Below are 67,620 nucleotides of genomic sequence, written 5' to 3' on the forward strand. Positions count from 1 at the left end.
TCCCACAGACGATCCCTTCAGAAGACCCAGGGATGACATGATAGAGTTCAAGTCCCTTAAAGCCTCCGGTGTCAGGCATTGCCTGAGATAAAACAGCCGTTTCTGGGCAGCTGATCCAGCAGTTTCTCACACAGCTGACTCATCTCGGGAGCTTTTCTCCCTGAAGCCCTCTGAGTCAAGGACTTGGAGAACACACAGTAGACGAGAGGAACGGGAAGACACAGATGCCAGCTAGAACCACCCTGTTCCTCCCCCGGGCAAGCTGGCTTGTCTCTCCTGTACTTCTTCCGATGCCTTCCTTTGCACTCTCAATCTTGGGCCAACTCGTTCTTTGTCCTGAATCAGAGTTGCCCAAAATACTCACATTTCCAAGGGCAGGATCTGGGAGTCTGCGGTGCTACCATACAGGGTAATGTAGAGGGTGGGCTGGATGTCCCCACTGTTATTGTAAGAGAACATGTGAACTTTCAGCTGGTAATGGTAAACTGCAGAGACAACAACAGAGACCTCTGTGAGCCTTGCTTGCATCTCGAGAGTCATACAGCACACTGAATTTGAGAGACAAACATCCTGCTGGCCCAGGCTAGTCTCAGCCTGGCTCTGGTCTTGCTCTGCCTGAAAGTGTAAGAAATCACTGAAGAAGGACCCTGACCTTGGTGATCAGATGTTCAGACACTTGGAGCTGTTTATTTTCTACTGTATGACACTGGATTAGGGACTGAGGTACAAACCTCTCCGAGTCTCAAGGTCTTCCTATATAAAATGATGTTTCACAAACTATTGTAAACAGGTTATAAAAGTAGAAGCTATTCAATCAACCATCTGGGTACATTGTTTCACATCTATGGAACATGAACATGCTTTGAAAATCGAAATGTGCCAGGCAGGGGTGGCTCACGCCTTTAATCCCAGCACTCAGGAGGCAGAGGCAGGGGGTATTTCTGAGTTTGAGGCCAGTCTGGTCTACAGAGTGAGTTCCAGGACAGCCAGGGCTACACAGAGAAACCCTATCTCGAAAGAAAGAGAAAGAAAGGAAGGAAGGGAGGGAGGGAGGGAGGAAGGAAGGAAGGAGGGAAGAGAGAGAGAGAAAGGCCAAATGCAAGGTAGAATTTTAAGATATTGATACTGATGGTTATGGGATAGTGTCTATATCACAAAAGGGTCCTTACCCTTGGTTTCTATGGAGCCACTTTACTAGGGCATGCGTAATATATGGCAATAACTTGCTATAGCGAAGTAGACCACAGCTCCCCTGGACACACTCTGCTTCAAGAGAGTAAAAGAAGCCTAAGGGGCACCTGGGAGCCGGAAAGTAAGTTACCTCTGAAAGGCATGCCAGCCCGGGTCTTTAAATACATTTTGCTATTCCTCTTCTTTCTCATTTTCTTGGCGTTGTAGCCAATGTTATTACAACGGTTCTTCCGGCAGCTGAGGCAGATCCCCCTTTTGAAGCGGCTAGAGTCCGTGCACTGGAAGGCAAAGCTGGGCTTGTCCTGATTCACCAGAGAGTCGACAAAGAGGTGCACGGCTCGCTCGTGCTCGCATTTCACCATCTCTGAGATTGCTGAGGAAAACACGGGACAGAGAGCACGTGGGCTGAGCCGCCACTCGGTCAGTAGTCAACACACACTCATCGGTGCCGGTGAGGTTTGTTAAGGCTGGCAGCGTGGGATCCTTAACACAGGCTTAGTGGTATTCCACACTCCTGCTAAGGTACAGGGGAGCTGAAGACCACTGCAACCATAACTGTCCACTGTGAGAGAAGGCAGCAATATTTACTCCAAGAAATAGAGAGAAGAGAGTCCATACACTAAAGGTGGATCACTCTGGACCCGTGTTTGAAGGGATGGGCAGTAACAGGAGGCTGTCGACCAGGAGTGGTGGCACGTGCCTTTATTCCCAACAACTCAAGGCAGAAAGATAGGAGAACCTCTGTGAGTTCGAGGCCAGCCTATTCTACATAGCAAGCTCCAGTACAACAGAGACTACAGCAGCCCTGTCTCAAAAAAAAACATGAAAACAGAGAGGGGAGGGGATAAAATTGAGTATCAAAGGGTAGCTGTGCGGTAGTCATAAAGCCCTAACAGCTGTCTGGGTAGAAATACCATGCTGGGCCTGGGGGTACATATCTCTAACTCAGAAGGCAGTGGGAAGCAGATCTCTGTAAGTTTGAATCCAGTCTGGTCTACATTTCAAGTCCCAGATCAGCCAGGACTATGTAATGAGACTCTGTCTCAAGCAGAAAGAAAATTAATAACGACTGTGATTTGGAAGCAGGTGGATGTTAACAGGCAAGCAGTGTGCGTCACCACTGTGGGAAGAGGTAGGAGTGATTGATTGAACTCTGTTAGCCCCACTAACAGCTCGGGCTGACTCACAAGACGGAGAGAGTGAATCCAACGCGAGACATACACATAGAGACTCACTTCCATATGCAAAAGATCCGATGACATCATTGAATCCACAGCCTGGCTGGAAGTCACCACCATTGGGATAGATGTCAATGTGACCCACAGGCATCCGAATTCCAATGCTCAAGCCAAAGGACAGCGTGTAGGTATGCAGGACATCCACAAAGTCTGCATCGTCCGGGGACAGCCTTCTGTTGATGTCCACCCCTTCAAACATGGGACCCGCAGGATCCAGACCTGCAGCAGAGGAAGCCAAAGTGAACTTAGTGTCGGCGTCAAGGCGCTGAGTCTTGACATAGAGTCCACGTATGCTGATGGAAGATGCTCTGTAAGCCCAGTAGCCGGATGCATCAGGAGAGCCTGTGGGGAGGAAACTGGTCAAAGTGTACACAACAAGGTGAGACTTAACACTGTCAAATGTACACAACAGGGTGAGACTTACCACTATCTTCTCATTCTGGACTATACAAACATAGCAACATTGTTTAAAAGAGTGAATGAGAGTTCCCACACCCTCATAACCCACCCCACCCTCCAGCAAAGCATAAATGTAGATCTCTGAGTTCCTGGTCCCCAGAGAATTCAATGGGCAAGGCTGGTATATAACCCAAAAAGTGTACATGGGTTCTCCAGGTGACCCTGAAAGTCAGTGGCTTGTGGTCCAGACCCTGACAATTTTCTCTAACTTCAGGATCATATATGAAGTGGAACCTCAGGCCTCAATTTATATAGTTCATGGGAAAAAAAAAAAAGTAAGAGATTAAGAACTTAAGAACGTGTCTGTATTTTTTTATCATCAAACTGTAATGTCCCAATCAGGAAGGCTCCTTGCTCTACAGATGAAAAAACAAAAACAAAAACAAACAAACAAACAAACAAAACAATGTGGAACGAGCTAAGCAGTAAGAAATGGGCCCTATTTCATCCTGAACAATGTTGGACCCTGGGAGGTGCTTTTCTCACCAAGAAACGTTTGGTTGACTTCTGAAGAAATTCTTGTTTATGGCACTTGTGGGTGGGAGAACTAGCGGCATCTACTGAGGACCGGCCAGAGACGGAGATACACATCCTAAAATGTGTCACGTGGCCCTGACGCATGCGCACAAACACACACATGCACCTCAAACCTCCACGGGCCCCACATAACAGCATTTCTCAGGCTGAGAGACCCTAGTCTGGGGCAACCAAGTCCTGGAGGTGATATGACTGAAAACCCACCTCATTTGTTTTGTGTTTGTTATTTATTTATTTATTTGAGACAAAAGCCTGGGAGCTGGCAGAATGCTAATCAGTGCCACATGCAGCAGCCCCCATGCCTGAAAGCAGACCCTTCCCCCCAACCTCTCTGCAGCGGGGAACTGGCTTCTGTCCAATTGCACGCCCCACACTCTTGTAGAACTCCCTATGTAAGCCACACTGGTCTTGAACTCTCAGAGATCTACCTGCTTCTGCCGGGATGAAAGTAAGCGTCACATCACCCAGCCAATCCATGTCTTAGAAAGAGGCGACAGGCAACAGAACCATGCTCCCCAGATCAGGACGAGGAGACCGTGAGGTCACTGGATGCGTGTGAGAAGGTGGCGACTTCAGGACAAAGGCAGAGCAGCTTTCTGGAGTGAACAGACTAAGGCTCATGGCTCGTGGAAACATGTGGGGGCTAAAGTCAGAGAGTGAGAGAAGTCTGGACGAGTTTACGGGTGACCACGGCAGAAAGGGATCCCAGGCTCCTTAGGGTTCAACCATAGCCCAGGACCAAAAGAAAGACGGCATGACAGCGTGCCCTTCCAGCATAGTCTACAATGTCCTATTTGATAGGCTGCAAGGCCACGGTGTGGCACAGGAGCTTCTCCCTGCCTCTCACCATGTGCACCGAAGGGGAAAAGAAAGACGAAGAGGAACATTATGCTTTGCAACCAATACAAGAGAAGGGCTTTTTGCTTGGTGCAAACAAAGGTCCCCACCAGACAGGCAACTCCATGGAAACGAAGCTGGGCTGGAGGAATGCCGACAGCTGAGGGGGCCTCCCAGGCCAGTGTGGGGCCTTCACCTACCCAAACTGAGCCAGCTCCCTGCTCGGACTGTGTGACATCCCTGGCCCACAAGCTAAGGCGAAAAATGACATGATCTGGTTTTTTATTATTATTATTATTATTATTATTATTATTATTATTATATATTTTATCTATACTTTTAGATAGTAGCTAAGGGCAGGCCCTGAAACCTAGTAACCTGGCCTGAATCCCAGACCTGCGAGTTAATATTGTGCAAGATGTTAGGCTCATTGTTTAATCATCTGGTCCTCCTTCCCCCATCTGTGAAAGCGGCAAGGTTACTGTGTGGTTTAGAGAGAGCATGGAGGAAGTACCATACACTTGAGGGTTAGACGTCCTATAGCCTGCCCAGGGTGTAAACCTCGGTCATACAGTCATACTCTTTTTTGTTTTTTTGTTTGTTTGTTTGTTTTGTTTTTTCAAGGCAGGGTTTCTCTGCGTAGCCCTGGCTGACCTGGAACTCACTCTGTAGACCAGGCTGGCCTCCAACTCAGAAATCCGCCTGCCTCTGTCTCCCAAGTACTGGGATTAAAGGTGTGCGCCACCACTGCCCGACTGCGTCATACTCTTAAAAGAATCTACCTGCTCGGTTCTTGCTGATCCAGTTAGGAATGCATGCTCTCTTCCCTCTGCTCCACAGATTGCTGTCGGGAAGTGTGGAAGGTTCAACTTCTGCAAAGCCCACACCCTCGAGCCAAACAAGCCGGGGACTCAAATCTCTTAAAGGCCCCGAGCTAAGGACACCTGTGGTCTCCACACGGTGGTATCACTGCCCTGAGAACCACACACAAGCTCTGGCCCCCAACCTCTTACCATTCAGGTCTACATGAGAAGAGAAGAGAAGAGAAGAGAAGAGAAGAGAAGAGAAGAGAAGAGAAGAGAAGAGAAGAGAAGAGAAGAGAAGAGAAGAGAAGAGAAGAGAAGAGAAGAGAAGAGAAGAGAAGAGAAGAGAAGAGAAGAGAAGAGAAGAGAAGAGAAGAGAAGAGAAGAGAAGAGAAGAGAAGAGAAGAGAAGAGAAGGGAACAGGCTACCCCATCAGACACCCACACCCGGGTGTGACATGCAGCTGGACAGAAATCAGGCCCCTGCTCCACAGAGAGCTCAGAGGGAAGGCCTGCTCTGGGGATATGAGGCCTGCTGCATGTGGCACTGATGACTGCCCTGCCAGTTCCCCAGCTGGCCATAGACAGGAGGCCTCCTCCTCAGCAGCTACCACTCAAACAAGTAAAATGAACTGGGAAGTTCTCTCGCTAGCCCTATCTCTCCTCAAACTAGAAACAGGGGAAAACAAAGTCTTTGGCTTGTCCTTGTTACCAAGGACACATTGGGCCTTGATCCTGGTAGAGACCACATGTGTGCTACAGTTTGCCCCTGGCTGACCCAGCTCTGGACCACTGGAGAATGGCCACATGATCATGGCCTCCTTTGGACAGTTCAAGTCCCAGTACACTACAAGTCAGGAGGGAGGGCTCTCGAGCGATGCTGGATGGAATCACCGGCTCTAAAGGAGTTTGTACTTATATATGACTATGTGTGCACCCATTAGATGTGTGTGCACCTATTAGACTATGTGTGTATCTATTAATCTGAGAGTGTACACACCCACTAGACTCTGTGTGTGCACCTATTAGACACTCTGTGTGTGCACCTATTAGACACTCTGTGTGTGCACCTATTAGACACTCTGTGTGTGCACCTATTAGACACTCTGTGTGCACACCTATTAGACACTCTGTGTGTGCACCTATTAGACTCCTTTCCACTTGAGTACTGTCTTAAACTTAAAGCCCTACAGGGAAAGATGCTCATACCTTTTCTTCTAGGTGCCCTCTAACTGTGACTTAAATGTATCCTCCCCACAAAATTCATAGACAGAAAAAGTAATCCCAGATTACCCATGGTATTTGGAGGTGAGATGTTTGAGAGCCAATTAGCATCAGAAAAAGCTATCAGGGTTAGGTTGCCAACCAGATTCTAGTGATTTGGTTTCTTTTTTTAATAATTTATTTAATTTTATTTTATGTGTATTGGTGTGAGGGTGTCAGATCCCTTGGAACTGGAGCTACAGTCCTGGAGACAGTTGTGAGCTACATGTGGGTTGCTAGAAGTTGAACCCAGGTCCTTTGGGAGAGCAGACAGGTCTCTTAACCACTGAGCCATCTCTGCAGCCCTGATTCTGGTGGTTTTATAAGAGAAAGAACAACCTAAACAAGCATGATTGTTCTGGTTAATCATGAGATACCCTCCATCATGTTATCATGCAGTAAACAGAAGCCAGGAAACAAACAAAAAAAATCTCCTATGTATTATAAGTTATCCAGTCTGTGCCATGCAACTATAGCAACAGAAAGAATTCTAAGACATCATCCTTAGTGTATTAGGATGCTAAGGATGAATGGCTGTAAAGGGATGCAGGAAGGAAAAAAAAAGGTCAGGGGAACAAATTTACCAACAGCGTTAGTGTAGAGGAAGCTCTCTTGTGTAACTGACGACCCTCCAAAAAAAATGGATAAAGGATCTTGGACATTTTCCCTAATCATTGAATAATGTAGTCCAAATTCAAGCATTAAAAGAAATCAATTTTCAATACAAATAAAAGTCTCTTTAATTACAAAATTCAATGACTCATTCTGCACAGGTAACTGTCACTGATAAAGAAACAGCCTTAACCCTGGGAAGAAGGTGTCAGCTGATAAAGTAAGAGACCAGAGGCAGAAAGCAGGCTCTACCACTCGCTCCTTTCTCAGCTCTCTGGAATCTCAAGGGTGGAAACCAAAACTGAATGCTCAGAAGCTTGGAAGCCAGGGCAGGGGCCTTTGGCTCCTGCTTTGTAGTTCTTAGTTATTTGGCCCTAAGCAAATTGTCTCACCTCTGCCTGTCACCTCTGCCTGTTTCTTCTCCGCGTGGACTAGACCAGTGGTTTCCAAGCTACGTTCCTATTATCATAGACCTTGGTATTTCCCCACCTTGAATTTCTCTCAGGAAGGAAAAAGTCAGAAAGGTATGGCTAACACAGCTCATAAATACATATGGAAGGGCACGGCTAACCCAATTCATATGTATGTGTGTATGTATATATATATATGTGTGTGTGTGTTGTATATATGTATGTGTGTGTTGTATATATGTATGTGTGTGTGTATAGGTACACACACACATACATATACACATATATACGTGTGTGTATATATACATAGTATATATATATATATATATATACACACACACATACTTACATATAGATAAATGTATACATATATATTTGTATTATATATACATACATATATACACATACACATACATATTTATACTTATATATATACATGCACACATATAGATACATAGATATGTATATTTATATATACATGCATATGATACACATATACATACACATATATAAATACATATATTTTTATTTATATATATACATATATGCACATACATACACACATAGATACATATATATGCATACACACATATAGATACATACACACACGCACACACGCACACATGCACACGCGCGCACACGCGCGCGCGCACACACACACACACACACACACACACACACACACACGATGGAAGCAGATCTTACCAGTGATCCTGCCCACTGTTCCTTTCACAAAGTTGCCAGCGTATCCCGCCACGTGTGCTCCAAGGCTGTAGCCAATCAAGTGAACGTTCCCAAGAGAGAACCCTTCCTTCTCCTGCAGAAAATCGTCCAAGAGTATATAGGCTGAAGAGTGTAATCCTGAGATTCCAGGGCCACCAACAACTCAACAAGTCCATCATGAGAAAAGAAGGGTCATAGGCATAAGACCCCCTGTAGCATTGTCAGTGTTGCTGGCATGCAATATGGATGGTCCACCAGGGCAGAAGGTTCTAAAGGACTCGGTGTGGCTCTTGAAATGCCCAGGAGGTGGGGTGGAGGATGTTGACTACAGGCGACGTGCCTGACCTTTCCTCTCCAAGCAAGGAATGGTTTCCTTTCTTTGGAGCAGAATTTAAAGGACGCAGATGCATTGATGTAGAGGTAAAAAGACACCATACCTACTGCCGACCAAAGTGCCAGCCGTGGCTGCAATGACCTGCGACCTGCCTGTACCCTTAGGCTCTGACCTCTATTCTACCCGCAAGAGCTCTGACTCCTCACCTTAAACTACCTGTTCTCCTAAGTACAGTCTTCCCTTCCAGAGAACTCGTCATGGGGGCGGGGGGCGGGTAGGATGCTGAGGTGGGACTCTGACCTGTGGCTCAGAAAACACTCTCTAAAGCTTGTCAGAGCAAAGAATGACCACTCGCAATTCTTACGCAGGATGCTGCCAGGACTCATAGGATTCCCGGGTGAGAGGAGAGGCAGGCTGGAAATGCTCAACCCCTGTTGAGTCTACTGGTCTCAGGCAAGTGGTTAGCTTATAAAAAGTAAATCAAGACCTCCAGATCTGTCTTGCACACACTATTTCAAACAGTGCAGTGGGTGATCTATCTGAAGCAGCCTCCTTGCCATCCCTTGGCACGGCCACCCTCCAAAGGCAAGAGCATCCGTCTTTGGCTCCTTCCGATTGAGAGCTCGGCTCCTGGCTCCTGGCCCCTGGCTACTCATGACCACCCCGAGGGCATAGGCTTCTAAGATCAGGAACTCATCTCCCGCAAGACATTTTTTTTTTTTAATAGCAAATAAAGTAACAGAAAAATCCGGGGATCTATTAATAATTAAAAGGCTCTGATGTGGGCTCTGAGGTAGATCGTGCTTTAATTTAGTAAACTGCAGTGCTAGAGATTTTGATCATACTCGACGTTCACAGTAACAACGTGTGCTCTGCAAACGTTGTGGGAGACGCCTCCCTTTCATCTCCGCTTACCTGCAGCCAGTCAAGCATCCCAGCTACTCTCTGTCCCACCACCCTGGTGTTATTAACTGCATCCGTGTACAGCTGATGAGCCAGGGGCAGCCAGTCAACCACCACTACGTTGGCATCTTTCTCTCTCATCTGCAGGGCTGAAACAAGTTTATGCAGCCAGCTCTCAAACATACCACTCATCTGCCAAGAGAGCAGAGCGATTATTCTCCTTCTCATTCTCCTTCTGGACTTCAGAAATCCCATGCTCCTCTCCCCATCTGACTGATCCTTCCCATAGGCCGCCCGAGGAAAAGAGGACTCGAACGCGCACAAGTCAGCGGAAGGCAGAAAGGCTTGATGCTTCCCCCCCCCCCCGCTCCCCTCACTGCTCTTCATCGCTCCAGTTTCCCATCAGAATGTTCACAGCTGATGTGCTCTGCTACACTGCCCTACTCTCTTTTGCATGGGTGTTAGTGATGATGCATAGTGGCATGATGTTAATCTGAATCCCTCTCTCTGTCAGGCGAGTGGCCTGGTCCATCCTTCAGGGAGCTGGAGAAGGTTGCTTTGGAGAATTAGCTCCTCCCTCGGAGATGCAGGGAGGCACTGCCACTTACACCAAGTTAACAAATGAGTCCTTCCCACAGCCCATCTCTGCCATCCTCTTGACCCCAGAGTAAGAAAAACCCACCCCTGGAATCCCAAACTAGAACTCAGAACACATCCCCCCCCCCCAGAAGCAGCATTATACATGGTGACTTGAAGCAGTTGTAAACCGATCCACACGTACGTTATCAAATAAATAGATTTTCTGTGCTTAGCCTGGGAACCCAAACACTATTTACAACTTCCTTCTATAGGAAACTACCATTCCAAGTTCCAAACACATTACAAAAGAACTTTCTGGAATGCTCCCCACTTGTAAGCTGCGGGAGGTTAGCATTTGCATTTTGACAGGAGGACCTTAGAGAAATCCAAATGTGAGATTCCACTCGTGTCCTGAGGGATGAAGGCAGATGGACAGACAGACAGGCCCTCAGTCTTCTCTTCATTCACTTTAGGAAAGTAGACTCCGACCCTTCCAAAACTCCCAAGTCCGACCCCAACTGTTGACAGTAGATCTAAAGCCCCAGCAAGAATGTAACGGATATGAATTTCTCATCATTAAGCGGAAGAGCGTCCCCTCCCAATTAGTCCAGGCAGAAACCTGTTCACTTAATAGCGCCATTTTCCTACAGACTGTCATTATATGAATGAACAAATCCCTTGCTGGCCAAGAGTTTCTGAAGCTGAGTGTTAAAGCCTTTTTTTGTTGAAGTTTGTCATGGGCCTTTCAATGGAAATTGCTCAGCTAGGGCACATAAAGAGCCCAATGCCTTTAAACGGGGCCATCTCTATGCAAACAGGAGGGCAGCATGCCAATAGGAGCCAGCCAACCGGGCCAGCTGGCCCCTCGAGTCTCTGAGCCAGTTACTTGCTTCGGTTCAGGACGGTTCCCTCCAGGCAGTGGTTGGCCAACGTAATTAAGCATAATTAGAGCTCCTTCAGAGCTAGAGGAGTTGGGCTGCTGGCCTCAAGAGAACCACTTTCTGAAAGCCCACTGCATGCCAGCCCTAAATGCCACCCCGCTGAGTCCGGATTACCCCCTCTGAGAAGCGCCCATTACATTCTTCACAGCTGTCCGAAATACAAGCAGCCCACAAGGAAGGAGGGGGGAGAGGATCTTGGAATCTGGAAGCACCGCTATTCTTTCTAATTGACCAAAACAAAAGGAATCAAATCTTCCATAAAGCTGCAGAACCCCCTCCTGGGCTCACCGTCCATCCATGAATGATGAAAAAGGTTTTGGCTGTCATGTTGAAGCTACAGTTTTCTAAGAGTTTGCTGTCACCAAGGGAGAGATTACACCCTTCCTGCTCTGGGTCCTTAGAAGTGTGGATGTTAAAAGCCACAGAGGGTCTGGCGGTAGCTGGTACTCCAGTGGGTTTATGACGCTCATCTGGGGAGAAAGAACAGGGTAAATATTTCTGGTGCTTGGAGTAGTGAGTTCGAGTTCAACCTTGAGCAAGTCCCTTTTCACTTGGGTTTTACCGTTTACACCCACTGAGTGTTTCTTCTTTGCCTCCTAAGGGAATCTGAAGCTACTATAAATCCAGTATCTCAGCTATCTTCAGTGAGTATTTGAACAACAGTGAGTCATTTGAACAAAATTCTGTAGCTCAGAAGTAAGTGGCTGTCTATGATACTTTTCTTTATCTTTCCCTAACAAACTGATGTTCCCTTCCTTCCCTCCTTCAAATTCCTGTCTTGGGAGTGTGGTTCCTCTTTCCCATGGATGCTTACTTAAGACCAGAAGTTTTCAGATTTAAAAAAGAAAAAAAAAAATCTTTATGGCCAGACACGATGGTGTGTGCCTGTAATACCAGCACCCCAGAGGCAGAACTAGGTGGAGGCACAGGACTAGGCCTGTGTATCCTAGGCTAGCATGAGCTAGAGAGTTCCAGGTACGTTAGAATTTGTCCTCATCCATTCCCTCCCCCCCTCATAGGCCTGGTGGCTCACACCTGTTCAAATTAGTTCACATGACTAATCTCAGCACTTGGGGAGCTGAAGCTGGTTTGAGACCAGCATGAGCAACATAGTGATATCCAGCCAGCCAGGGTTTTAGAGCCAAACTGGGAGAGGGGGAGGGGTTGGTGGGGAGAGTGACAGTGACATCAAGGGGGGACACAAGCATTGTGAAACATACCACACATTGCATGGAAGCCCCAGCAGAGTCCTAGGTATCCCCCAAGGACCCAATGTACTAACATTTTTCTGCAGAGAAACGTAGGACAACTCACATGCTAGAGAAAAAAATTACAAAGGTTACAAATAGCTTTCTCTCGGGATTTGCTGCCAGAGCAGTTGAGAGCATATAAGGTCAGGTTCTTGCCATGCAAGTTCCCCAAGTTCCAAGTTTTGAGAGGTTTGGGATTTTGCAATTGGGGGTAAAAGGGTATTGACCCACTGTACAAATGACTTTTCCCTGGTATTCCCATTGGGTCCTAACACTTACTTCAAAGACCTTACACATTCTCAGGGTTCTCTGCAGGGACAACAAGCATCAGTTTGTTACTCCAACAGCAGAAGCCATGGGAAAGTTCTTCAGAGCAGCTAAGCTGCCCCTTCCAGCTCTCTGTCACAGAGAGTGCTGCCCTTTCCTGCTCCCAGGACGTGGCACTGATGGCCACGATGACATTGTCATTTAAGATAGTCACTAACTGACCCACGTGGTTACCATCCTGACCCACTCCTCCAACCATCCTAGTAAACCTCTCTCGATAATGGATTAGGCAAAGAGAGTGTACTCAGCTGCTACCCGGAAATCAGAGAGATATCAAATGAGCATCCCGGAGTTTACTTAAGCCAAGGGTTAAGAAACAGAAGGCTAAGCCAGTTCTTCTAAGTAGCACAGGACTGTAATCGCAGCTACTATGAAAGCTGAGGGCGGGGAGACAGCAGACTGGAGACCTGCCTGAGGTACAGCGTGAACAGAAGGCAAGTCTGAGCAATTTAGCTAGCCCTGGTTTCCAATTCTTAAATAAATAAGCAATCATAGCTGTAAGGGACTAAGGATGTAGCTGTGTAGTACAGTGTGTTTGGTACATGCTTACGGCCATGGATTTAATCTTCAGAATCTAAAAGGTACATTGGGAAATAGGGAGTGACTCAAGACAGCTGAGTGCCCGCCCGGCATGCGCAAATCACAGAGTTTGATCCTCAGTACCACAAACCAGGTATGGTGGCACATGCTTGTGAGTTTTGAGGCCAGTCGGGGCTACATGAGACACCATCCCCTACCCCCAAGGGAAGAACAAAAGGAGGAAGAGGGCAGAGAAGCCATAGCCATGGAGACACAAGGGGCTGGGGACATAAGCCACACGTAAGAGGGATAAAATCCAAAAAGACACAGCTAAAGACACATGACCTGAACATGGGTTAGCTGTCATGAAATTGAAGCCCCAACTGGCAGAAATTTGAGACATTACCAGTTCAGTTCTCCAACCTGGAGAGAGAGCATGCCATTCTCACAGAGAGCAGATGGGGTAGTTTAGGAAGAAAGGGAGCTGTTGGCCTCCAGAGAGAGAACCCATCCATAGACAAGGAGGACCACCCTGATACCTGGCTTGCTCTGACCTCACCTCACCGAAATCCAGCTTGGTTCCTACAATTTAAGGTCACTTTGGCTTCTGGGCCTTCGTGATTGTTCCTCACCCAGATGACCCTCTCGGTTTCTTGCTGGGGGGGGGGGGGTCAAGTTCTAGATAAGGCTCTCCCTGACCACCCGATAAAAGGTGCCCCCACTCCCTACGGCCCCCCCAACTGGACAGCGGCACTTTAACCTCCCTCCTCAGCTTCATTTTCCTGCTTCAGTCCTGCGTACTCTTTGCATACATTAGTTCGAAAGGCTGACATTAGATCCCACAAGGATAGGGACTGCCACCTATTCTGCTCCTCCTCCACCTTCGTCTTCCTCCACCATCAAGAGTCCCTGGTGCTGGGATGCTGTGATACTTTTCAAACGAACGGCACCATCCCCTAAAGACTCTGAACCAGCAAACACAGAACTGTTGAAGGAACTTCAGATGCCACCTTTCTCAGTCACCCTTCAAGCTAACTAACACTAGCTAGGAAAAGGTGGGTTCGCGCCCCCGCCCTCTCCCCTCCCCCTTCTCTTCCAATTTAAGCTCTCAGGTACCGGTAAAGTAACGTGGACTCCTAGCTCCTGGCGCGCTCTCTGCAGACTAAATGAAAGGATAGGACTTGGTTTGCGTGCTCTGGGACCCTCCACTGCTTAACCAGCTGATGCCGGCTCTGGATGACCCCGCCCTCACTCCACCCGGGCAGGTTGCCTCCGGTAAAAGAATGTTACACCGTCCCAAAGAAGCAAGAGCAAAAGGCTAAAGAATGGGAGAAGAGGGAGAGGAAGGAAGATTATTCGGAGAGGACGGCACAGTCACAGACCAGGTGTTCCCTACAAGCGATTAACAATCTGAAACCCTCCACGCTTAACCACCTTAACTTCCAAGACACCTAAGCAAGATGAAGGGGGGCTGGGGGGGCGGAGCGGGGAGAGGCACCGGAAGTTAGAGCGCTTTCTAAGAATCCTCTAGCCTCACTCCAAAGAGGAGACAAGGCTTAAAACATGATATAAATTTAAGCGCGGCTAGAAGGCAGCTCAGCTAAGCCGGACAAGCGCTGATTAATGGGATGGGAAGGAAACACAAGAGAGACCTCCAGCACACGCACCCTGCTCGCCCGCAGCCTCCAGAACGGCTTGCTAGCGGATGCTCTCATCCGAAACGCCGAGACAAGTGGCCTCAGACACCCAGGAGGAGAACACAGACAGAGCAGTGGGAAAGGATTTCGTTGGGACCTAGAAGCACTGACGAAGGGTCGGCAGGACAGTGAGAGCCCAACGCAGAAAAGAAGAGGGAAGAAGAAGAAGAAAAATAAATGCACATTACCTCGCAGCGACCCCTGGGGACGCAAGGTTGTGAGACTTCCCGCCGGGAAGTAACAATAGACGCTCCAGAAGCCGAGCAGGAAAACGGGGTTTCTCATCCTTCCCCGCCACGCCCCCTCCTCTCAAGCAGGTTTTTGGTTTGGGCTTTTTTGTTGTTTTTGTTGGTTTGGTTTGGTTTGGTTTGAAACCACTAAAACCTCCAGAGCCTAGAAGTGGACAGGCCGAGTGTCGGCCAGAAGGTGATGGGGTGGACAGCTGGCAGAACCTGGAAGGTTGGTAGCGCTGCGAGCGGCGACCGGGAAAGCGAGCGTGTGGAGGGACACGCTGCCCAGCCCCAATCTGTCCTCTCCCGGAGCTGCTGCGAAGCCGGGACTCGCCGCTGTCACACCGCGAACTCCAGGAGAGGTACTTTTTAAAAGTATTCTAGTCATCTGACCCATCGCCAGATGGATATTTGCATAATTTATTCCCGTCTCGGGACTCTGATTGGTCACACCTTCACTGACGCCCAAACCGAGAACTCCCCAAAGTTTGAATGAAAGTGCCACACACCCACCACGTGGACGCCCGCAAGGAGAAACTAGCTACACACTGCGGTCCCGTTCCACGGGATACTGAGTCGCCAGCCTCCCCTGCTTCCTTTCCTAGCCCCAAACCCTCAGATCCGCCACTCACCCCCTGGATCCCGCAAAGGGATATTTCCCCAAAACAGTACTCCCACTGAAGAAGAGATTCAGGGAGGCAGGAGGTCATCTTCTCCAAGATGGGGATGTCAGCCAGCGCTTGGATGGTCTCTCCGCACCCAGGACTGAGGATAGGAGGGAAAACCACCTAGTGTTAATTCCATCTTTCTCTACAGCAGCTTTGGCCCAGGTAGTAGCAACGTGATGGCAGATCCAGGAGCTGTGGACTGGGGTCTGCTTTTGGGGGTTACACAAACCCCATCTCAAATACCTCGTTTCATTACTAGCTGCGACACTCGGGACAAGTCCATTCCCTCGCCCGCGATGTAAGGGGCTCACAGTTCCTGGGGCTTAAGGATCGTGGGGAAATTGACTCGCTCTCCTAGGAAAGTGCTTAATGCGGGTAGGCGTTCTGTTGTCACTGGGGAGTAGAAACGGAGTGTCACACGTCACCTTTCCTGAACCCAGAAAGGGTCTAAGACACCTGGCCCAACCTCTGTCACGCGCCCCACTTCCCAGTGAGTGGAAATCAAGCATCCTCCTGTCTATGTTCCATCCTTTCCTCCCTCTCTTTAATCTGAATCTCGTGTCTGTGAGCCACGAGCGGATGACACTGCAATCCGGAGTCTGCAGAGTTCCTGAGTCTAGGGCGGTGGCGGAACCGGTGCACCTCCCAGCCGGTGGCGATCCTGAGCGCCAGGCTAACTGGAACTCGCAGCCTCAGGGCTGCGCGTCACCATCCACTCTCCCTTCAGCTAGGGGAAAAAAAAAAAACAAAAAACAAAACTGCTCTACTGACCACGCCCTGGACCACTGCGGGAGACTGTCCCACCGCTCCCCGGAAAGGAGAACCCCTGCAGCAGCCCCGCACCCCCTTCCTCCCTAGAGTGAGCAACCGTTGTGAAAAAAACCAGGCCCTAGCGAGTAAGTCCTGTTCTGTGACTCTGGCTGCCAGACAAGCACACTTCTTGGCTCACGTGAGCTGTCGCAGATTTACAAGAAGTAGATTGGCTTTATCTTTTGAGCGTAAAACTCAATGTGATCTATCTGTGGGAAAGTTGATATCACCTCCAGTCCCCACCCCACCCCCAACCCCCACTGGCCCTTTTCCATTGGCAAGCTACAACACAGGCCAGGTGTCACCTGCACTTAACAGAAACAGGAAACAGACTGGCTGCATCTTTGAAGAAAGTCACAGTCTGTCTCTACTGCTCTAAGTTGGCCTTGGCCAACTGTCCTCTAGATATGAACTTTTGGCAAGCATTACTAGCTGAATCTTTATAGCTAAAATCAAGGGCTAGCCTGTGATACATTAATTTTTTTTAAAAAAATTTTTTTTTTGCCTTACTAGCTGAATCTTTGTAGCTAAAATCAGGGGCTAGTCTGTGATAGATAGATAGATAGATAGATAGATAGATAGATAGATAGATAGATAGTTTTTAAGTCTCCATTAGCTGGGGACAACCACGGTGAAAGGATAGCAGGAGCGCAGAAATCCCGCAGCAGCCGTCTCCCATGTTCTTTTCTGCATTTTGTCACCTTCATTGTCACATCAACTGAACTATGCAGGGAGTGTCTTGGAGACCTTTGTCACAGGAGAGACAAGGAGGGAGGAGTAGGTATTACTGCCTATTCTTCCTGGTGAAACAAACAAACAAACGAACAACAATAAAAGGTTCAATAAAATCAACCTCGATTGTTTAACTGAAAAGGCTGTGAAACCTTTAACGTTTCATCGCTAGTTGTTTAGAGCGCCCCCCTGTGTCTGCATATTAAAACACAATGCGAGGCGTTTCGAAGCACCTACTGAGGCTATAACCATGGCGTTAGAGTGCAGAGTATCAACTCATGCATTCCAGGGGAGTTTTCAGCTGAACGATTCTCGTTAGAAACTTCGGTTGGGCTTCATCCACGATTACAAGGGCTATCACGGTAAATTTTGGGGGGCTGCCAGCATCTGAAGATCTTTCCTATGATAAAGAAGTAAATCCCCTCATATTCTTTTACTATTGGATATTTTCTTTATTTACATTTCAAATGTTATCCCCTTTCCGGGTTTCTCTCCCTCCCCCTGCTTCTATGAGGGTGTTCCTCCACCCACCCACCTACCCACTCCCACTTCCCTGCCCTCGACTCCCCTATACTGGGGTATCTATCGAGCCTTCATAGGACCAAGGACCTCTCCTCCTACTAATGCATAACAAGGCCATCCTCTGCAAGGTATGCAGCTGGAGCTATGTATACTCCTTTGTTGATGGCTTAGTCCCTAAGAGTTCTGGGAGGTCTGGTTGGTTGACATAGTTGTTCTTCCTATGGGACTGCAAACCCCTTCAACTCCTTCAGTCCCTTCTCTAACTTCTCTATTGGGGACCCTGCGCTCAGTCCAATGGTTGACTGTTAGCATCCATCTCTGTATTTGTTAGGCTCTGGCAGGGCCTCTCAGGAGACAGCCATATCAGGCTCCTTTCAGCATGCACTTCTTGGCATCCACAACAGTGTCTGGGTTTGGTAACTGTATGTGGGATGAATCCCCAGGTCTCTGGATGGCCTTTCCTTCAGTCTCTGCTCTACACTTTATCTCCATTTTTGCTCCTGTGAGTATTTTGTTCTCCTTCTAAGAAGGACTGGAGCACCCACACTTTGGCCTTCCTTCTTACTGAGCTTCATGTGGTCTGTGAATTGTATCCTGGTTATTTGGAGCTTTTGGGCTAGTATCCAAGCAGGTACTAAGGCCTGCCTCCCTTGCATGGCTTCCCTAGTGAGTGAGACTCCTATTCCATTGTGTGGGTTGGCTAGAGCGCCCCCCTGTGTCTGCATATTAAAACACAACGTGAGGCGTTTCAAAGCACCTACTGAAGTTACAACCCCGGTTTCCAGAAAGAGCCAGCTCTCCTTACCCAGTGCAGCATGGACTGACTCGCCACCAAATAAGTGTGCAGAGAACTTTGGGCTTGCTACCCTCTTCACTGAGCCCTTCAAGCTGGGTGGCTCCACCCTAAGGATTCCAAGCACGTCTCAGTGCCCCAGTGATAACTAGCCAGAGCTGTTTACATTACTTAAAACTCGGAAAATTATGCAGATGGTGTTTGTTGAGCAGCTACTTAGAGACAGAGGGACTCAGAATGGCCCAGAGGCCATCCTTGCCTCCCGCAAATCTCGATTATAGCTGTATTAGTTAAGTCAGGCATAGATGGAGCACCTTAAACAACTGTTGATTTTTGCTGTTCTACAGGATGAGTGCAACAAGTTTCCAGTTCTAGTGAAAGCCCTTTATAGCCCTCTGACTGTGTACTTACAGGGCATAAAGAGAGTCCTAGTGTCTCTTCCACCAACCATCCTAATCCCATGAGGGATCCTACCCTGAAGATCTCAATAAAATAGCCACCTTCCAAAGGCCCTAACACACTGAGGACTTCAACATATGAACTGGGGGTTTCGGGTACAGGAGGGGGGCATGGTTTAGTCCAAAGAGTCGTGTATATAATCTTACATTTATTTTTCAGAAGCCATATTATAAAAGTAAAAAACACACAAAATTCATTTTGGCAATATATTTTATGCCAATACACTCAAAATATTATTTCAGAATTGTTTCAAGGGCTGGAGAGAGAGCTCGGTCAGTAAATGCCTGCCATGGATGTGTTGAGAGCACAGGTTCGATTGCTCCCTAAAAGTTAGATCGTGCATTGCGAACATGCGATCCCAATACTGGGGAAGTGCAGATAGGAAACTCTCTGGGGCTCGCTATCTGCTCAAATCAGCAAGCTCCAGGTTCAGTGAGAAACTCCTGTCTCAAAATATAAGGAGCAATAGAGGAGGACGCCTAACATTGACATCTGATGCACACACATACGCACATGTACACACTATTTCAACATGGTGCCAATAGGAAACTCATGAATGAAACATTGAAAACTCTTCTTTTGAAATCCAGGCTAGCCACACTTGCTCTGACAGCTATGTTAGATAGCACAGTTCTTCGGTATCAACACCAAACCCAGTCTTAGAGATTTACCGAGTATGCTATCTCCCCTTACAGATAACGGAACTGGCACCCAGCCAGAATTGCTGATTGAAGAGGCAGAGACAGGTAATCCCTGTACTTAGAAAGCTGAGGCAGTAGGCGCCTTCATTCAAGGCTAGCCTGGAATGCATAGTCAATCTCAAAGCAGCCTGAGCTCCGTAGGGGGACACCGTCTTACCAAGAGGAAGGGAGAATGGGTGGTAGTGAGTCAGGACAACCAGACTCTATAGAAAACCTGAAACAACGCTGCACCAGTGGCTTGTAACAAAGAAAACCCAGGACTGGAGAGAAGGTTCAGAGGCCAAGAGAACTGGCCTCTGAACCAATTCCCAGCATCCACAGGGCAGATCACAGCTATCTGTAACTCCAGTTCTAGGGGATCCTACACTCTCACACAGCTACACATGCAGGCAAGACATCAATGCACATGAAATTAAAAAAAAAAAAAAAAACACTAGAATAAAAACCACAAATATGGCCCCATCACTTAGCATTGTGCTAAGTGCTATAGGAAGTTCGAAAGGGATGCTAATCATCAGCGTGGCTTACTTGGAGTTCAGAGAAGAGAAAAATACGTGCAGAAGGAGCTGGTAGAAAGGGCCGCGGAGGAAGCTAAGGCTCACAGACACCTTGATTGATGGCCTTACGCCCCACCTCCTGACTGGGATCTTCCTACATTATTTATTGCCTGCAGAATTTGGAATACAAGTGCCAGCACTTCATGGGTTGGTCGTGGCATCTGAGCAATAAACAGTTTGGCACTCCCCCTCCACAAAGTAAAAGACCACAAGCTTCCAACCACTGAGGTTTCCATCAGCAATGACACTTTGTAGAGAAGGGAAGAGCTGGTAAACTGGCTCAAGATGGACTGGTGCCCTGTCCCAGGGTGTTCACATGGGCTAAATGTGGAAAAACTGAGTAAAGTGAGCCAGGCAAGCCGGGTCTGGGTTGTTTTTTTTTTTTTTTTTTTAAACAGCAGTATTTCTCAGCAGCATTCATTTGCTCGCAGCCATCCTATGATTTCAGCTTCAAGACAGGATCCTTAATGTGGCTGACGACCCCTGTATTAAAGTCCTCAAGAGTGGCATCATCCCATCTCCCATCATATCACACACACATCATCACGTCACACCACACACATCACAGCATCACAGCATGGTCACGGCCCTCCTTTCTCTGCTTCTTGCCACTTGGTCTTTTCCAGTCCTCTGATTGTATCCAGCTCAGTACTAGCACTTTGCTCTACAGAACTCACTTCAGTTTGTAACTATGTATCATTTGTACGGCTATTTGAGTAACGCCCATCCCCTCCCCCCCTCCTGGGAGACGGTCCATGAAAGCAGCAGTTGGGTTTGGTTCTGCTGCTAATTTTCACAGATCCCAGCACAAAGCCTGACACACAAAAAGAGCTCATTTAATATTCGTTGAATGAGTCTGCAAATGAAATTTATATTGGGAGTCTCCAAGACAGGAAGAGATTACTAAGCCTTTGGCTAAACTGATTTGAGCGCTCACCCCGTGAAGGATTTATTGAGGGGTCAGAATTCTCCAGGAGCACAGTTTGGAAGGCACTAAGTCGGGGGATGGGGTGCTGCACAGAAATGAAACCCCAATCCTATTTGCTGGGTGATCCCAGAGGGCTATTTAGAGGCAGCTGTGTATGGGTCTGCTGTGATATCTTTCCTATTCTGTCCCCTCTTTTACACATAATGACCTCCACCCAGTTCCCTGAATTCTTTTATTCAGAAGACACTAAAATCCTTACATGGTAGCACATGCCAGTGTTTAGGGAGCTGAGGCAGTAGGATCAAGACATCAGGCCAGCTGGGCTCCAGAGTAACTTCCAGGCTAGCCTGAGCTATAGAAGGAGACCTTGTTTCAAACAAATCAAAACAAGACACAAAAGGAAATAAGTAATTCTTCTTGTAAAGATAATTTCATGACACTTCATTTGTGTACTTTGTGCATAGTTTTGTTTTCCCCTTGAATATGTATCCAAAAAAGCATATAAAACTCTTTTTTTTTTAAGATTTATTTATTTATTATATGTAAGTACACTGTAGCTGTCTTCAGACACTCCAGAAGAGGGAGTCAGATCTTGTTAACGGATAGTTGTGAGCCACCATGTGGTTGCTGGGATTTGAACTCCGGACCTTCAGAAGAGCAGTCGGGTGCTCTTACCCGCTGAGCCATCTCACCAGCCCTAAAACTCAGTTTTAATGAGGGCTTTGAGGAACTCAAAGGAATTTTCTAGAAACAAGTCCATGCTATCACATTTCTCTGGGGAGAAGCCAGCCATATCCCGTTACAGATCAACTCTGAGGGTGAGATGAGAAATGGACAAGAAGCTCTACTCCCAATTAACTTCCACAAATCATAAACGACGGTGGTTGCTCTAATCTGCTAGATTGTCGATCATCTCTAACTAGCCCTCACACAAATGCTAAATCAGCCCTGGTGAGATCATCCAGACTTTCAGGATCTGAGAAGCCTGGCATCTTCAGGGCAAAGATTATTGCCAGACATATTCCTGTGTGAAGAAGCCCAGCTGAAGGAGACCCTCCTGCCACACTCTCTGCTTCCCAGGGGATGGAGAAGGGCAGAAGACAGGCAATGCACAGGGGATGGGGTCAGATGACAAGTGGGAGGACCAGGCCACCAAGCTAAGTTCCCCGTTAACAGGTCTGGATACTTCTGAAACTGTAGGGGAATAATAATTAAGCTGGACCCAAAATGCTCCATTTCCTTGCAATAACTGGCCCCATCAAGTTCCAAAGAGCTAAATGAACAGTCCCTGTCTTAGTCAGGGTTACTATTGCTGTGATGAAACACGATGACCAAAAGCAAGTTATGGAGGAAAGGGTTTACTTGGCTTACACTTCCATATCTGTTCATCATCAAAGGAAGACAGGACAGGAACTCACACAGGCCAGGAACCTTGGAGGCAGGAACTGATGCAGAGGCCATGGAGAGGTACTGCTTACAGCCTTGCTCCTCATGACTTGCTCAGCCCGCTTTCTTACAGAACCCAGGACCACCAGCTCAGGGGTAACACCGCCCACAATGGGCTGGGGCCTCCCGCACTGATCAATCATTAAGAAGATGCTCTACCGCAGGATCTTAGGGAAGCATTTTCTCAGCTGAGCTTCTCTCATCTCAGATGACTATATGTGTGTCAGGTTGACATAAGAGTAGTCAGCACTGACTCATAACCACAAGAAAAGATAATACAATAACAGCTATCCTATCCACTAACCCCAACGCATCAAAAGTATATCCTTGGATAAATTTCTTTATGCTAGCAAACTCTTAGCTAAATTCAATTTTTATTCATTCTGGTGCTTACACAGCAGAACACAGCTAAGAAAAAAAAATGTGTGTTCTACTAAATTAAATCTATGACCACTAAGACAGTATCTCCCTAGACCATTTTCCCCTCTTTACCTTCTCATAAGCCACTCTAAATCACCCCTCTCCTCAGACTTCCAACACCTTGCCAGCCTCATTCGAAGCTGATAGCCTCACTTCTCCTTTATTAGGAAAATATCCATAATGTTTCATTCCAGATCTGTACCTATGTCTTCAGCCTGCTTTCTTATTACTTAGGAAGAACCATCTGTACTTCTGTCTAAACAACATATGCACAAAGACACGCGCGCGCACACACACACACACACACACACACACACACACACCAGACTCTATTTCTTCTCATTACATGAGGGCATTGCAACAACTGCTTTTCCACCTCTGTTTGATCATTACCATTAACATACAAATTATGTTGACTCTGTTGTACATAATAGAAGGTAATTCAGGTGAATAGAGAGGAGGCTGAGATGGATTACACTTTAGAAGACTATGGAGTTGTAGCCATGGTCGTGCCATGAAGGGAGAAAGCAAGATGCAAAAAAAAAAAAAAAAAAAAACCGTTTCAAGCAAGGCAAATGTCAAGGATAGCATGACAGGAAAGGAAAGAGACCTAGCCTTCGGGTCCAAAGAACAAAGGGAGCTTCCGAAGCTTACAGGTTCTTTCTTGGGGAGCATGGGGGGGGGGGGTGTTCCACATCACGTGACCTAGGCTAACCGGCAGGATTCAGAAGGCAGAACAGCACTAGATGAGAGTTATTCAAGGCTGTCTTAGGCCTGGGTATCAGAGCTGTTGGGCTTGCGCCCAGCTGTAATGTGGAGGGAGACTGCAAGGTCCAGCAGGCTTCCCTTTGCAGCTCTGTCTGGGGAGAGACAGCACTGAGTGGTCTGGTTTCTAGGAAGTTGGGGGGATGGGAACCTATGACATAATGCACTCCATGGAGGGAAAAAAAAATGCTTATTGACTCCACTTCCCATTCTACACTCAGTTATTTCTCTGCTACCCTTTAAAGACATACCTATGACAAAAGGTGTGGTGGCAAGTGCCTGTCATCTGGAGGCCAAGACAGATTGTGAGTTCGAAGCCAGCCTAGGCTATCTATTGAAATCCTGATGGGGGTGTGGGTGAGGGTGGGGTTACATAGCTCCCCCTCAGTTCCAGTTCTTCTCTTTCCCATCACCCCTTGAGCTCCCCGACTTGGCCCCCACCACCCAACACAACTGCCCTCATCAGGTCACCAGGTCACCAATGGCCTCCACCAAGTCATGTCAAACACCCCCACACTCACCTTAGCTCAGCATGGGCCTCTCTAAATTCCTTCTCCTCTCTCTAGTCAGCTCTACTAACTGACAATTGGTGGGCACCCCAGGAATCAATCCTCCCAATGTCTTTTCTGTTTACCTAAAGTCACACCTTTGATGATCTGTCTCCACTCACATTGAAAAGCCATTGATAACATGTTACTCCAACCTGAACTCCCTCCCTGGACTCTGGAATTATTTATAGATATTTCCTCCTAAATGAAACATTCCTTCCTGGAAGGAAGAGGGAGGAATTAAGACTCAGGAAGTTAATGAAACCTAAGAAGTTCAGAAAGTTACAAGATTCACGAGGTCCCGCCCAAGGTTGTAAATGCAACCTACAGTTGCTGGGAAGTGGAGACAATCCCAGCCAGCCATCCGCCTACTAGTCATGAAGGAATACCCAAGAATGCAACTTTTGTGAGCATGCACCCATGCTAGGGTGGCTTTTTTGATCCTGCAGCTGCATTCATGTTTCTATATGTTGCATTCATGTTTCTATATGTAACTAGCCATTGGTAATTCTATAAATAACTCCAATATATCACTGGTTCACTAAACTAGACATAGAAATAAATATTTTGTCTGTTGTAGATTGTATCTCTGGAGTTGACTTTTTTGGGGTTTTTTTGTTTTTGTTTTTTTTTTGGTTTTTTGTTTTTGTTGTCTTCCCTAGGCAAAGTCACACAACACTTACCAACCAAAGGAAATTTGAAACACAGTGTCCAAAACTGAAACTCAGAGTCTCCCCAAATTCACTCCTGCCTCCCTCTTTTCAAACTTAGAAAGTGGCCAGCTATCCTTCCAATCACCCTAACAGCTGGAATCGGATTTGACCTCTTTTTCCTATCCGTATCTAATAAACGTGATGGTTACTTTTGATTGTCAACTTGACACAACCTAGAATCAGCTGGGAAGACAATCTCAGTGAGGATTTGTGTTGATGAGGATAGCCAATAGGCATGTCTGGGAAGATTATCTGGGCTATGTTAATTAATGTGCAGAGACTAAGCCCACTGTAGGTGGCACCATTCCCTTGGGTTTGGGCCCTGGACTATATGAATGAAGAGGCAGGAAGTGAGCAGACCTGCGCTTACTCTCTCCCTGCTCTTGACTGTGAATATTCTCTCACTGCAGTGATGGACAATGACATGGGATTGTGACCTAAAATAAATCCTTTATCACCTAAGTTCTTACATCAGGGCATTCTATCATAGCAACAGAAATAAAATGGGCCACTTCCCCTCTGAGGTTTCTCCAGTCTGGCTCCTCTGAACACCTACTTTGCTCCCACCACGATCCAATCCCCAACACTTTCCACCTGTAATAAACCATAGCCTCCATTCTTCCCGAGAGAGCCTCTGGCTCTGCCAGGTCCCCTCACCCCTTTGATGTGAATTCTTGCAGCTCTCCCTCCTTGGCCGTTCACATCCTGGGCATGTTCGCCCATTGGATCACTGATCTCTGAGATGATGTTAACGGGACTCACGCTCAGGTCTGTGCTCTGGTCTGTTTTTGTGTAAGTCTGTCTGTCTGAGGCTTCCTGGCCACCAGCTTTAAAGTGAAACCCCTACCTTGCCATTACCTTGCTTTTCACTCCCACTTTACTGTCATAACGCTTGCCGTCAGTGGTCATGTTCCGCATCTCGACTGTTTATTTGTTCACAACCTGCTTCCCCCACTAAGACGCAAAGGATTTCTGTTCATTTTGATCACTGCTATATCCCTACTGCCAAGGTTTATCTATTAAATAAACACACAAGGAAGTACCTAAATTTTTTTCAGAGTCAAGTAAGCAATAAAATCACCCAAATTCTTCTTGCCGAGCCAGAATAACACCAACATCAAACATGACAAAGACTGAAAAACAAAAGAGAAAAAGAAGAAAACTACAAACCAGCCTGATTTTAAATAATTTATATAAAGTATTAGCAAACAACGATTAATAGCATGTGAAAGGAAAAAACCATTATCAAGTAAATCCTAGATTCAGTCTAGAAATGGAAACAAGTTTAGATCAATACAAAGAAATCTATGAATATAATTCAGCACATTTGTACATCAACAGAAGACACACTTTTTTTTTTTAAGTAAGCCATTGAAAAGAATCAAACAGAAATAAGATAATTCAATGGGGATATAAATTATGTAAGTTAGTGGCAGAACACTTGCCTAGCGTGCATGAGCAGTTGCTTTGAATTCCAGTTACTGCTCCTCCTGACCCAAAATCAGCAGGGTTGTGCGTGGTGATGCATACCTGCCTCCAGAAACAGCCAGTCTGGGGCTGGAGAGAGGACTCAATGGTTAAGAACTAGCCACTCTTCCCAGAGTTCAATGTCCAGCACCTACAAAACATTGCATGGCCACCTATAACCCCAGTTCCAAGGAAACGGATGCTTTCTATTGGCCTCCTCCGGCACTAAGAATGTATATAGTTCATGGCCATACATAGCACACAAAACAACCATACACATAAAATAAAAGGGTTTAACAATTAATTCAGTAATGATTGCTAATCTTAACACAAAGAGGCAGATGGGTCTCTGTGAGATGGAGACCAGGTTGGTCTACATGGTAAATTCCAAGACAGTCAGGGCTACATGTATTTCTGAAAACAAAACAATAAAGACAAAGGATCGCATATTTAATATACAAAAGTCTACCACAGTCTCACCAGCAACTCATCAGCAAACCCTGGCCTGGAAATCCCGGCAATGGTTTCTCTTCCTCTCCATCTCTGTGCAGCAGATGACTTAGGAGGGCGAGATCCTGGACGTCATGGAGCTTTTTTGCTGAGGGGCACTCACTGTCCAAATATTTCATAGTATCATATAAACTGTGAACTCACGCAAAAGCACTTGTTTAGCTAAAGTGTCACCTTGACTAAATTTACGTACCATAAAACATAACGTAAAAGAAAAAAATTACAAACGCAGATGATAAAACAGTTGTGCAGGCACGACTGGCGAGGTTTCACTTTTTCCATGACTGTTTCTTTGTTAATTGTTTATGTGTCTTTTTCTTAATCTTCTGCCAGCAAGCAAGAGACAGAATGCTCAAAAGCTTGAAGGAAAATAAAGGCTTTTCTGTGAGCCTAAATCAGTTCAGATAGTGTAAAAATTCAAGTCTGTGGTTCAGGGAAGAGTAGCGTCACAGTGCTGAGCCTGTTTCTGGTGGTTCCCTGTACAGAGATGTCACAGGCTTGTACCTTTGCAGGAGCTCCTGAGGGATTTACAGAGCTCGCTACGTAAACAGAGAACATGTACAGTTTTTGTAACTTTGCTGTGAGGCAAATATCAGAAGCTCAGCATGGTGGAACATACTTACCTCAGCACTCTGGAGGCAGAAGCCAGAGAACCGAAGTCCAAAATCAGCCTTTCACACAGACATTCTCTCAAAAATCAGAAGTACGCTGAGGCCTGGGGATGTATCTCGTTGGTAGAACACTTGCCTAGTAGTATGTGTGAAGCCCGGCTGTATTCCCCAGCGCCACGTCCAAAAGAAAGGTTTTATTCAGGATTGAAGTTCACCAAAGGCAACAGTGTGAACTCAGTAGAGACCTGAGAGGAACAAAATGAGACCAAAAGACCAAGGAAAGTATCCTGCCCTGTCCTCCTGACCCTACCCCACCCCCACTCCCAGCCCCCTAGGAACCTGGCCTGTATGATTTCAATGCCTTCAGAGATTTTAATCCATTTGTTCCCCGGGGAAGAGACTCCATGGAAGACACATTCGAAAGCCAGTTGCCCACCCCGTTGTCTTGGCTATGTGGCAAAACCCCATTCGTCCATGTCACCTCCTCTTGGAAGCTTGACTTCCAGGAACAGAGTGACCAGAATTCTGCAGATCTGTTACAAAGCAGGAGAGAAAGGCAGGAGAAGGTGGAGGGACTCAGAAGGGATCCTCAACCTGGGGTCTAATGGGTGTGAGCCACTGATTCAGAGTCAAGAAACTTTAACCAAGTCGATAAATCCATAATTGTCCACAGAGATGATGCTTGTTTTAAAAGAAACTAGAGCCAGGCGTGGCAGAACATGCCTTTGATGTCAGTGCTTGGGAAGCAGGGACAGAAGAAGCTCTATGGTCTGTGGTTTATGAAGCAGGATCCAGGCCAGCCAGGGCTACATAGTGCAGGGGTGTGTGTGTGTGTGTGTGTGTGTGTGTATGTGTGTGTGTGTGTGNTGTGTGTGTGTGTGTGTGTGTGTGTGTGTGTGTGTGTGTGTGTGTGTTTTAAATCGAACGAAAAAGCAGATTGTGGGGCTGGAGAGATGGCTCAGATGGCTCAATGGTTAAGGCCACTGACTGCTCTTCCAGAGGTCCTGAGTCCAATCCCCAGCTCCCATGTGGTGGTTCACGACCCTCTGTAACGGGATCTGATGCCTTCCTCTGGCCTACAGGTGTACCTGCACCAGAGCACTCATACATTATTAAATAAATTAAAGTTTTAAAAATTTCTTAAAAGAAAAAAAGAAAAAAGCATGTGTACATCTTTGTAAACTTATGGAATATTTTTAGCACCTCAGAGGAAACTAGAAACAACGGCACGTCTGAGGGAAGGCATTTGGGTGATGGGGGAAACAGTGGGAATAGAGCTTGTTTTATTTCTTATTAATTCATAGGTTTTTTGAAAGCTTTTGAAATAATGAAGGTGTATCCTCATCCAAAACTAGATGAAAGAAAAGTACAATAAGATAAATGTCAAGAGGGCTTTTGATTCAGAGTCCAGTAGCAGTGGGTGGTTCCCACGAAAGCACTTTGCTATGAAAATAAAACCTTCTAGATGGGATGGAAAGTGGAGGTGGGATGGACAGGAGGGTCACCATAGGCAGAGAAGGCTTCACTGTACTGACCCAGCCTCACAGGCAGACATCTGTGACCCAACCTTCATGGGCAGGCATCTGATCCAAGCCCGATGTTGACAGAGAGGCCTGTGGGAAGCCTAGAACTCCCAACTCTATTGTCTGGAATCGACCTGGCTGATCAGACCCTCAACTCCGCCTTTGTCACGGTGAAAAGGCCTTGTAGTCACCAGTGAGATGCCCAGGATCGGGTATCAGGCAGAAGACTTGAGACCGTGAGTTAAACAAAGAAAGAAAGAAAGAAGAAAGAAAGAAAGAAAGAAAGAAAGAAAGAAAGAAAGAAAGAAAGAAAGAAAGAAAGAAAGAAAGAAAGAAAGAAAGAAATATAAAGTAACCATCCAAGAGGAAACGGAAGAAGGACAGAAAACAGGGAACAGGAAAGAACGTGGTCATCCTTGTCCTCATTCGGTCAGCAATCAACCCTCTCTCTGTGATTGGATCAGTCATCCTCAATCCAATGGAAACTTTGTGTTGCCGCCCAGACATTTCCTGTCTTGGAAACCAAGACTTCCCAGCCCACAGAGCCTAAAGTTGCAGGAACTGCAGGCCAAATTCTACGAACAAATAAGGTGCAGTGACTCATGGAGCCTCTCCTAGGTCTGCCCTGTTGTACCCTGAGGCGTGTTATACTGTCTTGGGAAAAGGACCACCATACTTGGATCACTGGCTCAAAGCTCGTACCATACCCTACAAACAGAAACCTCAGCGTTCTGGGCTGCTGTTCTCAGTTGGCACCCTATCTCAGTCTTTATTTCCCCCAACCTGGCCCAATGGGACTTCAGTAGGAACAGTGAATCATGTGGCTTCGTCCCCGTTGTAATTTTTTTCCCACCACAAAATCATTCCGTGGGCAGAAGTCATGTTATACAGGCCACATTACAGTGTATAAGACGTTCCCTGGGGCCACAGGTGATGGCGGTGTCCACAGTGGGAAAGGAAATCCAGACTCACAGTGGTACACACCTGAGACTCCAGCACTCAGGAAACCAAGGCAGATGGGTCACACACAAGTTTGAGGTCACCCTGGACTATAAAGTTAGACTCTGCCCCTCACTAAAGGAAGGAAGGGAAAAGGAAGGGAGGAAAAGAGGAAGGAAGATAGAAAGGAATAAAGGAGAGAAGTTCAAATTCAGAGTAAGAAGTCAGTCCACATTCAGAGTTCTATCTATCTCTATTGAAACAATGTGGTCCCTCATAATGAAGGGATCCAATGATATCAGCCTCCACCATCTGGCTATCTGACCTCCTCCGTCCCACACTAGGAAAACTGCTAACAGGGACTCTGCACTGGTCTCTTCAATGGCCACTTTGAGTTCTCAATAAAGTACCACCTACACTCACGTCGGTGAACAAAAAACTGCCTAGACCTTCACAGAACCCTGAGCACCCAACTTAAAAGGGCTGGTCCTCCCACCGTGAGGCCTGAGGAGCCAGAAGTCCCAGTGATGCCCTTAACCTTTTCCAGCCCCCACTGCTCCCAGCTGGTAACCACCCACTGTGTTTAGCATTCCTGGATTCTTTAAATGGTTTAATTCATCTTCTATTCTTTCATTTGTAATTTATTTAATGGTTTAACAAATCGTTTATAATTTATTTTAATGCCTGCTTTTGTTCCTTCAGCCAATTGGAATCAAGAGGCGGTAGGAAAGAAGAAGGAGGCCACCTATGAGATGCCTTCATTTCTGTTCTGTACAGCTTCCCCATGGAGGCAAAGGCTCCACCATAGGGTCTCTTGCACTCATCTTCTCTCATTTGCCTCTGACCTAAGGTCGTTAGGGGCTCCCCTCGATGGCTCATCTGTAGGTTATACCATCAGCTCCTGCTCCTGTACCCACCATTGGGTACCTTGGCTCATCTATTAGCTGCCTAGTCAAACCCTAACACTCAATTCCCTCTCTCACACACAGTGGTTTCCTTGTGCTGGCTAATCTCTGACTGTCCCACGTTCCTTTATTGATGTTTGCCTTTTTAAGGCATGTCTGCAAATCTGCACCGCACTCCTACTGTGACCCGGAAAAATCCTATTTCCTACCCATACATCGAGCCTCAGTTGGAAATCCTTTCCTTTTTGAGAGAAGGGGATGTATCTTAGTGCTACCACTAGCATTTGCCTGGTGTGACAAGTCCCTGGGTTCAGTCCCCTACACAGGAAAAACTTTTCTTTTACAAGAGGTAGTTCCCCTTAGGAAGTTAAAGACTGGGCACATACGAACTCATGAGCTCCTTACATAGTAAGTGTGACAGCCCCTCCTCAAAATGTGTCAGTAACCATCCTGTTCACGGCAAGGGAGGATGCATACTAGCTCCATCCAAGGTGCACTCAAAAGCAACCAATCCCAATGAAGACTACCTCTGTCTCCATCCAGTTCCCACCCTTAGACCCATAAAAGCCCATCACCAGGACAAGGCTGCTGGGTTCCTCCTTTGAATCCCTCTCACTCTCTGGAAGTTTAATTTGTTGTTGTTTTTCTTACTTTTCCTTAACAAATCTACATTCTCTTTCTAGATAGGGTTACTCTGTGTAGCCCTGACTGTCCTGGAGCAGAGCTCACTCTGTAGACCAGGCTGGCCTCAAATTCAGAAATCTGCCTGTCTGTGCCTCCCAAGTGCTGGGGTTAAAAACATGTGTCATCACTGCCCGGCGTTGCTTTATCTCTTAGTTTCCTTCTTGTGTATGAGACAAAGAATACAGAAACCACAATTGGCTTGCCATGCCTTTAGCGACTATTGATTTCTGGCACCCTAGAACCCCAAGTTAAGCTCTCAAGAGCCAAGGAAGGCTCTGTTGCTCTCACAGAACCTCTACCATTATCTGGGGCAGATGGTGGAGGTTGATTACATTGGATCCCTTCATTATGAAGGGACCACATTGTTTCAATAGAGATAGTATTCTGAATGTGGACTGATGTCCTCCTCTGAATGTTGAACCTCCCCCTTCATTATCTTCTGCCTTTCTCCCTCAACTCCCCCCTTCAATCCACAGCACTGCTCCCGACATTTAATTCTGTCATCTAGTTAACGGAATTTTTTTTTCCTGTGCCTTTCATGGCTTGGAGCTTGTGGATGGCAAGAGGTAAATCTGGGGTCAGAGGAAATGACTTAAGTACAGCTTCTTGCCACACAAGCCTGGTGACCTGAGGTCAACCCTAGAACCCAGGTTTTTACACCTGATCCCTTGGCCTGGGTATGTAATCCCAGCATTCCTATGGATAGATGGAAGGCAGAGACAAGACAATCAGTGCACTCTGTGTGGCCAGCTCTCCTGGAGTATGCAGAGGGAGGCAGGGAGGGAGGAAGACAGACAGGGAGACAGGGAGACAGGGAGACAGGGAGACAGGGAGACAGGGAGACAGGGAGACAGGGAGACAGGGAGGGAGGGAGACAGGAAGGGAGGGAGGGAGGGAGGGAGGGAGGGAGGGAGACAGACAGGGAGGGAGGGAGGGGAAGAGACCCTGCTTTAGAAACAAGGGAGGGGGAGAGAACCAACTCCAGACCTCTGATCTCCACACACAAGTACACTATGGCACAAGTGCCAAGGGACACACACACACACACACACACACACCACACACTAATTTTTTTTAAAAAGAACTAAATGGCCGGTGCAGTTATGTCGGTAGTTATCTTTAGCCCCAACACTCAGGAGGTAGAAACAGCTAGATCTCTGTAAGTTCCCTGCCAGCCAGAGCTACATAGCAAGACCCTGTCTTAAGATTAATTAATTATTATGTATTAATAAAAAAAAGAACTAAACCTTATGTGTGCATTTTCTTTTTTTTTCTTTTTTTTTTTTCTTTATGTGTGCATTTTCTTGTGTATGCGTCTGACACATGATAGATACTCAATGGCTGTTCGTAGAATGGATCGCATAATATTGATCTTCTCTACTTCAAGCCAAGCCAAGGGAAGTTTAAGTGGAGCCTCATCATTTTGTGGATGCAGAGTTTCAGTCGGGGAAAGATTGGCATTCCTGGAGACTGGTGGTGGAGACGGCCACACAATAATATGAGCATGCTCGGTAGCACTGAACCGAACTCTTACCACTGTGAAGGCCACACATAATGGCTCCTGACTGTAATCGCAACACTAAAGAGGCTGAAGGAGCCTGAGAGCCCAGACGACATGAGTTCCAAGCCATCCTGGGCTACAGAGTGAAATCCCGTGTTAAAGATGACTCAGCAGGCAAAAGTGCTTGCTGCTGATGACTGAAGACAGTTCACTCACCAGAACTCCCACGGTGAAGAGAAGCAACTCCCAAAAGTTGCGCTCTAACTTCCACATGCACACTGTAGCACCAGTGCTCACAATCAAGATACATCACACACACAAAAACAGTAAATTTAAAATAAATTTTTTGAATGGTTCCAGAAACATACTGACAATGAAGTCATCTTATTCTCAACTATGAAACCAAGTCCTCAGGCTGGAGAGATGGCTCAGCGGTTAAGAGCGCTGACTGCTCTTCCGAAGGTCCTGAGATCAAATCCCAGCAACCGCATGGTGGCTCACAGCCATCTGTAATGAGATCTGATGCCCTCTTCTGGGGTGTCTGAAGACAGCTACAGTGTACTTACATATAATAAATAAATAAATAAATCTTTAAAAAGAAAGAAAGAAAGAAAGAAAGAAAGAAAGAAAGAAAGAAAGAAACCAAGTCCTCACTATGCGCCTTCAGTTGTGCTCTGAGATCTACACCTGTAGGCTTTCACGGTTGCTTTGTTTACAATAGCAACAGAAGGCATGAGAGGGCCTGGAGGTGGGGTGGCAAGGTTGCTCAGTGGGTAGAGATCTTAAAGCCTCCTCAACCCATGTGGTGAGAAGAGAAGACCCCTGCCTGCTATCCTCTAATCTCCACACTTGTACTATGATACACTCAAGTACACACACACACACACACACACACACACACACTAGACAATAAACAACTTAAGATGCTTAACCTAGCAGAGTTAGGAGGAGAGACAACCTAACTGTCTAGTTAGAAAACAACTAAGTTGCACATTTCCTAATATGAAATTCAGTATATAATACATACAGTACACCATTGCTGCAGGGCATGGGGAGGGGAACCAATAAGTACTGTAGCAGCAATGAACAGCACAGCTCAGCATATACATCTCAGAAATGTCCCTGCAAAGACAAGGCTGCAAACTATAGCTATGGCGGGACAGGACTTAGCAGGTCACTAAAACAAAACAAAACAAGCACTTATTGATACATTGTATAGTTAGCAAAAATATAAAAGCAGGAAACTTGAAGTGAGGAGTTAGACTAAGGAGGGGGAGCTGATAGAGTTGTAAGTTTTAAGAGAGTTTCCAAGAAAATGTCACACATTGGTCATAGGAAGTAAAGGACATAAATAGAGTCAGATTTTTTGGTATTATTTCTTGTTATGTTTGTTTGTTTGTCCTGTTGAGATAGGGCATCTTGCAGCCCAGGCTTCCCTTAAACACTGTATGTAGCCAAGGTTAACCTTGAACTTGTGATCCTCCTGCTCAAATGCTGAGATTATAGTTGTGTTCTCTCATACCCAGTTTATGTGTTGATGGGGGATCTAAGCCTCAGTTTTGTGTATACTAGGCAAGCAGACTACTAACTGAACTACATCTTAGCCATGTTTTCCTAATGTAAAACCAGAAAATTACACTAATGAAACAAGCATGCGCACTGTGATAAGCCATATTCTCTCTGCCTCACCATCCATAAGCCCGGGCCTTTGTCCACTTCCTAAAGCATTAGCCAAAGAGGGAAGATTTGAATTAAAAAAATTACTATTTTAACAGAATGATTTGGGCAATGAGACATGCTCTTACCAGACACATGGACAACCTAACAGCTAGCTATAGAAGGCTAAATTTAAAAATCCAAGGTGCCTGTAGGATAGGAGGAAGGCCTTGGGATAGAAATAGAACTTCCAAAGAAAGAAAGAAAGAAAGAAAGAAAGAAAGAAAGAAAGAAAGAAAGAAAGAAAGAAAGAAAGAAAGAGCCAGGTAGGTCATTCAGTCATTACCTCAAAGAAAAATGGCCACACTAATGACAGCCATCAAAAGCAAGATGCCTGCCCCAAGCAGTAACAACAACGCTGACAGAAGAGCGGAGAGGAACGCTGATTTCTCTTAGTCCAGCTGGGGAGATTTTTAAATGGGGAAGCAAGGTCACTGTGCAGCTGACAGAAGCCAGGAAGAGGTGGGAAGGGAGAAGGCAGGGAGTCAGTCACCTGCCCAAAAGTGCCTGCAATACGACTCCTGAAACTCCGTCATGCCTCTAGTGTGTGGAATCCTTGACAGCTAGAGCCTCACAACCTCCCCACCGCAGAACTCCCTTCCACAGTCACCCCACCGCTGCCTGTCAGACCGCTCTTAGAGGCTTGCAGAGCCGAACCCCTCTCACTGTCTTGGAGGCAGCTCATTCTATTGCAGAATCACTGTAGTTTTAAGAACCTGGGTTCCGAGGCGCCATTTGTAATGGACTCTGATGCCCTCTTCTGGTATGTCTGAAGACAGCTACACTGTAGCTACAGTGTACTCAGATACTTAAAATTAGTTTCTTTCTTTCTTTCTTTCTTTCTTTCTTTCTTTCTTTCTTTCTTTCTTTCTTCCCCCCCACCACCCCCCACCCCCCAGACAGGGTTTCTCTGTGTAGCCCTGGCTGCCCTGGAACTCACTCTGTAGATCAGGCTGGCCTCAAACTTAGAAATCCTCCTGCCTCTGCCTCCAAGTGCTGGGATTAAAGACATGTGCCAACACTGCCCAGCTAAAAGGTTTTTTTAAAAAAGCACTTACTGAAAAAAAAAAGTGTGTGCGTGCATGTTTGTGTTTGTGTGTTTTGGAGATCATATGCCTAAATATAAATATAAAATATAAATGTAAAACTGAGTGCTGTGTGTATGTGTTTTGGAAGTCATATCCCAAAGTATTAACATTCGGAAGGTTGGAATTTTGTATTTTTGTTCATTTCCTTGGTGGCTGATAGTTTTGAGGTTTCATCACGTAACTCTGACCTTGCTGCATAGACCAGGCTGGCCTCAAGCCTCCGGCCTCTGCCTCTTTAAATGCTAAGACAGCAGGGTGAGACACCAGGTCAGCCTTCTTTTCCTCTTTTGCCTCTCTATAGAGGAAAGGCTTTCTTGTCGCAAATTGGGAGGAAATAGAATCACACACTGCTGAAATTCTGGGGAGGGAGCTTGGGGGTATAGCTCAGTGGAGGGGCAGCCCTGCAAGGCCCTGAGCTCAATCCGAGAAATAAATAACAAAAGGCAAATTGAGAGATAACTTTCCTGGTGGTAAAATAGTCCCTTTCGTGACGTAATGTTTGTTTGTTTGTTTGTTTGTTTGTTTGTTTGTTTTTGAGACAGACTCTCTCTATGCAGCAGTCTTGGTTGGCCTGGAACATACTGTGCAGCCTTGGCCTCTCTAGTGCTGGCATTAAAGGTGTGCACTGGTCCTATCACATCTGGCTTTAAGAGAGAAGTGGGTTCAGGAAGACACATGAATGGCACCTGTCATGTGCTCAGCACCACGAACAGCTGTAAAGGCACCTGTTATGTGCTCAGCACACACACACACACACACACACACACACACGCGCACACACACACACACACAGCTGTAACCAGCTGAATGGCACCTGTCATGTGCACAGCTGTAACCAGCTGAATGGCACCTGTCATGTGCACAGCTTTAACCAGCTGAATGGCACCGGTCATGTGCTCAGTACCACCCACAGCTGTAACCAGCTGAAGCCTGTCCTCAGCTCAGATCAATGAGCAGAGAAACCAGTTCCCTCTTAGGAAAAAGGCAGTCAGCTGTCACATTGTAACAACCAACACTGGGCAGAGATACAATGATTTCAGTGCCAGTACAGCCAAAGACAGGTAAGTCGCTAGATGTTTTAAGCTGAGCCCTGTGGGAGAGTAAAATAATCACCCGGGTGATGTTAATGTCGAGAAACCCTTTCCTAAGGGCTGGAAATGTGTTGTTTTCCTAGTGGAATGCAAAAGGATCCAAGGTTTGTTCCTCAATGTTCCCATACACAGAGTAACCCTCCGCAAGGACTGTCTTACTTGACTCTTAACCCAGAGTGCCTTGCCTAAAACACACAAGCATGCAAGCAAGCACGCACATGCACACACATGGCACATTCAAAACATGGCACCTGCCTCTCCAGGGAGGAAACCAGGAATACTAGGACCACGGGCAGCAAACCAGGGTTGGGCGACAGCATCTCCACAGCCTCTACCATGCCCTTTGTCACAGTGCCCAGGCACTTGGACACCAGAGCCCCACCTTCATGATCTACCACAACCTCCCAGGGCACCTGCCACAGAGCAATGAGGATATCTGCTTGCCTGCTGACAGGATTTGCAGCCAACAAATCCCTCTGCTGAGCAGGATCCTGCCGGCCAGTCTGCCTACAGTTTATTCTCACTTCTGGCAGCTAAGGGCCAGGAGACATTAGAATCTGAATGCTGAGCCCTCTGGAGTTCCATTAAGAAAGTAGATGGGCTCTCTTTAACAAAGAGCCAGCCTCCCTGGGTTTGAACAGCCACATTTGGGGTAAAATAAAGACACCCAGGAAGACACTGGTCAACTCAGTGGAGCCTCTGGAAACCAGAGGGAGATCAACTTCTTACAGGGAGTTTAAGGCTGCAGAGAGGCGGACAATCCCCACAGAAGGGTCAGTGAAGACAGAGGGACAGGAAGGGCTAGGGAGAGACTACAACTGGACAGAGTTCATCTCAGGCTGCACTTGGTGAGTTGGGGTATAAAAGGCTATTTCAGGATCTCACTGTGTAGCTCTGGGTGGCCTGGGTGTCCCTATAGAGACTAGGCTGGCCTCAAATTCACAGAGATCCATATGTTTCTGCCATCCAAGTGCTGGGGTTAAAGGTGTATGACCCCAGATCAGTGGCAACAATATAAGCATATTTGTCAAAGCAAAGATTGCAATAACATCATATAGGCAACAACTTTCAGGTGCCCCAGGGGCCCGATTTCATCGGGATGGAAGGACCCGGACTGAATTTCCTGATTCAGTTTTAAAGACAGAAAGAGGAACATTAGGGAGGGGAGGGACCCATATCTTGATTGGTGGGTTATATCTCTGGGGGGCCTGGGTGATGCTATGATTCAGACTACCTATTCTTGCTTCACAACAAGGAGGAGAAGGAGCTCTTGACCTCTTGACCTCAAGCTTGGCTAACTGCTCCTTAGCAGCCTGTCAGGGAGTCAGCCATTTCACTCTTTTCAGCTGTATGGCTTGATCAGGCTAGCCCTAAACTAACAGATTTTCCTGTCAAATGCTGGAATCACATGCATATGTGACAGTGTCTCCTGCCTGGAGTTATAGAGCCTATATTGATCAGGGTTCTCTAGAGTCACAGAATGTACAGAATGCCTCTATCGATTAAGGGAAATTAGTGGAATGACTTACAGCCCAAAGTCCAACTAACCCAACAATGGTCAGCTGTGAATGGGAAGATCAAGAATCTAGTAGTTTCTCAGTCCCACAAGGCTGGGTATCTCAGCTGGTCTTCTCTATAAGCTGGAAACCTGAAGAAGCAGATTCCAACAGATGTGCTCTGTGTGGATAGATGCGTGGTCTGCATATGTGTACCACATGGTGCCTGGTGCCCATGGAGACCAGAAGAACAATCATATACCTTAGAACTGGAGTTACAGACAGCTGTGAGCTGCCGTGTCAATGCTGGCAATGAAACCTGGGTCCCCTGGGAAAGCACCCAGTGCTCTTCTTACCCGCTGAGCCACCTTTCCATCCCCAGTAATTAAAAATAAATAAATAAAATAAAATGTCTCTTTTCATGAATCCCAGCTGCAGTTAAGCAGTTACTCCACAGAGATAAACTGAGCCCAGTTATGATTAAGGTCTTATCCTACTTTCTGAAATGATTCAACGGAGCCGAAGGAACCGAGGACAAGAAGGGTGGATAAAACACAGCACACTGAGAGATCATAAACAGGCAAAGCAGCGTTGGCTAGAGTGTGGGGGTCAGAGGAGAGCAGCTCTGTCCCAAGCCTGTTTGCTAACTGAGTGACACAGACAAGACCTTCTAGCAAAAAGCCTCAGAAACATAGAGGAAGGGTCAACAAACCAGGCTGGCTGAAATATCGGAAGAAAAGCCATGAGAACAGGAGCCCGTGCCTGCTTCCCTTTTCTGGGGTTGAACACTCTTGTTCTCTTCACATCCCAGCTCTGCCTGAGAAGTATAGTCAGGCATCAGCTGGACCGGGAGTGAGGGGGTCAGCTTTGACCTTCACACCCTCAGCCCTGTCAGAACTCAGCGGCAAGCCCAACCAGCAGCACAGAGAGGCCATGACCTACTGTTGAGTCAGTCTGTCGCTATGCATCGGAATGCCAGAGTCTGTGCCTGAAGGTCTAGCGTTGTGCAAACCTTGTTCCTTGATTTAAAACTGCGGGTTAAATAAAATTGGCTCCAGCCAGTTACTGGAGGGATTGGAGGTCAGTAGGTTTTGAGTTACCTAGTTGGGGGTGGAGAAGAGACGAGAGAGGAGAGAGGAGGAGAAGGAGAAAAAAAATGAGAGGTGAGGAGGAAGCCGCCATGAGGGGAGATGAACCATGAGCACACGGCCAGGAGAAACAAGTATATAGGGTACACCGCTGGGGAGGTAGCCAGGCCAGCAGTTAGAAGAGTAGATTGGGGGGGGGGGGGCTGGAGAGATGGCTCAGTGGTTAAGAGCGCTGACTGCTCTTCCAGAGGTCCTGAGTTCAATTCCCAGCAACCACATGGTGGCTCGCAACCATCTGTAATGGGATCTGACACCCTCTTCTGGTGTGTCTGAAGAGAGTGACAGGCTACTCACATAAAATAAATAAATCTTTAAATAAAAATAAAAAGTAGGTTGGGATTACCCCCTCCCCCCGCCCCCATAATTGTCAAATCCAATAGAATAGCCACAGTCTGCGTCTCATTGGTTTGAAAGCTGGTTGGGGATAAGCTTAGATTGACTCTACTGCAGCCTACTTCTGTCCTACTTCACATCAGAAACTTAACCACTGACGTAGCAGAGAATCGCTGGCCGGCCACATAAATAGAGCCTTGTCTTGTAAACTGTTGCCCCAGAATGTGGTTTGACATAATCTGAGCAACAGATAAAAGAACTGCCAGCAAGACAAGGAGTTTGTTCTGAGGCAACACATGGTGGGGTGAGAGGTGTCCGCTCAGTTCATTGGTCTGAAGCTTCCAGATGAACGTGACCCAATCGTGGGGTGAGCGGCTGGATACATTGTGACTGGAGGGCCTGCAACCCCAGCTGAAGGGAGCAGAAGAAAACTGAGTGTGACCTGCCAAAAGATACCACACGGTGGCCTCTGCTTTCCCTCCCTGATAAAATCGTGTGCCTTCACGGGGCACTTGTACAGCACTGTTGGCACGGAGACCTTCCCCCCCGCCCCCCCAGTAGATGCTCAGTGGAGGAGGGACAATTCTTTCTTCTCTGGAGAGGCCCCGGCCCTTGATAGATTCTGTGTATGCAGTTTGTCTGAACGATGGCCCTGTAGCGCGGACTCACTAGAGGCCGCTCACCAACTGGCAGCCCAGGCAGGAGACAAGGAGTGACGAGCGCCCTCTGTTGGCCGGTCCTCACTCAGGCCAGGAACCCAGCCATGGAATGGTACTATCCACATTTATGGTGAGGCTTCCCATCACAATTAAACTAATCTAGAAAACCACAGGCATGTCCAGAGGTTTGTTTCCATGAGATTCTAAGAGCTACCAAATTGACACAACCAAGACCAGCCATCACACAGGGTGAAATCCAAACCCATGTTCATTCAGTGGAACATGACAACGGTGAATGAAAATGCCTGGTTGGCCTTGTCCAGATCCCTTCCGTGTGCTCACTTTGGTGAGTCACTCAGTACTGGCCTTCATTTCACTCACACCACAGGCTGGAGCAGCCGACCACAGAGACACCGTGGCTGACAGACTAAGATGCCCCTCTGACACCCACTGGCTGGTACTCACTAGCACCTGAGGAAAACATCAGCCCTCCTCTCCCTCTTCCCAAATACCACTCCTTAGTCGTTCCTGAAACCACATGTTCGAAGGTCTTGTCCATGCAGGGAGCAGTTCTCTGGCAGATACCCACGGAGGGTCCTGTAAGTCGATTGGGTCCTAACCCCAATAACCTGGGCTACACTCTGCCCCCTACTACCAGGGTCTGCTCTACAAGACCATCCCTTCCATCGCAGACATCAACCACGAATTCTTAGACTGTCAGCTATACTTCTGGCCCCTGACTAGAAGCCAGGGTTCTATGGTCCCCTCCTCAGATCCAATTATTAACTGTGACAGGACCCTCCCCCCCAAACTCAGGAAACACTTTTTTGTTTATTATGTTGGGAGTGTTGTGTGTATGTATGTGAGTTTGTGTATGTGTGATAGGGTCTCACAAGGAAGGAAGGAAGGAAGAAAGGAAGGAAGGAAGGAAGGAAGGAAGGAAGAAAAATCTCCCTTGGAAACAAAAGGAAAGAAGCAAAATTTGTACCCTCCATACAGTTGCCTTTTAAAAGGCCTCAGTTACTAGGGAGGTCGTAAGGCACGTCAGGCCCTTATTTTTATCCAAACAATTGGCTTTATTGGGGAACAAAGTCTCTGCACAGAGGTCAGTTGAGGAATCGTTCTTCATCTGCATAATAAGAGGGTTGGGCCTGAGGACCCTTTCAGACCTTCCAGCCCTGACGCTAGAATTTGAGTGGCAGGTTTCCCTGGTGTGGGAATATGGGTTCGATACTATACCACTCTCCCTGCAGGCTCATTCCCTAGGACTCTGGGTCCACCTTCTCAGCGCCATTCACAGTCTCAGCAGTTCAATGCTTCAAAGCCCACTTGCGAAGAAGCACCTAGTTCCTCAGAACGAAATCAACAGGTCTACAAGTCCAGACAATTGCTGAATGTTTGCTGTTTTCCGTATAAATGAAGGCGAAAGCGGGCCTGATGCCGAGCTGGCGCCATCTAGTGGTCCAGTGACTGCTCGCCCACCTGCAACAGAAACTCTGGGAAAACGATCCCAGAGTTTCTAGGCTAACCCTTTACAAAATCCAAGACAAAAGTTCCCAGAATTCCTGTATCCCTTTCCTGGATTCTTTCTTATATCAGGCAGGCGTAATGGAAAGAGAACCAGTAGGCTCAAGCCCACCTCTCTGAACCCCGAGTGAATGCATCCGCAGCCACTATCGGAGTTGGGAGCCAGTTTACAAAGCTGTTGTAGAGACACAACAGTAGCTTGTTCCATTCTCATCTCCTCCCCACTCTGCTACAGGTCTGTACTATCTTCTCTCCGTGTTCTAGAATTACTTTCCTGCCACCCAAAATACTCATGGACACTCAGTTGACGTACAAAGCACTCCAGGGCTAGTCTTCAGTCCTTCACCTACTCCGTGGTTTACAAGGTTCTATAGCCTTTCTTCGTAACAAGAAAATTGGAGTATAGAGATGATTTGCTGTAACAGGCACAAAGAGCATCCAAACAATTACAAAGATACAGTCAGGCAGTCATATCTTGTAAGAGGGAAAAAGGAAGGAAAGCCAAAGAAATTCTAAGCCTTCGACTTAGGGTAAGTGGGCAAGTATCCAGGCACCAAGTCAATTATGTTATGCACGTGTTGACTCCAGTCTTAAAAAGAGTTATCATGAGGGGCTCAGAAGGGCATTTATCAAGGTGCGTTACAGGATATTTGGTCACACTGTGAACCCTGTGTTGTTTACTGGAAAAACCTGTTTCTAGTTGTGATAAGGCTCAGCCCTAGCACACACCGTTAATCCCTCTGGCTGGAATACAAAGATGCCCTTAATATACACCTTTAATCCCAAACAATGAAGGTAAAGTTAGTTTGTAGAAAGAGGCACCCATGTTTGAAAGTGGTACCTAGCCAGGCAGTGGTACCTGACCCCAGCACTCGGGAGGCAGAGGCAGGTAGGTTTCTGAGTTCGAGGCCAGCCTGGTCTACAGAGTGAATTCCAGGACAGCCAGGGCTACACAGAGAAACCCTGTCTCGAGAAAAAAAAGTGATACCTAATTGAGTAGCAGATAAAGTGATGAATCAGAGAAATATTTGACAGAATAGGATAAGCCCAAGTCCCCAGAGGACAGAGAGGACAGACAGACGACTTACGACAGACGACTTAAGAGAACAGTGCAGAGGAGAGGGGCCGGGTTCACTAAGGCAGTTGTACAGAGAACAAGCTAGACACGAGGGAAGACAGAACGAACCAGAGAAGGTGAAGGAGCCAGAAGATAAGAAGACATTGCCCGAGTTAGTATGAGGCCAATCAGAGGATCAGCCAGAGCCTTTCTGAGAAGGAAACTTCTATTTCGTTGAAACCCCGCATCTATATCCAAAGAGACCTATGGCCTTAGAGAAAGTTTGTTAAAGGTCTTTTGTTAAAGGGGAGAGATTTTGTGAAGCTGAGGGAGGGTCCAGAGGAATGATAAAGACACCAGGACAACCACATATCCACCTGCTGTGAAGTTACACAAGGATCCTACCAGGAAAATCTCACAAATGCACACACACACACACACACACACACCCGAGAGTGTGCAATGTCAGCTTTAAGGCAGGAGCTCACAATGTAGCCTCAAGCCCACCGTCTGAACCTCCCTTACCAGCACTAGGATTAAAGGCACGTGTCACCACATCCGGCTAAGAAAATGTACTTTTCTGTACGTGGTCACATGTGTGAGGGTACATATGTGTGCAGGTATATGTGGAGGCCAGGACTCCTCTGTCGTTAGACAAAGCCAGGAACTGGCCAAGTAGTCTAGAACAACTGGCTTATTTAAACTCTATCTCTGCCTCCTGGGCACTGGGCATGGGTGCGAGAGATGGAACTTAAGTCCTTTGGTTTTCAAGGAGAGAGTTTCACTGACTGCGCTACCCCCAACCCTGGAAAGCCCAGAGCCAGGTGTGGTGGCATATAACTGTAATCTCAGAACTTGAGAGGCAGAAGCTAGAAGGAGGGAGCTCACATTCAATGTCAACCTGAGCAGCATGTTTCCAAAGGCTAAATAATAATATCATTATTAATATGCTATAATTATAGTAATATTATTAAATGTATAATAATAAATAAATTAAAATTTAAAATGTGTACTTTAAAACCTTTGCACTTCCTAAAACCTATGCAGAAATGGAGCTATAATGATAGAGAGTACATTGTAGCATCTGGAATGAAAGTGTCAGGGAAACAAAACAGAGAAGGACCCCTCAAGAAAGCCTAGTGGAGAAACATAATTCCAAACACCACCCTAGCTCTGGGAGATCAGGGGAAAACAGACACCTGTCCCCAGAAGCAGATGAAAGGACTCTTTCCTCTGAAGAACACTGTTCCCGAGGCAAGGGAGGCCAGGGGTCACTCCACAGGACTCTGAAAATCCCCAAAGACAGCAGCTCTTCTGAGAAGAAGGGCAAGCTAGCCATCTTGGTCAGCTGGTTTAATGAGGTTGCTGACTGTCCAAGGGCTCCATTAGCAATGAAGATCGGTTGTTGGGACAGACTTCCACGGGGTCCACTTGCCGCCTGCCGGCCTTTGCAGGTCAGTGAGTAGACTCCATGGCTGCTGCCAGGGGAAAAAGTCTGCTCTAGTGGAGAGCTAAGGGGTAAAGGAATCCACAGTAGTCACTATTAAGCTTCAGTTGTCACTGTTAAAGAAAGCCACAGGGAGGGAGTGTTTTACTCCTCTTAGAAAAGCCCGAGGGCCTTTGCTTGGAGCTCTATGCCATTTTCTTTGACCTTGCCTACAGCTCTACAGCTCTCCTGATGCTAGAATCCGGAGAGGCCTGCGCACCCGACGCTGGATAGAAGTCCTCCTTTTCAGGACCATCTTGAGGACAGCAAGCAGTCATAGAACTGGAGATGGTGCATCATCAGAGTCTGAGGAGCAGGGTGGGCAGCCTAAGGGAAAGGAGGGAACAAAGCCGGCAGCTTGTGACACAGGGCCACCAGCAACTAGGAGCAATCAGGAAAGAGTAAGTTTGCAGCAAGGACAGTGGGAAGAGCCCAGGCTTCAAAGGTAGATTGATGTTCACATCCTGCTCTGTCTCTTCTAAGCCCCAGTTCCTCTCCTTTTGTCTTGAATCTGATTTGAACAAACTGTGAAGACTTTTTGGGGAATGTGGGGAAAAAAAAAAACTGCTTTCAAACTAAGATATAAACTATTGTCTTAGTTAGGGTTTTACTCCTGTGAACAGACACTATGACTAAGACAAGTCTCATAAAAGACAGCATTTAACTGCGGCTGGCTTACAGATTCAGAGGTTCAGTCCATTATCATCAAGGTGGGAGCATGGCAGCATCCAGACAGGCATGGTGCAGGAGGAGCTGAGAGTTCTACATCTTCATCTGAAGGCTGCTAGTGGAAGACTGACTTCCAGGAAGCTAGGCTGAGGGTCTTAGAGCCCACAGTGACACTCTTACTCCAACTGGGCCACACTTTCTAATAGTGTCACTCCCTGGCCCAAGCATATTCAAACCATCACTGCTGTATTAAGGCACTGTTGTTGACAATGGTGGTTTCATGTAGACGAATGGTATCGTGATTATATTAAAAATACAAGAGTGAAAAGGGGGAGGGTGGCGGGAGGCGGCTACCTGGAAGAAAAGAAGGGTGAGCTTATTCAGCAGGAAGCCGCAGAGGCCGAACCGTGCTAGGGCTAGATTAGATGGTACGGAGGGAAGGGGCTTCAGGTCTAGGCCCGGGTTAGCCAACAGAGCAGAGTAAGGTGATAACTAATACAGGAGAATAAAAGTTACAGGAAGCCCTGACCCTCCAGCTTCCTTTTCGTCTATTATGATTGTTGGGGTCCTGAAATTACCTCACAAATCACATGAATACCAATCTCATCAGACAGGGATAGTTTATCCATTTATCCATTAGAGATATTCACTGAGGTGCTTCCAAATGAAGGGATCTGAGATTTACTTAAAATACCTCTGCAATAGAAGGAGGAGGCATAAAAATAACAAAACCGCTGGGCGTGGTGACACACACCTTTAGCCCCAGCACTTGGGAGGCAGAGGCAGGCGGATTTCTGAGTTCGAGGCCAGCCTGGTCTACAAAGTGAGTTCCAGGACAGCCAGGGCTATGCAGAGAAATCCTGTCTCGAAAAATCAAAATAATAATAATAATAATAATAATAATAAAAATAATAAAAACCTTGTTAAGGTCTAGGTAAAATATTAAGGCCTAGATGGAATGTTAAGGCCTGGATAACTGTTATTTGTCCAGCCGGCCATTATAAGGAAACTTTCTCATATGTTTCTGCTGTTACTAGGAAACTTTCTAATGCCAAGTTGATTACACATTCTGTTATGTTCTGTGTCCTTGGAAACCAATCACCATAGAAGAACTGTTTTATGTAATTACCCACAATAAGCTCAGACTCGAACCAACCACCCAACAGCCCTTCCTTCACCTGTGTATAAGCTTTTATGACACTTGCTTTTCTAAGCTGCTCCTGGGATGGACCCTAACATAGGAGATATAAGAAACTATTTAAAATAAGACCTCCATTTTGAGCAGTGTTCGAGTAAAGTTTACGTTCCAAAGTCCTCCCTGGTAGCTGACATCCTGGATGGTAAGTTAAGACATGAATATTAGACAAGGCAAGTCCCCTGCCACAATCAAATACCCCAACCAATGGGAGCAGGGTAAGTGTACAACAAAGACATGTTCCTAAGGAAAGCCCCCTGTCCCTAAATCCTGATTGGTTGAATAACTTTGGCACAGCTGTTTGTAGATCTCAGGCTTAAAAAGCCCTGTAGGATCTTTTTTTTTTTTTTTTTTCTGAGACAGGGTTTCTCTGTGTAGCCCAGGCTGTCCTGGAACTCACTCGGTAGACCAGGCTGGCCTCGAACTCAGAAATTCGCCTGTCAAGTGCTGGGACTAAAGGCGTGCGCCACCACGCCCGGCCCAGCCCTGTAGGATCTTAACTGGAGGTCACAGTTCAGTTCCTGAATCTGTACGGTGGCCCTGGTAGATCAGTCCTGGGGTTTATACTCAATAAGCTATGCCTGTCTGATGAGATTGGTGTTCGTGTGGTTTGTGAAGTAACTCCATGACCCCAACAAGCATAACAGAAGAAAAGGAAGCTGGAGCCACAAAGGTTCCTGGCCTGTAACAGTAACTTTTATTCCCCTGTTGTAACTGTCGTCTCTGAGGCTTACTGCCTCCATCTGCTGACCCAGGCCTAGTCCTGGAAGCTTCGAATCTAGCCCATAAAATCTAATCTAGCCCTAGAACGTTTCCAGCCTCTGAGACTCGCTGCTGAATAAGCTCACCCTTTCTAGTTCTTTCGGAACTCTAACTGGTTGGTTCAACTCAGCTGTTCTGGCTCAAACTCCTCTCCCAGCTGACTTATTCAATCTGATTCCTCTCTCACCCTCTGAATTGCTCTGCTTGACCTTGAACTATCTCTAGCAATCTGTTCTAATCTTCTGGCTCCTTCTCATTCTCTGGCTTATTTTGCCTTCACCCCGTGTCTAGCTTGTTCTCTCTTCAATACTGTTGCCTCTCCCTTAAATAGCTTCCCTTTCCCTTTCTCTCTCCTATTCTGTCAAATCTTTCTCTGATTCATCACTTGTCTGCCACTCAATTAGACTTAATTTTCAAAATGGGTGCTTCTTCTTCTTCCTTTTTTGTTTGTTTGCTTGTTTGTTTGTTTTTTGAGACACGGTTTCTCTGTATAGCCCTGGCTATCCTAGAACTCACTTTGTAGACCAGGCTGGCCTCAAACTCAGAAATCCGCCTGCCTCTGCCTCCCAAGTGCTGTGATTAAAGGCGTGCGCCACCATTGCCCGGCAGGTGTTTCTTTCTACAAACTAACTTTACCTTCACTGTTTGGGATTAAAGGTGTGTGGTAAGGGCTGAGCCTCCTTCTACTTGGGAGTAGAAACGGGTTCAAATATCCTGTAACACTGGCCAGCTAAGAGAGGAAGGAAAAAGGCAAAAGACAAAAAAAAGGAAAAAGGCAAAAAAAGTTTCCTGCTCTGGAAACTCAGGAAAGCGCCTGCGTATCTCTTTGTGCATGTGTTTTAAATTTCCCTAAGCTAAAATCTGAAACAAAACTTTCAAAAAGTAGTCTCCTTCTCCTCCTAGAACCAGGCTGGTCTCTAACTCTCAGAGTAACACAAGGGCCTGAAATTCCTGCTCCTCTTACCTCCTCCTGAGTACTGAGTGGCGTGGACCAGCACATCTGATAAGACAAAATTTTGAATAAGGTCCCACAGACTATTGATTTTATTGCTCCTGCTCCTCCTCTAGGTTCAGCATATTGTGCCACCTATTCCACTGGAAAATGTGGAGAGCATATTCACTGTCTTTACACACCTCCAATATGCAGTCTCTTAGCATATTCGTTAGCCCTAGCTCCAGAAAAGTCCTGTGACTGGACCCTCAGAGTTTGCAAAACTGTCCACATCCCCCTCCTTATGTCTACTCCCACCCCTCGAGTTTGCTCTCTACAGGAAAGTCAGGGTCATTTTTCTAAAGTATGAATTGTATCATTTCTTCCTCGCCCAGAGCTGTTCAACAGTACATACACATTATGTCTAGAAGCCAAGCAAACCCAGAGCATTGTAAGCCCACTCAGTCCCTGGGAGTCTGAGCTGCCTGGAAGTGGAACACGGAAGACGTAAAACGCCAGACTGTAACAGAATCAGAGACAAGAAAGACAGAGAAAGAAATTGCCAACACGTTTTCTGCAAACAACGAAGATCTGGAATTGGCCCTGGGGACAGTAATCTTGAACGGAGTCTTCAGGTAGCCTAATCTTCACAATTAACATACACCTGACTGACTCCCCATCTCACCCCATCCCTGTCTTCTCTCCCCCACTCCCACCCTACCTCTTTAGCCTCCCAAGGACTGGTTCTATAAACCAGTCTTTCATCTTTTTGTGGAGACGGGGTTTCATGTAGTGCTGGCTGGCACTGAATAAATGTAAAAATTTGTTTACTTTATGTGTATGAGTATTTTGCCTGCAAGTGTGTGTGTGCACCACGGGTGTCGGGTCGGAAGGCATCTAATTCGCAGGAACTGGAGTTACCTATGCGAGCTACTGTCTTTGTGCTTCGTGTGTCCCACGCTTCGAGACTGTCTTTTATTTAGACGCACGCACTCCTTTCCCAACTTTCTAAAAGCATCCCACACTTACTTCCTTCTAGCCCCGCCCACTCCTCGGATCTCGTTCCTTGGGCAGGAAGTCTCGCGAGAGGTCGAGGTCTCATGACTTCTCCCAGTAGCCTTCGCGCTTCCTCTTCCTGGAAGCGGCCAGAGGTGAGTGTTGACTCGGTGCCGGGCTCTCGGGGCGAATCCTCCACCATCGCTGCCATCGTGGCTCTGGGAGCGCTGGGGCGTCGCCATCCCGGCAGCTGAGTTCCAAGGGCCATGGGTTCTCGCCGCGGACGGCCGTGTCCTGCGTGGAGGGGCGCGCGGGCGCGTCCGACCTGGAGCCCCGGGTCGCGCAGGCCGCGGAGCAGCGAGAGGGCGCGGGCATGGGTGATGGGGCCGGGCCGCCGGCGGAGCTGCGCGGGGCTCGGACCAGACCGGGACGCCCGGGGCTCGGCTTCTACGGTGAGGGGAGGCGTAGGACGGGGCGGTCGTGCTGAGATCGGCGCCCGGTGAAGGCTGCGAGGTCGCGGGGCAGGAGGGGTCCGCACCGCGCTGTGCCTAAGTCCCAGGCTGGAGAGGCACGGCCTCGTGCTGGCAGTTATATAGGGAGACCCTGTCCCCCCAAAGTGGGGGGAAGACGGCTGCGATGATGTCATATCTTAGGACACCTTTGGATTAACCATGAAAATAACTGTTCTCTGAGCAGCCGTTGGGGGTTTCAGCCGCCTCGGTTACTAGCTGATTGTGTAAGTTACTACTGCTGTGTTAGTGACTATCCGATTGTGTTAGTGACTAGCTGCTGTGTTCACAGGCCACCTGCCAAGATGGTTCGCTACTCGCTCGACCCAGAAAACCCCACAAAATGTAAGTGACTGACAAGGACATGCTTCTGTTTGCTTGCATGTGTGTTGTTTGTTGGGGGTGTTCATAATGCAACAAACACGGGTCTCTTTTTGTTTGTTTGCAGCATGCAAATCAAGAGGTTCAAACCTTCGTGTTCACTTTAAGGTAAGGAAGGCAGGCTCTTGCTACGGAATCCTAGTCTGCTCCTGGACGTCGTCTTAGAAGGGCTGCAGTGATGGTTATCTTAGGACACCTTTGGATTTACCGTGAAAATAAGTAAAATCTGAGCGGCCACCTTTTATATAAGTAGATCAGCTGGAGTAAAACTGGCCACTGTTGTGGAACACGGGTGTGCAATTACAAGGTCGTAAAGCTTGTTTGACTGAATTTGTCTTAAAATTTAATACTGCTAACCAAACCTTTCTGGCCTCTATTAGAACACCCGGGAAACCGCCCAGGCCATCAAGGGTATGCATATCCGCAAAGCCACCAAGTATCTGAAGGATGTCACTTTAAAGAAGCAATGTGTGCCATTCCGGCGGTATAATGGTGGAGTCGGTAGGTGCGCCCAGGTGAGAAAGCTTTAAAATCCTTAAAAATGCTGTCGCAAATTGTAAGGAAGTGGGGGAGTGGGCCGGTTGGGTTGCTGTGATGACTATCTTAGGACACCTTTGGATCAACCGTGAAATCAACCATGTTCTGAGCAACCTTGGTGCTGGGCATAGTAGTTAACTGGGTCTCACACTGACTCAAGGACAGTCACAAGCTGCTTACCTCTTTCTCTTCCAGGCCAAGCAGTGGGGCTGGACACAGGGACGGTGGCCAAAAAAGAGTGCTGAATTTTTGCTGCACATGCTTAAAAATGCAGAGAGTAATGCTGAACTTAAGGTACCTGAGCCTTTGCTGTTCTTTTGGTATAGCCTCAGGTCAGTCTGGTCTGCACAGTAGGGAACTGTCTTTTAGAGAAAAGCCTTTTGTCTTGTGCTTCTATCTGGTATTACAGAATTTCACATGAGGTTTAGCACTGTGTGTGCTATACCTAATAGTTATTTCCATTCATCCTATAAAAGAAGCATTTTCTTTGGTCCATGGGCTTACAGCAGATCAAGGTGTTGCACCCCAAAAGAAACATTTTACTTAAAGAGCAATGAGACTGGGCAGCCATCTGTTTCTAATCACCTTAAAGGTTGCAGACAGCATGTTAACCGGCTAAATTTTATGGTAATTGGATGTCTTAAATAATGCCTTAAGATAAGGGTTGCCTTTCTTAAATGATCAGGAAGTTGAAGCAGGATAAACAAAAAGTTCAAGGTCATCCAAGTTACAAACTGCCCTGGGGTACTGGGCTGAAGCTTTACTGCAAAGCTTGTCTGATTTCTCTCTCCCTTTCCAGGGTTTAGACGTAGACTCTCTGGTCATTGAACACATCCAAGTGAACAAGGCCCCTAAGATGCGCCGACGAACCTACAGAGCTCATGGCCGGATTAACCCATACATGAGCTCCCCCTGCCACATTGAGATGATCCTCACTGAGAAGGAACAGATCGTTCCAAAGCCAGAAGAGGAGGTTGCACAGAAGAAAAAGGTAATTGACTCAGTTTTGCTGGTGTGTTGCTGGAGAGGCAAGTGCTCTGGTGACTGTTTTAGGCCATTGTAATTACCATGAAGGGAAGCTGTACTGATGACCAGTGCTTACCCACTTTAATGTGGCTTCTGTGGCATAGCACTCACTGCATGGGATCAGTCATGGCACTTGGTATCTCTGCAAGGAAATAATTTGAGCTTTCCCTGTTTGCTTAGGTGTGAATTTGAGTCCTTCTAAGATTTAATGTTTCTTCTAGTCCAAAAATTAAATGGTTCCTTTGTCTTCCTTCTCAGATATCCCAGAAGAAACTGAAGAAACAAAAACTCATGGCCCGGGAATAAATTCAGCATAAAATAAATGCAGATAAAGTTAAAGGTCTTCTGGTGGTCTTTAATGAGCCCTGTTGGGAGAGATGTGCTTTAACATGCAGAAGCATGTTATTAAGCAGTGAAATGGATGGTTCAGGACCACTTGACCAAGTAAATATGACTGTCTAGCTTTGTTGAATCAGCAGACTAGGTATAAAGTCTGTTTGGTCCATAAACTATTGGGTATATGATAAGCCTGCCTTAGGAAAGGAATTTCTTTTGTGTGTGAATTTTTTAATAATTTTATGTGAATACATTGTTGCTGTCTTCAGACACACCAGAAGAGGGCATCAGATCCATAGATGGTTGTGAGCCAACATGTGGTTGCTGGGAATTGAACTCAGGACCTCTGGAAGAGCAGTCAGTGCTCTTAATCACTGAGCCTACTTTCCAGCCCCAAGAAAGGAATTCTTTATAATTCTGATTAAGCTATAACATAACTGAAGACTTTTTGCCTTTTTTTTTTTTTCAAGGGTAGTATTTTTATGTTTAATTCGTTTTGTGTAGTCCTGGATGTCCTCAGTTAAGTCTTCAGTGTCGCCTTAAATATGTAAACATCTTACTGATTTGGGGGAAAACACCTACACATGAAGCAGTTTTCTATCTCAGACCTAGAGATTAGCTGTTTTAAGTGCCAATTCTTTGCTTCTGAGGGCTACCCAAACAGATATATGCTCTTGAACTGGTTTTTAAAGGCTGGAAAGGTCGGCAGGATGCAGACTGTCCTGCAGTGAACCTCCAGGGATGGATACGATCTTCTGTGTGCCTCAGCCATACAAGAACAATTAACAGGGAGTTTACTGCATCCCTCATTCCCTCCCACATGTTTTACAGCTTAAGAATGCACAAGTTTTCGAGGCATGCATCCCACTTATGGAAAACCTATCTACTGTACCCCTGAACTATTTTCTGTACTATTTGCCGATTTAGGGCGCTCATAAAATTCCAGTTTAGTATGTAGACCTTTGCAAACATTTTTTAGGATTTGTGCTTGCCCCATACAGTTTACTTGACAGGAAGAATGGCTCCGGGTGAAGGTTCCAAACCTAGATGTCCAGGATACATAGTGAAATAAGGGGAACTAACCTGGAATCTAATCTTTTGATCATGTTCTGCAATACAGAGCATTCCTTTAAACCTTTTGTGTGCAGCGCTCTGTAGGAAGAGTGGTTTCTCTTGGGCTGGTCTCAGGTGCAGAGTAACATAAGACATTGCCAAAGAGGTGCTGAATTTCAACCAGCAGTGTGTTATGGTTCCAAGTACACCACTGTAGTGTTTTAGTGAAGTAGAATGGGCAGCAGCCTGGGGTTTGCATGCTAAAAGCGGCCCGGTCCCTAGTTTTTGCTGTGTTGGGGAGCACAGCTACAGTCCCAGCCTCCAGGGAAATAATAGCTTGAGAATCCTGACTTGAGACCAGTCTGGGCATATAGAGTAAAAGCTCCAAAGGATAAGCTGCTTCTAGCAAACCTGAGCCTGAAGACCCCCCATTAACGGGCCAGCGCCTAGTCATTGAGGTTATAAGGATAGTAGTACGCCTTCTAGGCGTGAAAGTTGATATTAGGTGAGAGTGGAATATTAAAGTTCCTAGAAGTGATAAAATGTAGTGTGAGGTTTAGCAAGGCAGGTGACATTGGTAATTATGAATATTATCACAATCTAATGAGTCGAAATCATTTTATAAAACCACCATTCTGTTCTAATCCTTTTTGCCTACAGAGTTCTAGGACAGCCAGGGCTATACAGAGAAACCCTGTCTCGAACCCCCCCCCCCAAAAAAAAATTGAGAATGGTAGGCGTGTGGAGCTTGTGGGGTCAAAGCCACATTCATATGGATTTGCTTTTTCTGAATATAAGTCTATTTGAGGAAGTCAAAATGTAATTAAGATTAAAAGGCTATTAGGATAATAAGTAGGCTAATTACTCTTCAATTTTCCAGAATCATATTAGTTATTCTAAGAATAAGATTCTCAATAGAAACAGGAAAAGTCAGTCTACATCTACAGTGTCAGTATCATGCTGCAGCTTCAAATCCAAAATGATGTTTGGATGTGAAGTGAAATTTTAGTTGTCGAAGAAGGCATACGATAAGAAATGTTGATCCAATAATTACGTGAAGTCCATGGAAACCTGTAGCTATAAAGAATGTAGAACCATAAATCCCATCTGAAATAGAGAATGATGGTTCGAAATCTTCTGAGGCTTTAAGTACAGTAAAGTCCTAGTATAATAGTGATTACTAAAGCTTGATTCATGTGGGTTCGTTTTCCTTCTATTAAGCTATGGTGAGGGCCAGGCAGGCCTTACTCCCAGAGCCCTAGTTTTCCACAATGAGCCAGCCAGTCGGGCGCTTTGGAAATTGGTTTTCTGCACACAGCGGCACCCTGTGGTAGCCTGGAAGGGCCAGCCCCGGGCGCTGACTACAGCGCAGCTCCGGAAGTGCAGAGAGCCCTGTAGCGTCATCGCTACGTTCTGTGCACCCCTTGGCTGACACCCCTTGGCTGACGTATATGGCTTTGTCTGTGTCTTGACCTGCTATTGGCTGTTGGCAGCCCGGCCTCCCGGAAGTGCGGACATTGCCCTGGGCGTCTTGGTGGTGGTGAGTGAGGTTTCGGGAGTTGGGGCTCGCGCGGCGGGTGTCTGTCAGTGGAGCTGTTCGGCGGCTTGACGTCCCCAGACGCTGTGCGTTGCGCCGGTGCACCCCAGGAATTAGGTAGCCCAGTTGCCTTGCGTTTCTGCACCGCTCTCCGTCCGTGGACCTCGGTGTCCCCTCCTCGCTTCCCTCGCGGCTTTCCTCCCTTCGGTCCCGCACGGTGGGTGCTCCTCCTCTGCGTGCCACTGGTCCCTGCAGCTGCCCTGCCCTTTGATGTTGTCTTTGACTTGCTCAGTCCCCCTCGGTTCCTTCAAGGGAGGCGGCTACGGCTCTATCGGGCAGTGCTGGTGCATCCCTAGCCCTTTCCTCTCCCTTCCGTTGTCCTCTTAGGCCAAGTTGAATGAAAGATTCCATTTTGCTCTCTTTGATGAATTGATAGTAGTTAAAATAGTGGATAGTAGTTAAAACCTTGCCATCGTCTAGATTTTCCACCGCAGTTTTCACAGTATAAAATAAAACATCTATCAAAAAATTACTAGGATTAAGAGACAATACTATTGGCTTCTAGTTTAAAGATCCGAAAACGTTTTATAAAAATCATGCTGTGGCCGGGCAGTGGAGGCGCACGCCTTTAATCCCAGCACTTGGGAGGCAGAGGCAGGCGGATTTCTGAGTTCGAGGCCAGCCTGGTCTACANACAGAGAAACCCTGTCTTGGAAGAAAAAAATTAATAAAAAAAGAAAAGAAAAGAAAAGAAAAGAAAAAAGTTTAAAATGAAAAAAGTTTTTGTTTTGTTTTGTTTTTTTTAAGACAAAATCTCACTGTGTAGTCCTGCTGGTCTAAAACAGTAGACTTGTTTTTGTTTTTTCATTTTGAGATAGTATCTTCTTATGTTGTTGATGCAGGCCTTAAAAGCTGGATGTGTACCCACGCCGATTTATGTCTCTCTTCATTTCCCTCCCAAAGAGTTGCGATCACAGGCCTGGCATGTTTGTTTTGTTACATTTCTATTTTGTACTCTAGTCACACTATTGAGTGCACACTACGTTCTTGTAAGGTGTGTGTGTGGGGGTTCTCTTTGTCTGCATTTTCTCATGAGGGAATTACTGCACAGTCCTGTTCAGTAATTTTTCCAAGAAACACCTTAAGAATGTGATGCAGGACTCAGCCTCCCTATGAAATCTGTAAGGTGCTGGGCTGTGATGCTACTAAAAGGTGCAGGACCTAGAGCCTTGCACATCTCCAGCTCAGATTCTAAACATGTGTTTGAGAAATTGCTGAAAAGACTCCGCTAAGTGACTTTTTTTTTTAATTTATTTTTATTTTATGTCTGTTGGTGTTTTGCCTGCATGTGTGAGTGTGTCAGATCCCCTGGAACGGGAGTCCCAGACAGTGTGAGCTGCCATGTCGGTGTTGGGAACTGAACCCAGGTGCTCTGGAAGAGCAGCCAGTGCTTTAACTTCTGAGCCAATTCTCTAGTCCTGCTAATTAAACATGCCCAGCACAGTGGATCTCAGCCTCCCTGATCCCGTGGCCCTTTAACACAGTTCTTCATGTTGTAGTGACGCCACCACCACCACCACCACAAAATTATTTCTGTTGCTACTTCGTAGCTGTAATTTTACGTAAATATCTGTTTTTCTGTAGTCTTAATCGACCCCTGTGAAAGGGTCTTTCTACCCCCAAGGGGTTACAATCTTCTATGTGTTGAGTACCGATGGTCTAGCAGGGTGTAGACAGGTGGCCTACCACTGAGATTCACTCCTGTCTTCATTGACTGTTGGTTGGTTGGTTGGTTGATTGGAGACAGGGTTTCTCTGTATAGCCCTGGCTGCCCTGGAACTCATTCTGTAGACCAGGCTGGCCTCAAACTCAAAGAGATCTGCTTGCTTCTGCCTCCTGAGTGCTGGGACTAAAGGTGGGTACCACCTCCACCCAGCAACTGAACACTGAACTGCTTTTTTTTTTTTTTTGAATGAAAGGTATGTTCTTGAAAGTTTTGAAGATTTGGAAACTTTTTTAATTATTTTGATTAGAATTGATTGCTTCCTTTATAAAATATCTGGTCACTCCTTGATGTGAATTTATACTTGCTTATAGCTTTTGCCTGCGATTAATTTCAGAATTGCATTCAGAACGAATCATAACACTGGAGCCAGGAGGCAGTGGTACTTGCCTTTAATCCCAGCACTCTGGAGACAGAGACATATAGATCTCTGTGAGTTCTAGGGCAGCCAGGGGCTACACAGAGAAGCCCTAAAGGATAGGGCTTCTCTGTGTAGCTCTAGATTTCCTGAAACTCACTCTGTAGACCAGGCTGGCCTCGAACTCAGAAATCTGCCAACATCTGCCTCCCGAGTGCTGGGATTAAAGGTGTGCCCTACCACTGCCCGGCTATATGAATTTCTTAACAGAGTTTCTCTTAGATGACGGACGTTAGCTTCTGTCAAGTTGACATACTATATAAAATCTTACTTATTACCCAGCACACCTTCAGTTCTATCCTTAAAGGGAATACAAGGTAGAGATGGCTCAGAGTTTAAGAGCAAGGGTTGCTCTTCCAGAAGCCCCAGGTTCATATCTGACCTTCCACGTGACTTGCTTCTGGACCCCACAGGCTGCATGCTCATGATGCACAGATACATGCAAGCAAAACATCAATACACATAAAATAAAAAAGGTAACTTTTAAAGCACAAAAATAAGAATAAAAGAAAGTTGATCTACGTAGTGGCGCCTGTAATTCAGCACTTGGGAGGCTTGGTCAAGAAGAGTTCCGTTCCGAGACAGCCTGGACCAGTCTCCAAAAAAAAAAAAAAAAGCAGTTATAGGGTTTAAGGTGATAACAGCATTTTTTTCTGTCAAGCACAAGGACTCCATTCCCTACCCACCCAGTCCCTCCCCCCAAAATATAAAGGGAGACTTGGAAAACGCTGATTTGCAAGCCTAGAGTTTGAGTTTTGTATTACAGAGTTTGCCTTAAGCATTGTTCTATTGGCAAATTGTTTTTTGTTGTTGTTGTTTTGTTTGTTTTCTTGTTTTAAAGTGAGACTGTCCTTCCAGCTGCTGACATTATGGGTTCTTGTTTGTTTTTTAAGATTTATTTTATTTATGTGAAGAGCAGTCCACTGAGCCATCTCTCCAGCCCTGTGTTTTGCTTTTTCAAGACAAGGATTCTCTGTGTAGCCTTGGCTGTCCTGGAGCTCACTCTGTAGACTTGGACTCACAGAGATCTCTCCTGCTTCCCAAGTGCTAGGATTAAAGATGTGTGCCACCACAGCCTGGCCCATTGTTAATTGTCAGTTCCTTATATAATTCACACTAAGGGCACCCTATATTTTGAGTATAAGTAATACTGTTTTCCTTTATTACTATTTTACCATTATTACTATTCAAAACAAAGCAAGCAAGCAAACAAAAAATCCTTCTCGCCGTGTAGTCCTGACTGTCCTGGAACTCCCTAGGTAGACCAGGTGACCTTCTGACTAGTAAACATCAAATGCTGGAATCACAGACAGGTATTAACATGCCTGGACATAATTTATTTACTTCGAAGTCTGCAGACCATCTAGTTTCTCTGGAGGTTTCATCATTCTTCTCATTGTTTCATTATTACTGTTTATCTGTTTGGTGTATGTGAGCATGGGGGAGGGAGCACCCCACTGTGCTGTGGGGGGGGGGGGTCAGAGGACAGTTTGAGAATGTTGGTTCCCTCTGCCATCTGGGTTTCAGTGGCAGACACCTTTACCCACTGAACTGTCTTACTAGCCCCCTTCCTGGTTCTGTGAGAAGTAAATGAGCAGATATACTATGTAAAGTACCTACCACATATTGTTGGTGTTCTTAAAAGTTCTTTTATTGCATTTTTATTTGTTGTGTGGGCATGCGTACCCCTGACATGGTATGCTTGTGGTAGAGGTCTAAGTGACGACTCCATTCTGTCTTTTCACTGGGTTCGTCCTGAGTATTCCACATAGGCTGTCAGTCTTGGAGGCAGGAACCTCTATCCACTGAAGCCTCTTCTATCACAGAATCCCCTAGAAAGCAGCGGTGATCTGAAAGGATTAGACGCTGGCCTCCTGGTGTTCCTGTCTCCTCACCTGTTCCTCTGCCTTGCAGAGAGCATTTCGGTTTAGAAATCTTTGCTTTCAGCAAATATTTTTCTTTCTTTCTTTTTCTTTCTTTCTTTCTTTCTTTCTTTCTTTCTTTCTTTCTTTCTTTCTTTCTTTCTTTCTTTCTTTTTTAAAAAAAAGGTTTATGCCGGGCGTGGTGGCGCATGCCTTTAATCCCAGCACTTGAGAGGATGAGGCAGACAAATTTCTGAGTTCGAGGCCAGCTTGGTTTACAGAGTGAGTTCCAGGACAGCCAGGGCTACAGAGAAACCCTGTCTCAAAAAAAAAAAAAAAATGGCTGGTGAGTGGGTAAGAGCACCTGACTGTTCTTCCGAAGGTCCAGAGTTCAAATCCCAGCAACCACATGGTGGCTTATAACCATCTGTAACAAGATCTGATGCCCTCTTCTGGAGTGTCTGAAGACAGCTACAGTGTACTTACATATAATAAATAAATAAATCTTTAAAAAAAAAAAAAGATTTATTTATTTATTTTATGTACGTGAGTACACTGTAGCTGTACAGATGGTTGTGAGCCTTCATGTGGTTCCTGGGAATTGAACTCAGGACCTTCAGAAGAGCAGTCAGTGCTCTTACCACCTGAGCCATCTTGCCAGCCCAGCAAATATTTTTCTAGATAGCTCCCACCGTGTGTAGTTACAATCGTTTTCCTGAGGTGTCTCTGTCACTGGCCTGTGACAAGCTAACTTCTTCCCCTGTGGTATCTGCAGTTTCAGAGCTCCAGCCTGGGACGATGGTGTGCATTCCTTGCATTGTCATTCCAGTCCTGCTCTGGATCTTCAAAAAGTTCCTGGAGCCATACATATACCCTGTGGTCAGTCGCATATGGCCTAAAAAACCTATCCAGCAATCCGGGGATAAGAATAAGAGCGATTTAGACTGCAAGGTAAGGCCTCCAAGTTTGCGGGAGATGGGTGAGGGGCAGTGCTGGGGCACCGCAGGCTTCTGGAAGGTGAGCCTCTTGAACAGGAAGCTTTACTTTGTGTCAGTTTTAGTTAGTAACATTTGATTGTAAGATTTGAAACCAGACTTCTGATTAATGTGTTGTCCCTTTGCCTTCCTTTCCCCACCTGACATGGGGATCGAGCCCTGGGACAGGAGCCCACCAGGAAAGCCCTCTACCACGGAGCGGCATCCCCAGGCCCAGTGCGAAGCTTGTTTAGAGCGCTCCTGTCGTCACTGTACTTACTGTACTGACTCTGCAGCTCTGTGAACTTAACTAACTTGCATAATTCTGGGGGCAACCAGTAAAAGCTGAAGTTTATTGTCTGCTTCTAAAGAGAAGGTTCCTTAAAATCGGTACCTTTTTGTTAGAATAATTCTCAAACCTTTTCATTTCAGGGTGCAGGTACAAATGGATTACCCACAAAAGGACCAACAGAAGTCCCTGATAAAAAGAAAGACTAGCGCGGTTCTCCCGAAGGCCCTTGGCTGTTTGCAAATGGACCTGATATGAAGCTGCCTTTGTCTCTGACCTTTTTTCTCTGAGACCAGGAATCTAGATAATAGTTTAGCTTCTGCCTGATACTGATCAGGGAGCACATGGTGTTTATATTTAAAATTCCAGTAGTTATATTTAATGATCTCACCCCTGAGGGTTTTTTTTTTTCATTAAAGTAGCTTTCATTTCTATTATTCCAATTTACTAACATGAACAAATAGAAGGTCCGTGTGAGCAGACGCTCAGAACCAAGCCCTTGTCCCTTCGAGTTCTTTCTTAGGAGTCTGCTGTTTTCACTTCTGTGGGCTCCTGTACCTCAAGTGGGATGAGTCTTAGTGCGAAACAGTGCGGCCCTCGGTGGGATGCGATGGAAAGATGTGATCACTGCAGGCGCAGTGGCGAGTGGACAGCCGACTGAGAACAGCTCCAGGGAAGCTGGAAAGGGGGGAGGGGAGCTTCTTTGAAAACTGTAACATCAGCATCGTTGTCAGTCACACAACGTAATTCTCTGTACTTGTAGTCCTGACAATGTAGTAAACATCCATTTAACTTGTGGTTCTTGCTTTTTGTCTTTTCATATTTGAAAGGTTTTTGTTGCTGATGTTTTTTAGGGTTTGGTTTGGTTTGGTTTGGTTTGGTTTTAGACAAGGTTTCTCTGCGCAGCCCTGGTTGTCCTGGACTTTGTTCTGTAGGCCAGGCTGAACTCACAGAGATCTGCCTGCCTATGCCTCCCTAGTGCTGGGATTAAAGGCGTGCACCATTGCTGCCCAGCGGAAAGAAATACACACACACACACACACACACACACACACACACACACACAGGTTAAGTAAAATCTTAGAACAGCGATGAAGACAGTGGGTGAGCAGAAGTCACCATCACAGTGAGTGACTTCCACAGCAAAGGTTTGTCTGATTTTGTCTAAAGCAGCTGAGGGTCATGAGAAAAGGCAATCCCATACCTGAAGCCTATAATCCCAGCTACCTGGGGGCTGAGACAAGAGGACTCCAAGTTCACATCTGACTTTTGCTACAGAATGAGTTTGAGTCTAACTTAGGCACATCTTGTGTCAAAATTTAAAAATGAAAAAAGGGTTGGAGATGTAACCCAGTGACAAAGAGTTTGCTTAACCTGAAGCCCTGGGTCCAGCCCACAGCACTGTAAGTGTAGCAGAGGATGGCCTTGAACTTCGGGTCTTCCCAAGTACCTCCCAAGAACTCTGGTTATAGGTGTGTGCCTGCACATCCACCCCACCCCACACACTCCTTTTCTTTTGAAGTAGGGTCTCATCACTTAGTTCTGATTGGCCCGGAATTCATGATACCAGTTGCCTCTCAAGTGATTCCGCTGCAGCCATGAGCCACCATTCCTCATTTAAAATGATGCTTGTATCAAATACACACATTGTTTTTATGACACAGCAGGGTTGTTTTTGTGTGTGTGTGTGTGTGTGTGTGTGTGTGTGTGTGTGTGTGTGTGTCCTTCGGTGGGGGGAGGTGAGAAGATTGGTGTTTTGATTGGTTTTGGAGACAGGGTTTCTCTGTGTAGCCCTGGCTGTCCTGAAACTCACTCTGTAGACCAGGCTGGCCTCGATCTGCCTGCCTCTGCCTCCTAAGTGCTGGGATTGAAGGAGCGTGTCACCACTGCCTGGTTTAAGATTGATGTTTTGAAACAAAATCTCTATGCAGTCCTGACTGCCCTGGAGCTCAGTTCCGTCAGCTGGCTTCTGAGAGCAGTTCCATCAGGACTCAGAACATTTGCTGCTTCTGCAAAAGACCTAAGTTTGGTTCCCAGCACCCACATGGTGCCTCATGACCATCAGTAAGTCCGGTTCCAGTGGATCTGATGCCCCCTTGAGAGCCCCTTTGGCACCAGGGATGACTGTGGTATACATACATGCAGGCAAAACACTCCTACACATACATAAAATCTGAAAAAAAGAAAGACCAGCACCATTTATCATTACATCATGTACCATCGACTTATTTATCACCTACTCGTCACCATCTGTTATCTGTCTGCTTCATAGGTAGCTTCATCTAGATACCTAGCAATCGTCTAGGATCTATTATACTTAGCAACACACTGTGGCTCTGAGTTAGACAGTCTCCACCTGTCAGTGCCCGTTTGCTTATTCAATCTAGTTTTTAGTTGTGAAACGGGAGTTTAGGGGTGTTGACCCATGCCTGCAATCTCAGCACTTGGAATCTTGTGGCAACAGCATGCCGGAGAGTTCAAGGTCACCCTGGTTTGCAGAGTGGAACCTGTTTTAAACAAAACTAAAGAAAAAGAGCCCCTCAGCATATAAGCCAAGTGATGTGAGAAAGGCAGTTACAGAGATAGTATATACTTCATGAAAGAAGAGAATGGGCCCAAAATATTAATGACATGTTTCATCAAGAAAATGCACATTGGAACCACAGTGAGAACCTACCAGAACAGTTGAAACTTTAAGATCAAGTGTTGTGAGGGTGTAAGTTTTTTTTGTTGTTTGTTTGTTTTTGCTTTTTAAGCATATATGGAGGTTTTGAATGTATGTCTGCATACCACTTGCATGCGTGGTATCTGAGAAGGCCTGAAAAGGCCATCAGATCCCCCGGAGCTTCTGAAGTTACGGCCATCTGTGGGCGCTTGGACTTGAACCCCAGTACTCTTAAAAAGCACTCAGAGCTCCTAACTGTGGGTCCATCCCTGCAGACCCCCAAAGTCCAGATTTATAGGGTACCAGTAGGTGTCAGCTGGGCCGAGGTGGCCCTAATTGGCTGAACATGAGCATACAAAGAAAACCAATCAGGAAAGGGTGGACAGATCTGGTGGAGGAGTGGGGAGGAACAGAGGCCCCACCAAAAGTAGCTGGAGGGTTAGCCAAATTAGTTAAAATGTTTCAGTTCAGGTGGTCTGCCACAGGCTGCTCGCGGTATTGCTGCTTCCTTGAGTAGGTTCTTGTTTCTTTGTTGGCTTCAGCTGCTGTGTAACCCCCACGGAATCGTTGCTCCTTTAAGAGTAATCCCTCCCTCTCTGCAGAGCCTTCCCCTTCTGGGTGCTTTGTGAGGTCCTCCCAGGGCTTCTGATCCAGGTGACCTTGGTCTAGCTCCTTTGGGGTGTTAGCTCTCTGTCACAGGCTTGTGTCTTTACGTCACCACCCTCCCATGGTGCCTTGTAAGACACCGCTAAATATGGAGGAGTAGAAAGAACTGTAATGCAGTTAGAAGTGACCAGATGCTAAGGCACCAAATTACAGGCGTTTCTTCCTGTGACATTTTACTGCTTCTTAAAAAGGCAGTTTCAGTGACCTTGCTGAATACCTAGTGACTCTGGGGTAAAGTGTCCTCCAGGAAGCCACAACTGACTGCGCCACACACAAAAATTACAAAAACCATAGAACAATACAGATAGTTCATGCTGCTAGCTTCTGGGAAATTAATCTTTGCCTAATGATACTTGCAGCATCATTAAGTAATTACATCCTGTAAAGACATGACTTGTGAGCATCACAGCACTGAATGTCTCAGCACTGAAGGGCTCCGGCTACTCTTCCAGAGACCTAGGTTCAAGTCCTAACTATGTGGTGGCTCATCATCATCTGTAACTCCAGTTCCAGGGAACCTGATGCCTTTTTCTGGTCTTCTCAGGCACCAGACATGCAAGTGGTGCACAGACATACGTGTAGGCAAAACACTTATACACAAAATAAAAGTAAAGTTAGACTTCAAAATACAAGCATGCTTGAGAGCTGAAAAGCTGGCTCTGCCCTTACCAGCTGCAGCACACAGGAGAATGGGCCCTGCACCTTGCCTGGGAAGCATAGTAGAGTTGACCCTGTTTGCTGGGTTGATGGGTGAGCTGCCCCAAGAGCCTAAGAGTGGGAGAGCTGCCCCTGGCATTGGGGGAGCTAGCTGGGGCAGTGCTGGAGAGCTTGCCCTGGTGTTGTGAGTGTGGAGGGCTGGCAAGCTGACCAGCTTAGCTATGGCCCAGGCTCAGATTCAGGACTTTGAGCTTGTCCACTCCAACATCTACCCCGTTGATGAACCGCTGGAGCACATGAAGGGGCGGGCCCTGCAGATCCAAAGCTGCAGGATCTCCATGACACAGGGCAAGAACAGGGTATCTAAGACTTTCAGTGAGGATTCCTAGTGTAGCAGGATTGACTGTGTAGCAGAGGATTGATAGTGTAGCAGAAGTCAGAGCCTTGAACCAGACTCATTGCAATGAACATTTCCAAGTAAAGAAGTGTGGACTAAAGGATACACCTGAGACACACTGGGACACACTGCAGCTTCCACAAGGAGATTTTTTTTTTTCTTTTGGGAAGGTGGCGAGGGTGGAGGGCAGGTATAAATGGGTAGGGAGATGAGTGGGATTGGGGTGCAAGATGTGAAAATTCACAAAGACTCAAATACAGTTAAATAAAAGAATAAGCATGATCTAATGTGATTGAAATAGATTTTTACCTATATTAGCTCAAGGTCACAAATAACTAAATCTGATCACTCCATACCACGAGTAGTTCTATTCAAATCTTACTAGATGGTTTATTTGTATCCAATGTTAGAGGTCCACTCTGTCATCTCTGGAAGGCACCCACTCTAAAAACCATCACCCTGGGATTTAAGTTCTAATAGGCATTTTTTGGAGGGATACATACATTGGAACCATAACATGCCTATTCTGAAATGTCCTCATGACCATTATATGAATCAATACAGCTGCACATTTTGTTTTATTTTATTTTTAAAAGATTTATTTATTTTATGTATATGAGTATACTGTAGCTGTACAGATGGTTGTGAGCCTTCATGTGGTTGTTGGGAATTGAATTTTTAGGACCTCTGCTTACTCTGGTCAACCCTGCTCGCCCAGTCCCTGCTAGCTCCGGCCCAAAGATTTATTTATTATTATACAAAAGTACACTGTAGTTAACTTCAGATGCACCAGAAGAAGGCATCAGATCTTATTACAGATGGTTGTGAGCCACCATGTGGTTGTTGTGATTTGAACTCAGGACCTTTGGAAGAGCAGTCAGTCAGTGCTTGCCTGCTGAGCCATCTTGCCGCAGCTGGACATTTTAAAGTGATATCCGGATAAATGAGTTTTTGTTTGTTTGTTTGTTTGTTTGTTTTGCTTTTGCACGCTTCAGGATTGCACATTCACAGAAGCGAGCTGGGGTTATAGGTGTGCTCCACCAGACGCGGCTGCTACCGCCTTTGAGCATTCCTAGTGTCCTCTAAGCTGTTGTCAGAGTCCTGTGACACAGCAGGAGCGAAGAAAAGAAGGACAGCTGGGTAGAACTTGCACAATAAAAACTTAGAATGCACTTACTTTTGAGCAAGTCGTAGGGCTGCAAAGCACAGGAGAAGAAGCAAAAGGGTTTTGCTTTTGGTCTAGTGGTTGGTTTTTGTTTCTGGTCGCTTGTTTTCTTTTATTGAGATTGTGACTGGGTCTTAAGTAGCCTAAACTGGCTTCTTAGCTACCTGAGAATTTGAACTTTGAATTCCCAATTCTTCCTCCAACTCCCAAATGCTGGTATTACAATTGCTTGACACTAACCACTGTTGGCTTTGAACTCTCAATTCTACTACCTCTGCCTCCAAAAGAAAACCTTTATTTTGAAGATCATCAGCAGATATTACAAGAAAATTATGTTGATCGTATCTAACAATAGATCACCAATATATCTGAAGCAAATACCGACCAACAGAACCCGAGCACAGATCAATGTCCTGCAGTAAGAGCCAGGGCTGCACTGCCACCCTGGACAACTTTGCTGAGGCCACCTTTGATGTCATCTCCAAGACCTACAGCTACCTGACCCCCAACCTCTGGAAAGAGACTGCATTTACCAAGTCTCCTTATCAGGAATTCACTGATCATCTTGTGAAAACCCACACCAGAGTCTCTTCAGAGGACCCAGGCTCCAGCTGAGGCTACTACATAAGGGTTTTGTTTTTTTTTTTTTTTTTTGGTTTTTCGAGACAGGGTTTCTCTGTGTAGCCCTGGCTGTCCTGGAACTCACTCTGTAGACCAGGCTGGCCTCGAACTCAGAAATCCGTACATAAGGGTTTTTATACAAGAAAGATAAATGAATTAAGTCTGTTAAAACAAAACAAAACAAAACAAAAAGAGCTAGAGGCACTGAACCCCATCCTCCAGATGCTGAGGATGCAGCTCAGTGGTGCAGCGTTTGCCCAGTGTGTACCAGCACCAGAAACCTGCAAACCCCATCATCTACCCTCGACCAAACAACCAGATAGGACATGGGAGACTTGAGCTACGCGGTGAGCTGTCTATCCGTAACAGATACAAAAGCAGGGCGTTTTCTTCAAAGGCATGCTCTCTCCAGGACCAACATACAGGACTGAACTCACAAATTAAACCTCAATAAATTAAAAAAAAAACAAAACATGACAGCTGTCATACAAAACACACTCTCTGATTGAAACAGGGTCATTAGACACGATGACACAGGGAAAAGCAGAACACTCACAAAAGTCATGGTGCCTGCATGGCTTCAGCCAGGTAAATGCGGTAAACATTCCCATGAGTTCAAAGCCAAGGTGAGCTGATGACTTGGGGCATTTTTCCTGGAAGGCTGACATGGTATTCAGGATTGCTTTTGGAGTAGCTTTGTGTTGGTTCCAATGAGTTTTGCTTTAATACCAGAGGGAACAAACCTTTATATCTGCAAATGCAAATTCCACTCTGAAGATGCTGGTGAGTCTGCAAATTCCAACTCGTTCATTTTTAAAATCGATTTGTTCAAAAGCCATTCCTCTGGGGCTGGGCTTAAGCTATGCCAGCTGTTCTTTTCCTTCATGGTAATTGAGCACTTTGTGTGTGTGTGTGTGTGTGTGTGTGTGTGTGTGTGTGTAAAGCCTGCAGCTCCACTAGTCCTTAAGTGTCACAAGGTCAGGACCAAGTCTAGAGCACAAGGCAAACAATTCTTGATTGTTTATTATCTTTGCCTATTGGGTTTGGCTTAGAATCATCTAGAAGATTGAGACATGCCCCGGTGTGTGTCTGTTCAGGTGTTTCTGGAGAGGATTAACTGAGCCTGGGCTTACCTGGAGAAGATTAACTGAAGACTTGGTGTGAATATGGGTGGCACCATCCCAAAGGTCAAAGGGCACACTGTTTTTCTTTTCTTTTCTTTTTCTTTCTTGGTTTTTTGAGACAGAATTTCTCTGTGTAGCTCCGGCTGTCCTGGAACTCACTCTGAAGACCAGACTGGCCTTGGACTTAGAGATCTGCCTACCTCTGCTTCCTGTATACTGAATTAAAAGTATGAAGCACCACCACCTGGATGGGCATGCAGTTAGGCATCCCCTCTTTTTGCATTATGGTTGGCTAAAGAAATAGATAGGAGTCATCATATCCTGCTTCCCCCTCCCTCCCTTTTCCCTCTGTATCCTCTCTCTCTCTCTCTCTCTCTCTCTCTCTCTCTCTCTCTCTCTCTCTCTCTCTCTC

At 46.3% G+C, this 67,620-nt stretch overlaps 3 protein-coding genes and 3 non-coding genes across 7 annotated transcripts in view; 5 read left to right on the forward strand and 1 right to left on the reverse strand.

Moving 5' to 3' along the window:
- Lipg (lipase G, endothelial type) overlaps nt 1-15,198 on the reverse strand; it is a 22,162-nt gene extending 6,964 nt beyond the window's left edge. The window contains exons 1-7 of the mRNA XM_021214746.1: nt 14,811-15,198; nt 11,118-11,299; nt 9,322-9,501; nt 8,055-8,166; nt 2,427-2,648; nt 1,322-1,564; nt 365-485 (exon numbers count right to left, since the gene is read on the reverse strand). Of these exons, the coding sequence (XP_021070405.1) occupies nt 365-485; nt 1,322-1,564; nt 2,427-2,648; nt 8,055-8,166; nt 9,322-9,501; nt 11,118-11,299; nt 14,811-14,907 (1,157 nt within the window). The 5' untranslated portion in view covers nt 14,908-15,198. The remainder of the gene's footprint in view (nt 1-364; nt 486-1,321; nt 1,565-2,426; nt 2,649-8,054; nt 8,167-9,321; nt 9,502-11,117; nt 11,300-14,810) is intronic.
- Nucleotides 15,199-49,296: 34,098 nt separating this feature from the next.
- LOC110333018 (60S ribosomal protein L17) lies at nt 49,297-52,000 on the forward strand. Its single transcript, XM_021214375.1, has 7 exons — nt 49,297-49,363; nt 50,010-50,062; nt 50,166-50,206; nt 50,479-50,613; nt 50,831-50,929; nt 51,435-51,626; nt 51,920-52,000. Exons 2-7 carry the CDS (start codon nt 50,023-50,025, stop codon nt 51,965-51,967), a joined length of 555 nt encoding a protein of 184 aa, XP_021070034.1. The 5' UTR covers nt 49,297-49,363; nt 50,010-50,022; the 3' UTR covers nt 51,968-52,000.
- On the forward strand, nt 49,840-49,905 carry LOC115065586. The gene has a single exon (XR_003845350.1). It is a non-coding gene; the product is annotated as a small nucleolar RNA SNORD58 (small nucleolar RNA).
- LOC115065585 lies at nt 50,269-50,333 on the forward strand. The gene has a single exon (XR_003845349.1). It is a non-coding gene; the product is annotated as a small nucleolar RNA SNORD58 (small nucleolar RNA).
- LOC115065584 lies at nt 50,685-50,749 on the forward strand. The gene has a single exon (XR_003845348.1). It is a non-coding gene; the product is annotated as a small nucleolar RNA SNORD58 (small nucleolar RNA).
- A 2,528-nt stretch (nt 52,001-54,528) lies between the features above and the next one.
- C15H18orf32 (chromosome 15 C18orf32 homolog) lies at nt 54,529-60,712 on the forward strand. 2 transcript variants are annotated; one of them, XM_021214376.2, is made up of 3 exons: nt 54,529-54,804; nt 59,426-59,601; nt 60,057-60,711. In XM_021214376.2, exons 2-3 carry the CDS (start codon nt 59,449-59,451, stop codon nt 60,120-60,122), a joined length of 219 nt encoding a protein of 72 aa, XP_021070035.1. In that variant the 5' UTR covers nt 54,529-54,804; nt 59,426-59,448; the 3' UTR covers nt 60,123-60,711. The 2 variants fall into 2 exon arrangements, with proteins under 2 accessions (XP_021070035.1, XP_029403009.1); XM_029547149.1 differs by having other exon boundaries at nt 54,535-54,590; nt 60,057-60,712.
- The last annotated feature ends 6,908 nt before the right edge of the window (nt 60,713-67,620 follow it).

This window comes from Mus pahari, chromosome 15 (assembly GCF_900095145.1).
Source record: "Mus pahari chromosome 15, PAHARI_EIJ_v1.1, whole genome shotgun sequence".
Taxonomy (NCBI): Eukaryota; Metazoa; Chordata; class Mammalia; order Rodentia; family Muridae; genus Mus; species Mus pahari.

Coding starts and splice junctions, on each gene's coding strand:
- C15H18orf32 (XM_021214376.2), top strand. CDS start 59,449: ATGGTGTGCATTCCTTGCATTGTCATTCCAGTCCTGCTCTGGATCTTC. Junction 59,602..60,056: donor AGAGCGATTTAGACTGCAAG/GTAAGGCCTCCA, acceptor TTTTCATTTCAG/GGTGCAGGTACAAATGGATT.
- LOC110333018 (XM_021214375.1), top strand. CDS start 50,023: ATGGTTCGCTACTCGCTCGACCCAGAAAACCCCACAAAAT. Junction 50,930..51,434: donor AGAGTAATGCTGAACTTAAG/GTACCTGAGCCT, acceptor CTCCCTTTCCAG/GGTTTAGACGTAGACTCTCT. Junction 51,627..51,919: donor AGGTTGCACAGAAGAAAAAG/GTAATTGACTCA, acceptor CTTCCTTCTCAG/ATATCCCAGAAGAAACTGAA.